Below are 72,089 nucleotides of genomic sequence, written 5' to 3'. Positions count from 1 at the left end.
TGCACCATGACAAGAGACATATCATAAAAATAGTGCTGGTAGAAATATTCTTCAAACACCACTTATGGGCCAAAAATACCCTCTAGAAGAATCAGACCGTGAAAGTACATATTGAGGTTGCTATCTGGTACGACAGGCAAACGCTCCTGCTGTGCAAAGCAAAAGGTGGATTTTTTTGCTTTGAAAACATTGGGTAAATATTCCTAGATAGACAGATCTTAAATGCATGGCAGGGACTACAGCATGCATTCACTGATCAGTGGTTGAAGACTGCCCAGAAAAGTCCAGGGGATGTGGGAAGAGAGCAAGGCTGCAGCTGTGGTCATACCTGAGGATGAGGATACATTCCTTCAAAGGGTGGAAATCCCACAGCACCACACATCCTCCTAGATCATATGGGAGATGTTTAGCTGAGTCACCAGAGAAGAGCAAAATAGAAATTTCCAAAGCTGGAAGGTGCAAAGTTTTACAGACATCCTATTATGTTCAACTTACATAATTTGAGTACTTAGCTGCTTAGATAATATAGTGACAGAACTTTTTAGAATTGAAAAAAAAAAAAAATAAAAAAAGCTTCTCACAGATAATAATATAGCAAGAATGGAATTAAAGTACTCAAAAATCAGTAAAACAAGTCCCATTTTCCTTCTGGCTTTATTAGACATTTCCAAGAGGGACTTAATGCAACAAAGATGATGCCTCAACTCCTATAGCCATGACAACATTTACACTGAACTGTGACTTCTCAAAGTATTGTTTTTCTTTTGGAAACAGAAGCTTCTGGTGACTTAGACACAAAAGGCAAAGATCAGGGTTCAAACAGTAGTCTGAAGAGGACTGGTTTTTCTCCTGTTGAACTGCAAACTTGCACTAACTTCAGTGTGGATTCCTACTCTCATCTGTATGCAACACCTAATGTCTTGCAAAAGATGAGCTCTTATCTCCATGTACATAAAGATAAACACAAAAGTCTTGCACAAGTGGCTGCAGCAAAGGACTGTAACTAATGTGGAAGAGTAACCATGCAGGCATGTTATACCTAGAATTATTTCTTCTTTGATCACAAATTTTGGGGTTTATCTATGTTATCTACATAAAATACCGAGGACTTAGAGCCTCCACTGGCTTGAGTAGTGGCTCTATATCACAGCACAAGGAATAATATTGATTTTTGTAAGATGATCACGTATTCATAAAACATATTTTGGCCTAGATGCTGATAGACTAGAGCAAGGGAGTAGAAAGAAATAAGCTCTTTTAGAAGATAGTAATCACATACTTCATTAAGGTGAGAAAGAAAGGCGTCCTACCCAGTTATTTCATATGCACAAGCCATGTTATCTCTAATGAAATAACAACACCTTGTGCTGCAGAAACAGGATGGACGCACATATGAACAACACAAGTGGGGCTTACTTCAGAAGTGTTTCCTCTGCACTGCTTCTGGTACCTTCCTCTGCTTGCTTTTCCAAAGCAGCATCTCTCTGGTGGTTCAGCTTCTGGGCAGGTTATTCAAGGACTCTTTTTCAAGTACCAATACACTTGCAGGGATAAGGTTTATCTGAAAGGCAGGCTATGCAAACGAACATACAATAAACTTATGTGGTTCCACATTTTTTTTCCTCTCCAAAGATTGTTCTTCCGTCACCTGACCCTTTGGTGCAAAATGCATCGACAGGCTAGAAGCTGCTATGTAAACTTCACATGCCAAACACAGGGAATGCTAAGGACATCCATAGCTGAAGGGTTTCCATGACGGGGGAAGCCCATATTCATGTGAGGGTGGAAAACTTGGTTTACCAACAGTCAGGCCATTTGCTTTGGAATAATTTGATCACTGTTGGCGTTAGACCAATTAATAGTTTACATGGTACAACTGTGTGCTCGGGGAAGCGTCGGCTTCCAGCTTCCATGACTAAACACAGGACTGAAAAGGGCAAGGAATGATAACAAAGGAATTCAAGTTATCTACTACCGGAAGGCAAACCTGATTTCCAACCCAACACCTGCCATTAAGAAACAGTTTCCCACAAATTCCTCATTTCCTTTGTGGAGTCTCATATCTCAGGTTAGCCAGGGATTAGAGGTAAGATGCCAAACAATTTTGCTTATCGACAGAAAATCTACCAGTTCTTTGTGGCAATAGCTAAAAAAAGGAAAGGTGCACATGTGGTGCTGCTCTTCCATCATTTTGAAGCTGTTCTTCAGGATATTGTATTACTTTTTGTCTCTATTTATTTCTAAGCGCTATTGCTTGGCAGGCAAAACTTTTGGACTGTGTTATGTACCAATCCTTCCAGCATCTAGGTTTTCACAGCGTTATTAATACTCAAGAACACAGGAACAGATCTAAAATAAATATCCCACTGTACTCTTCACTGGGTCCTATGCATCAGCTACTGCACTAGGACAAAGCAACGCTCGGTATTCCACAACTGGATGGAGAACAGAGAAGGGAGAGCTCACAGCGAAATGCCGGGAGCTCGCGCGCTGTAAACAAACAGGATGGAAGATCAATCCAAGCTCTTCTTTGATCCCAGCAGCCCGGGCTGTGTCCTGTTTGACTCTGCACCGACAGCCAAGAGCCCCTCTCCTCCCACTTCCACCAGGCACAAGGCATTCCTGAGCCTCCCCGTCCCACAGAGGCTGGGTTGGGGCAGCGCTAATCGGGCTGGGATCGATGTGTGCTGGCCAAAGAGGGGCAGGGCCCTCGCTCTGTCCCCAGGAGCAGCACAGGAAGCCTCTCCCGAGGAGCAGCAGGCTCTGCTGCTCAGCGCTTCCCATGACCCAGGTGCCTCAACTCCAACACTAATCACGCTTTCCTCTCTGCTGCTCCCAGAGGACTTAAAGGTGTTCCCTCAGATGCTATAATTTAGCCCTTCCAGGCATCAGTCCTGTTCACCCATGCGAGGACAACAGAGTATTTAAAGCTGAAACAGCCAAAGAATATATTCAAGAATCTATGATAAAAGCTACAATTTTATGCACCGTGGAGCATCCATCAAGGAAATGCACAGAGCTAGTGCCACAAAATAATTACATGTGCCGAGTCCATTGTAAACACAGCTTTTATGTGCATCAGCACAGCTGGGGACAGTGTTTAAAAATATAATTATGTAATGCATTTTATGTAGTCCGTGAGCCATTCAAGTGATACCATCGGTTCAGCAAAATTGCATGCAGCAGGTCTGTATCTATTGGCCTGAGCAAAGAAACATTTTTCAGGAGCATTATTTTTTTTTCCTGCCACAAAATAGATTTGTCTCCGATGCCTACGGGGGATTTGTGTCTCTGTCATTGGCCACTTTCTCTCCTACTTTCACCAATGAAGGAGGAAGAAACGGGGAGTTATTTTTGGCCTTGCAGCAGACTCCAGCATCTAAATCAGTTAGTTCTGAAACCACTTGGGGTGGTGCCGGTTCTGTTTTAATGGCTTTGGAGGGAAGGAATTTGTGATGTCTGACTTAGTGAAAGGAAACAAAGCGGCTGTTGTGCGGTGGAAGGGCAAGGCAAGGTTAAGGCTCCGTGTAAGGAAGCCGGGTCCAGCCCTCAGCACTGGATGTGCAGCAAAGGGAGAGCTGTGGCTAGGGCAGCACAGAGGAGGCTATTACTGAGCCACACAGAGGCTTCAGTTAGAGGAGATCTCTATTAAAATGCACAGAGAAAGCAAGCTTACAGCTACACTAACTGCTGACACCCTCATACACCCTCCCCACTTCCACCCCCCCATTTATTTTATCCTTGCAAAGCTTATAGTGTATGAGCTGCAAACACGTAGAGGAAGCTTTGCCTTCCTTCTCGTTCAATCTGCAACTGCAGCTCAGTTGAGGTGATGCAACAGTAAAATTTCTGATACAGTGCTTCACCGTGCTGCTAAATAGGAGCTGCAGCATCCACACACGTTTATCTGAGACAAAAATTGAGGTTTGTAGATACTACTTAATGGTGATTTTAAGGCTCCAAGGCTTTCACTACTTTGCAGACAGTAGATTATGTGTCTCGGCTAAATCCTACATGGAAAATGATGTTTGAGCTGTCAAAGTCACTCTAGGAGACCCATAAAATTGTTTCTTTCATTTAAAGAGACCATTAAAGAAATCTGTACCTAGTTTCATAACAGAAGATCCACAGGTGGGAGTAGTGAGATAGCTTCTTCAGCTAGCCAGGAGCTGCCTGGCACAGAAACAGGACTTGATGATGATTTCTAAATATAGGATCTGATATCAGAAAAGAGATTTCCTTTTTTCTGTTAAATGCTGGGTCATGTGTAGCATACAGAAAAAGAGAGTGGGGACCAAAATCCTGGTGTCTGCATTCCTGATTGCATGCTGGCATCGTTGAGATAGAGAGGCACAGCTCCTTGCATTCTCCCTCCCTTCCTGTGAATGTTGTATTTCTCTTGGCTTAGTGGGGCAGCGTTGATGGGAAGAGGGAAGGTATCACAGCCAGGAGAGCCCATCACTGGCTGCAGCATGGCACAGCAGAGCCAGGCGGGAGCGCTGCTGGTGGATCACACCCGGGTGATCAGCAAGGCTCGAGAGAACGGCTGTTTGTCTGAAAGACAGGCAGACATCATCCAGCTACACTTTCAAAAGGAAGCAAATACAGCGCTGCTTGAAAAATCTCCGAATTGCCATGTTTGATTCCAGAGCTCCTAAGGTATTTAGATGTTTCCTTCCCCACGGAAATCTGTGTGAAATAAATTTTGTAGATGAAGCTCTTTGTGTTCTCTGTGGCAGATTGTGCAGATACAGACTGATACAGTGCATACCACCTCCTTTCAGAGAAAGGGCAGCTATCAATGCCTTGCCTCCACTGCACAGCCTACTGGCACGTGTTGGTGCTCATATTTCATGTCACATTACACAAGGAGGATAACGCTTCCCATGAACAATTTAAGTAAGCAAATGTTCACACACATATATATATTACGTAGATACTGAGCAGAATCTTTATACATTACTAAGGAAAGATTGATTTGGGGGAGATCTAAGCAGTTAGATGGTTTCTGGAATTAAACTTGAGGAAAAACAAACTTTTGCATTTCTAAAATCATACAACGTGTTTTTCAAAGTTGCACATAGTGGAGTTTTTTCCGGGGAACTTCATCAACACAATTACTGCTTTTCAACACAAGGATGTACAGTACAGTTGATCACAATGAAACAATTACCTCCTATCATGCACACAAACAGAAGGTATAAATAAGCAGTACTTTTAAAATTAATTTTCTGAGCAGAATTGATCAGTGGCCAACTAAAAAGTCCTTCAGTCTGTAGTATCAGTATCAAATGAAAGAATTCTATGGCAGAAATTTTTTTAAGATGTAACATTTTATATTCTCATGGGAATTTGTAATTGTCCACTTGAATGTGCTTGATAATTTAGAACAAGACATATTTAACACAATGCCTGCAGACAGTGAGCTGGACTTTCAAAACCACACTGTTGAGCAAACACAGTCAGAAGGTTATATGTCTATGGCTTGTTTATGCACAAGAAAATTCCCTTGTAAGTCTGGTTCAGAATGTATGATACCAGCAGGTGAAGACCAAACTCTTCTTTATATGTCTTGTCTAATCCAACTGGTGAGGTACAAGTATAAAATGAGTTCAAAAATTTACAGTTTTGGACCCTAAAATGCTATATTTACTGCCTCCCAAAGGAAACATGTTAAGCAGAGTACTGTCAGCAGATGAGACATAGGGAAGGGGCAGGAATGAACAGGCAATGCAACTTCCTCAGGATCACATAACAGCTTTGTAGAGGAATTCACAGCAGAGCCCCTGACTTGTGTTCCACAGATTGCTAACCACTCTCAGGTCCAAACTGCTTTCCATAGAATATCAAACACTGCACTACCACAGAAGCAGCAGAGACCACGTTCATTGAACGTTTGTTAAACACATCTGGTTTAAGGTTCTTAACAAAAAAGTTACTTGAAAGGGTATGCTCTATCCGAGTGCATTCAACAGAGCTTAATGGCTTAAAAGCTAAAAGCAAATTTGATTACAGAAACCACTTTCAAATGGAATGTGTTGTGTATGATCACAGGGAACCTTCAAAACATAAAATTAAATAATTTATATCAGTGCCTTCTGGGTGAAGCCTAGCTGTGAATTCAGAGGTAGAAATATGCAGGCAGAATGTTGTGTCCTAGAAAGAAGAACAAATGCTACTTCTACCTTTCTGAGAGAACAGAGAATCCCAGCAGTGACGTGAGCACAGAAAAAAAAAAGTAGTTTAAAGCAGGGAGAATCCTTCAGACTGTGTGTGCAGCAACTTCTGAATATCCATAAAGAAGTTAGTGCTAACTATATTTATTAGCTAGCAGAATTACCTAGGTGTAACTAAAACTCTGATTCCTTGAAGCCAGTCACTCATTCTTAAAATATGGTACATATGTGAAACTGTTACCACTTCCAAAAGAGACAACTGCCTTGGCACAGCAGACTAAGTAACACTGCAGGGTAAATGGTGGGATTCAGTCACAGGTCTGAGGGAGTGTTGTAAGAAGAACCCATCAACCCTTTGCCCTTAAATTCCTTTGGTGCTCTCCCTTTAATCCCTCATACTAATGTTATTTATGCAGTGTTTATTAGGAGTGGTTTCTAATTTCAGGTGCCTCACTAAAACCACCCAGCTGCTAGAGGTTTGCACACCTTCATCTGAGAGAATGGAAGCAATGGGCAATACCTGCTCTCACCTCCTTCCCTATGACTGCAGTAACACATTCCCACTTTTTCAAACACCACTACTCAGCACAAATGGCTACTCAAGCTGTATTTCCTTAAAGAGGTGGGAGTTGGGGAAGCATTGGCTATTTGGGGACTTGCAGGAAAAATATGTTTTGTTTAAGTAAGAAGATACCAGCAGATGGATTTCATGAAGGAAAAACACGGAACAAAATGCCACAGCCAGTCCAAATAGTTACAGCGAAGAAGAAATGTGAAACTGAAACCCAACTTGTTAACTGTGTCTTGGCAGTGTGCAGTTGCAGGTAATAATTGTCTTCACAGTCCAAACTCATGCACTTCCCAGCCCATGAAATGGAAAATTGAGAACATAATCACCCTGACTGGCAGGCAGAGCTGGTGGATGGCAGCTTTGAGCTTCTTGGAAACTACAAAAGAGACTCGGCCCTTAGAACAAGCAGATGCTGCTCAGCCTCTTCCATGGCACTCTCCAAAGCACCTCATAATGAGGTGTTTCCTTTTACTCACTGTGCACAACAACAGAAGTGGTGGTGTGGCCTCATCAACAAGCAGGACAACAAAAGGACAAGGAGAAGGTGATAACCAACATCCACCTGCAGCACCATGTAAGAGCACTGTGAGTATTTCTTTCCCCCTTGGAAAAAGTAGGTAGGTGTGGAGAAAGGTTCACAGAAGTTCTTACTCTCCATTCTACCCTGAATTTTCTAGAATTCATGGCTGCTGGCTGAAGCCAGTTTTGAGCATTCACTTACCTGGCACATGCAGGTGGGAAATTGGTCTGTTATAAAGTGAGAGAGTTAAAGGCAAGAAGGGACCACTACAATCACCCTTTCTAATCTCCAATGTATTTAACTTCAATTCAGTAACCCCATAAACAACCACATAACCATCTGTTTAAGTAAATATCTGGCTAAAACATCTTCTGAAAATACATTAATTCTTGTCTTAAGATGAATATATGAACAATCACTCCTTAGAAGGTTTTTTCAGTAATAAAAATTATTTCAAAATTAAGCCAAATTTCTAATTTGAGCTTACTTACCCTTGGGTTCCAGATGTCTGAGACATACTTCACCAGTCTCCCCACATCCTCTTGAGCCATTCAATCATTTTTTGGTAATACCATCTTTCTGTGAGGGTACTTTATACTGAGCAAGTCAGCTTTTAATCTTCCTCCTGAAAAAGCTAAACCAGCTCTCCATTGAGGCTCTCCTACTAAAGATTGCAGGCCTCAAATCTGTTTGTGGCTTTCCGTGAAATCTTTAATCAATACCTAGGCAACTAAAATATCTGTCACAAAATAAAGGATATTGAGAAAAGGGGCATATGAGGAGAAACAGCAAGTATGCAGCATTACAAAATACAACGTTCAGACCTAGACTTCATCTATTTTACTCTGCTTTAAGTTCCAACCTTACCTTTAAATCTCCTACATGTACAGGAAGAAAAAATTAGGGAAATCATTGTATTTTCACGTCTGAGGACAAATGTTAGACCCCCCCCTGCATTGTAGAGAGAGCTGCTTAGGCAGTGTGCAGGGCAGTGTCCAGCCAGAGGCTGGGATTAAGGAGGTGTGCAGAGTGTTCCCAGGACAGCCAGCACTGCCTGGAGCTGGCTGGAGGCTGCTCTGCCTCCCGCTGCCAAGGGCTGGCCAGGGCTGCTTCCACCCTGCCCTGCTGCAGGTCATCACCTGCCTGCACCCAAACTGGGCACTGCTATTTGGGACTGCTTCCACCCTGCCCTGCTGCAGGTCATCACCTGCCTGCACCCAAACTGGGCACTGCTATTTGGGACTGCTTCCACCCTGCCCTGCTGCAGGTCATCACCTGCCTGCACCCAAACTGGGCACTGCTATTTGGGCTGCAGGCTGTGGCTATTCAAGGACCGAGTTCATATTTGCTAAGCTGTTAATTACAGTGTAGGACTTAGTTTCTAATACCAGTGACACAGCAGGAAGCTCCCAAAGTCCCTACTTCACCCTTCCCCACCAGTACCAAGGGGACTCCATACTACTGTTACTTTCACATCATTATGCTTTTAAAAATGATCAGATCACAGTTTCAAGAAGGAACCATCCTTGGAATGGCATATATTTAAAAGAAAGGCAATTTCCAATTACTAGAGTCTGTAAAAGCCAGAGATCAGATTCAATTACACTGCACTTTGCAATTTACAATCTGTTGGTGTTCATTTCAGCAGAGGCTTGTTAAACGCTCTCTTGCTGCAGACCTTCAAAATGTTCTTGCCAACTGAAAGAGCAGTGGTTCTTAGTCCAGAGCCTTACCATAGCTTGAGCCATTAAAATCTGGGTCAGACCCCAGCCTCTGCTCAGAAACCCCACTTAGGCAAGGCTGGCACATGGCTGGGTTTCAGCCCAGTGAAGGAACCTGGCGGGCTACTGGGCAAAGCTGGTGGAGCCCACATTTAAAATGTGCAGTCACCAGAATACACAAATATGTCAGATTCTGACAGGCTCACTGACCCATCATGGCTCCAAATCCAGAATTTGAAGGTCCTTGTGAGTGAGGCTCTCTGGTTTCACGGTTTGGCTGCTATTGCTGCAGCACATAAGCCCTCAGAGACAACAGGCATGCTGTGGAGTTCTTGTCCTGATGTTTCCTGATGCACATTCAGCAGGTTCACAACCCAAGGCAGGTGGCAAAATCCAAGGGAAGGGCCACAAAGGCAGTAGATTCCCAGGCAGGTGATCTTTGCAGGCCTCTTCTTGGAAGTACAATGCCAAATATCCCTTAGGTGTGCTACTATAAAAATTAAGCAGCACGGTAAAGTCAATAGAATTGTGTCAGTTCATACCAGATCAAAATGTGGTGCTCTCTAGGACACTATGTATCAGTGGATATACTTGATTAATTGAAGACACAGGTTTCCAAAGAATCCCTGGCTCAGGAAAAATGAAAAAAGTGTCTTTTGATGTGTTACAACAAAGCAGTTTCAATATATGCCCTAAAGTTGATAGCAAAAATATTTGCAACAGTGGAAAATGATTACATTTCTAAACTCACCCCAGGACTAACTCAGGCATTCCTTCCCCCATTTCTGCACATCTACTGGTATGGACCTTGTCAAATACCTGAAAACATGAAACTAAAGCAGGTGAGGGGAACAACAACAGAAACAACAGCAAGCATCCCTCTTAGTAGTTAAAGAAGTATTTTCCAACAAGAAATGTGCCAGAAACACTAAAGTGATCCACTAACAAGGAAAATCAAAATGCTCAAAGATTTGTTTAGGAGACTAGATAGCAACAAAAGTCACTGCCATTAAATCTTGCCTGTTAGCAATGGCTTAGTGTAAAATTAGCTTATTCCTGAATGGGCCATTGCCCTGAGGCTGTGGTTATTTACCTGCAGAGGATAGCTGAGTGCACCATGAAAGTTCAAAGTGGGCAGCTGCCTTCGGGGATTTAATTTGCATTTATTTTAAATATTGTGACCTCTCTGCTTCCCTTTCTGCATTTCATTTTTTTAAGTTTGCCTTAGTAATTGTTAGCAATTTTAAATTTTTGTATCGGTTTTGGGTGTGGTGGGAGCCAAACATAATTATCTGCTATTGTTCCACTAGCACTGAGCTACATGACCCGCGACATGGGCTACGGGGGTTTTGTGTAATCAAGATAAATCAGAGTGATTTCAGAGAAATGCATGGAGTCAAGCTCAGGTTGCACAAATTGCTCCAAAGTCAGAGGAGGAACGAGGTCATATAGCAGACAGCAATCTAAAACCTAGATTTGAACAGGTGTCAGTTGACCCTCCTGCCATGAAGAACGATCAGAAAAAGCACCAGGGGAGGATGAACGGGAACGAATCCTGAAGGAGCTGCAGGCATGAGAGCCCTGGTTCCCTCAGAAGTCCAAGGACTGCAGCAGCACACAGCAGCCTGCAGGATTGCTGGCTCTTTCCGTGCCAGTCCTTGGGCTGCCCTGGGGTAGCATCCAACAAGAGGTTTTGTCCCTAAACCGTGGGGCTAAGGAGGTTCCATGGAGGACGTAAAGTTGACTTTGGCAGCCTTGAGGAAAATCTCAAGGCAGTTTTTGAGGTGAAATGAGGCGAAAGCTAGGAGACTGGCAAACTTGGAAAGGCAGCAGCTGCAATATTCATCAAAATTTAAGTCACATATGGATTAAAAATGAAGACATAACTTCTGAGCTATGAGTATCACTAGGAAAAGGAGACAGGCAAATCAGTACAAAGGGAGTTTTTAGCTAAAGAAACTAAACGTTAACAGGAGACACTGACATGAAGTTGGCTTTTATAAGGAAGAACTTTCCCTTCCTGCTCCCAGCACGGCAGCGAGCCAAGCTGAAAGCCGATGATCAAAGGTCAGTCAGCGCTCCTGAATCTCACTAGTTATCAGGATCTCCGCTGGAAACAAATGCTTTCACACTGCACTTGAGCACGTTTATAAGGGCTGCTGAAAGCTACATTTCAATTAATGCAGGGGTAATACACTTCGGGTTCTGGGCAACATCAGCATGCAGATATTTCGAGTGGCAGTGAGTCAATACTCTATTACTAGCAGCTCTGCAGGAAAAGTGCCCGCTGGGAACAGGGAGGCAGCCATAGCCTCCCCTCCCAGGAGAGGGCCGGGTGGGGAAGCATCCACTTCTGCTGTTTGCCCTGTGCTAGGGTTTTTGGATAAGCTGAATTCTTTGGTTTCTGTGATTATCAGCTCAGCACCCCTGTTAGAGGCCTACATTTGATGTAACAACTTTTCAAAACCTACCTCAGAACAAGACCAAGCTTCTGCAGATGGAAAAGCTGATGACATGAATTTTGAGAGCCTGCTTTTGTCCACACCACTCAAGTAGCTCTTAGAGGACTGCATTCCCCCAAATGTTCACATCTCATCACTTCTGTTGGAAAGTAATACATGTGTGTGTGTATCCATCTATCCATCCATCTACCCATCCATCTACCCATCTCCTACAAGGGATCTCACAACTGGAGTCACAGAGATAATTAGGGAAGGAACCACGCAGCATTTCACGTTTCCTGCACAAAAGACCCATAGGTTTCTCTCAGTTTGGGGCTTGGCTATCAACTGCATTCTACTTTCTGACCTTGAGCTGTTGGGAAGTATTTTCTGGACTGGACAATTAGGAAGAAAACGGAACAGTATGTGAAGATTGGTGTGGGTTTACATACTTTTGAGCAGGGTGGCTGATTGATGGCAGATGGGCCACACCTATCTGGAATTTTCTGGTCCTCAGAATGAATCCTGGTATGAACAAGTTACTGAAGAAGAAATTCAGAAAAAATACTTAGGGATCTGTCTGAAAAACATCATACTGGTAAACAAAAAGGCAAGGAATTGGATTTTTTCCCCATGAGACTGTGCCTGGCAACTCCATTCTGCTCTGTCATACTCATACACCACAGTGCCTGCTGGAAAATGAAGAACTTAAGAAGGAAAATGGCAGAATCATTCATATAATATGGGTGGGCTAAAATAGAGCTAAAGAGGAAATAAAAGATATTATATCCACAAACACCAATTAAGCTGTGGGTGTTAATGAAGAACAAAACTTTCCTTCATTGAGCTCAAACAGTAGTTAGGACTGAACATTACCCAATATGCATAAAACAGAGAAATAAAGCTGTATTTTTTTAAATGAATGAAATTCTCTTGGGAGATGGTTGGCACAAAGTCTAAGCACAAATGAAGAATCCACTTCAATCCATAGAATAGGATTTAAAGCCATAGACTTCTTTTTTCACCAGGGCTCATTTCATCCTCCAGCAGGCAGAGAAAGGAACGACAGAGGAAACCAATCCAGCAGCTTCAGAAAATTACAAAAAACCATCAACTAACCAAAAAGTTGGAAAATAGCACCTCGGCATGTGGGTTTTCCTCCCCCTGTTAAATTATTGCAGCATTTATTCCTCCACACTCTATTCAAGTTCCTTGTATATTCATCACTTCAGAAAGGAATTTGAGTGGAGTGGTAATGCATAGCCAAGTAAATGATTTGGATTTGCTTATGGCTTTCTCAAAAAATGCAGATTTATCTTTGTATCAGCAGAGTTTGGAGATGTGCCAGCTAAGAAGGTAAAACACAAGGAAAGCAGTAATTCCATTTTTTTCTGCTTAGCAATTAGCTCTTCAATTAAAGTTGGGAGAAATTTTTTTCAAGTCTTTGTCATATTGTTGAAACACAAAACTGCTTGTTGTTCAGCAAATAATCTTTATGTCATGCAGTGTTTAAAACCCTATAGTGACAGACATCTGCATGGGATACCTCCAGATTAGTGTAGAGCTTCCTGACTTCACTGTGGCTTAGCAAAGATGCGGAGCTCACTGCACATGGAGTCTACATCAACAAAAAACCATCAGTAAAATTTTTCATGTGACAAAAAAACCCAAAACACCAGATTTCTCTGTACCTGTATCTTCCTTGCCAAAGCAGTGCAACTGTGGAAAAACTGAGATGAAGAGGGCAAAGTTTCCTTTCTTACTCTGTACCAGGGCAAAGGGAAACTGGCTTTCACTTGCTTCTTTTCTCCTAGGTCGGCTGTTCCAGCTGACCTTTGAGCAGGGCACAGACCATGGTGCAGAAAACACCATTGTAGTTCAGCTCCTGTGAATCACCCATTTTCCATATGGAGTTTAACCTCATTATCATCTCTGTCATACTCAAAAATGGACCCTTGACATCCACAGACTATGATTTAATCTGTGCTCCACCTCCCACAGAGCACTTAGTACTGAAACAAGGATGACTGCATTTCTTTAAAAGTTTGTCACATTTCATTTTGCAGATCAAAAAATTAAGACATCATGTGTATCAAATTCACCCACTTCAGTTACTTTGCATGTAAGCTTGATTTCATTAATTGTTCTGCACGCTGTATTCATTTTGAGCACAAAGATGAAAACCCCAGCCAGAGTCAGGTCCTGCTGAAAGCTCTGACTCATTCTCATATTTCTCTTTGCTCCAGGGCCTCTTTCTTCCTAACCTTTATATTCTTTCACTGTAAAAAAAAAAAGACTCAAAAAAAAACCCAAAAAACCTCTTCCCCCATTTACTGATGCTAGCAAGAGTAAATGGTTTTTGTTCACAGCCTTAATATAGCATCATCACCATTCTCCTCCAGGTTTTCAATGAAGCTGCCTACTTCATCTCATCAGTAGTCACCAAAATCAGTTGAAACATTTCTATGGATTCCAGTGGGCACTGAAATAGGCCATTATAGAACCTAACTTGTGCAGTTTTACTAAAATCTACTTAGTTCTAGGTGATTTTTTTTTTCAGAAAGGATTTTAATACTTGAGTCCATTGCATAAGTTACAGAACAACCCATAGGCCCATGGCTGCCAAAGTGAAAATAAAAGGAAACACCCATTGCAATCATGGTTGCAACACACATAAGAGCTCTGCTTCTTCCAATCTTCTATGGGATGGGAAGGGACTTCTTGGGTTCAACAAGTTGGTGAACATCACCAGAAACCTTCAAGCATTTCAGTTAATCTGGTGGGCAGTCAGAGGGCAAAGGAGAAGTCAGCCCTCTTACCAGTCTTCTCTCTGTGCATTCCCTGCAGAATTCAACCCTTGCTAACCTCTGCCAGATGCAGCAATGCTCTTCCCCCGAGGAATGAGGGGGCTCCCCTTTGTTCTTCACACCTTCATCTGTGCTAAGGACAGCTGCAGCACTTCAGCTACAGCAGGTGAGAGCTGCTAGGCTCACATGATGAAGTTTGTGGCAGGCAAAGGTTCATCAAAAAGGGGGCTTAATTATCTCTTTTTCCTTTATTAACACCTATTGAATCTCCTCCTGTAATCTCAGGCAGCACTTCTCACTCATGGTGTGCCCGTGAATGAGAGCACATTCAGTGTCTGGCACAGCCCCTCTTGCAAGTGCTCTGCTGGTGCTGCTCTTTCTTCTCCTGGTTTTGAAAATCTAATTGGGATTTGCAATATGCAAAACACCTCAGCAGAGGATCAGCATTTCAAGGTGGCTTGCATTTTTTAATGCTGTTTCCTCCCCACATCATACAAACACTGTCGTTCCCACTTTTCCTATCGTGACTTTGGATATGTGAGGTGGTAGGATTGCTTCACACAGCAGGGAGTGCAGAGCAGGATGAGTACATCTACTCATGTACTCATGACCACACTGAACAGAGAGAAGTTTTCCTCAAGGAAGGGATTATTCAGCTTAGTCATAGGCTCTTTTATATCAGATTCTCTCATCACAGGGTCATGACCCAGCTGAGATGACTTAATGTTCTATAGATTTCAGAACCAAAATCCAAGAAAAAGAAAAAAATACCCCATCAGTCTTCAGCCAGGTTGAAGATTCTTCCTCCTTCCTGGCAGGAAAGCCAGCATCAGCAGCATGATGTAATTCCCACACATTGTGGGCCCCAGGAGCCACTGTTTCTAAAGCATCATGCTCTGCACCTTGCATTTTCACACTACTCCCTAATGTCTCTTCCCAAAACTGGTACCTTACAAGCCCAGCCCAAGGCTTTCAGGCCCTTTCACAAAGGTCTTGCTCCCTTAAAGGCCTCACTATCAGATCCTCAGCCTTGATTCCTGCAGATGTCCTGTGCCTCCTTGCCAGACTCTTTCCCTTCTCATGCGAGTTTATGTCTGCTCCCCTCACCTGGGGGGAAGAAAGCAGAATTGAGGTTGAACTCCTGCTCCTCTAAGGGGTCCAGCTCACCACCTGGCAGGATGATCTCCATAAGGGGCAGCTTGGCCCGTTGGCATCCAAGTGCTCATTGCAGCTGAGCTTCTGGGACACTGGCTGCAGCTCAGCAGGACAGACAGACATGGCCAACTTTAAACATGAGAGCAGCCCCCAGGAACCAGAGTAGTGGCATTGCCTACTCACCTACCTTAACTGTACCAGAGCTGATGTGACCTGGCTTTGGCTCTGGATTTAAATGCTGGAAGCTGAGTTTTTGCTTGCTGCTCTAAAGGAACAGAGCAAGCCTCCTTTTTCAGACACTGAGCTCCAGCTGGTTTAGCTAATGTCAGGGGAAATCATGAGTCCTTTGGAAATCTCTGAAATTTGGGCACATAATGTGTAAAGGAAGATTGTACAAACAATGCAGCCAAATAAGTAAATCTTGGTGATAGAACAGAGGAAACAGCATACAGAGAAGAGGAATTAGCTGGGAAATACTGTTTTGTAAAATTATTTGTCCAATTTCCACACAAGCTATCAGCAAATCTTGGAAATTACCTTAGAGATTTCCAGCCACTGGAACACTGCTGCCAGCTCTCTATTTCCATGCCACAGAGATAAAAAGATCTACTGAACAGGGCTCCCATGCTTCCATGCTGCTCTTACACAACTTTTCCACTATTTTCTACATGGTGACATTTTTAAACAATAAAAACTTCCACCTGTCATAGGACACTCTTGCCTTCCTTCCATTTCTGAAGCACAATAGGACCAGTGATTCACCATAGCTAACAAAGAATGACGGGGCTGCAGAATGGCTCTAGGAAAAAAAAAATAAATCAGATGTACAAGTCCCCTGTTGTGAGAAATGAAGCCAACTCTGCCAGCCCTGCACTGCCACTGCAGCAGAGCTCTTGGTGCAGACGGTCATGAAGGCTTGGAAAGAGACCCTAGGAAGCTGCATTTCTGCCAGTCCTCCTGAGATATACTGGAGCAGGATCATAAAGTTAGCTTGCTATTTGTTTCCACATTAACTCCACTGAATTAGTGGGCCAGGTACAAACACTAAAACAAAAACAAACCCGGCATTTAATCCAAACCCTGAGACTTGACACAAGCATAAAAATGTAATATATTTTTTAAAAGGTTCAATTTCCTTCAAATGCACTTATGTCTAGGGTTGCAGCTGCCAGCCAAAATCTCTCTATCTCCAGAGATAAATAGTGAGATTATGAGATCATATCTTCTGAAATTAATTCCCTGGTATTCAGTTTCTCCAGCTTCGATCCGTGAATTCTGCACAAAATGTTTCAGGGAACACAGTGCATCTCAGCTAAAGATTACTTGTTAATAAACAAGATTATTTTATGAACACAGAAATTAGAGAAGGTCAATAAACAAACCCTATTTTAATAACATCTTCTTCATTGGTTCCCCAGGAGAACCAGAGCAGAAAGTGAATTGATGTTTCTATGAAAACTCCAGCTCCACATACTCTGCTGCTGTTAATCAGACTTCTTAATTGCTCTGGAGCACGACTGTGCAGGAGCTGAGGGTGAGGATGCTCCTGGACTGGGGGTCAAAGACAACTCTGTTAAAATGAGCAATAGTATGCTAAAATGGCAATAATATGATAAAAACCAGAAATAAGGTGCAGAACACGGGCCCCTCCAAGAAGTGCAGAATGCACCTTAGGCAGACGGGTTATGAGCTTTTAGAAGCAGATTGCAATTAAATCATCCACCAGTAAGTGGGTGAATGGTCATTTTTTTGGCTGAGCAAGAAGCAGGAGAGTTTAACAGTCTGCTAAAACATTTTATCCTCGCTATGGCCATTTTCAACCGATCTGTGGCCAGCCTTTTGAGGTATCACTGTATTAAAAATGTTCTTCCCTGAAGGTACTTCCACACCGCAGCAGATGTCACTGACTTGGCACTCCTTGAAGGGTCTATTAAAAGTAATGTAATTAATTACTTGGGCTGTCATCACAGCACTGCTTTTGAGATATTTAAAATGGTTTATTATTGATAGCCTTATGCTGCGGTGTACCGAGCACCTTCACCCTCACCCCTGGACACTGAGACAAGGGCCAGTGCAGGCTCCCCAGGCTCTGAGCATCCTGTCTCCTCCTGAGGCTGCTGCTCCGTGTGGCACTCAGCACAGGGCCCAGTGCCACCGCTCCTGGGAGACCTGACCCAGCAGCAGGCACCGTGGCCAGCCCCGGCTGTTTGGAATGCTGAATCCTGTGTCAGTGGATGATTTGGGAAAGTGATATTCCCTGCAGCTGGGGAGGAGCATGACAAGAAGGGAGCAGCAAGGCTGAACTGCTCCACACTGACCACAAGCTCAGTCCCCCTTGCCTTGCTCAAGGGACATAACCTGGGGTGATAACAAAGATGAAGGAGAATAAATGAGCCTTGGAAAGGGGGAAGGAAAGATGCTTTCTCTGAGTGCTTTAGTGTTAGCCTTTTTGTCTTCCAATACCCAAATAGTTAAATAAATACATAAATAATTGGCAATATATTAATTCAATTTTCCTCAAGTCTAGCCTGTTTTGCCCATGGTGGTAACTGAAAGTGATCTCCCTGTCCTCATTTCAACACATAGGCTTTCTCATTCCTATCTTCCTGTTCTCTCTCCCCTTCCTCTTAAGGAGGAGAGCGAGTGAGCAACTGGTGGGAGTTTGGCTGCCAGCCATGGCCATCCCACCACACCTGGATACCAAACATCTCACATGGACCAATACTGAACCATGTGCAGGGAACTGGGAACTACAGCACCTATGGAAACCTCATGACAGGGACGGCTCCTGGTGCCCACTGATCACCAGCTCAGAGGTATGCCACCACCTTTGCTAAACTGTCTGGCTGCACCTAATCCCTTCACGAGGAAGTGTAGTGTCTCTTGGGTTCTGCAAAATTGCTGCCAACACATTTGACTTCCATCTTGGGACAGAAAATGCAGTACAGCAAAGCATCCTTGAAAAATTGTTGAGCTCTGCTCTGTGGCAGTTATGACAACATCTATTGCCAATAAAACGAAAAGGAACAAATTCTGAGAGGTGAAAAAAAAAATCTATAGGCATACAGAGGATAAAAGAAGTAAGAGTAATCTGCTGCCTAGGTCTCTAAAGCACAAATCTTTGGTTAATTTCAGTGGCTGATATTGCTGCTGCTTGTTTCATTTTACACATACCACCAGGAACAGAAAAAGAAGCATCACATTTAGGGTTAGGTTATAGAAGATTATTTACACAGTTTCTTTTCAAAATCGATTCAAAATGTCTCGGCTATGAGCCAGGTCATGCAAGCTAAGTTATCCCTAAACACTGTAAACAGAGTACAAATAAATATGATTTGAAATAAGAAAAGAGGGGGATGTCTCCAGGCATCTTTCTCAGCACCCTCCCTTGGTGATATGGAAGAGTCATCAGCACACTAATGAACACAGTCTTGTTCAATATTAACAGGAACTTTTCTCAAGTGCTACCAAGGGCCAAGAAATATTACATAGGAAGTAATGTAAGAGTGGTTAAAGTAGAACACAAGCAGATTTAGGACCTCACCTGAAATCTATTGAATAGAATGGGTAGAAACCCCTGGACTCAGTGATGCCTTATATCTTTCTTGAGAGAGAAGCATTCAAACCAGCATTTTCTCTGTAGGAAACAAAGCTACAGATACTTCTCCAAGCCCAGAGACAAATCTGAAAAGCAACATTAATGAAAATGAACTAGAAGTGAAAGCAGGGAGCTAGCTAGGTATGACTGTGCCATGCAGTTTGGCAGCTATGCAAGTTAATATATTTTGGGCTGCAAACATATATACATGATGTGCTGCTGTGCCAAGTGATTCAGGCTGGCTCTAAAAGAGACAGTTGTGTAAGCAAAACCTCTATGGCCATCTTTGCTTGGCACCCAATTCGATCTCAGAGGAGTAGAATGTTCTACCTCAGTAGCAGGTGGCAACACTCGAGCTGGCCAAACCCAGACTGACTAATTTCCAGCTACAATGCATGTCCTCCATCCAGGAAAGTTTTCCCATGAAAGAAAGAAGGAAAGGCTGTGGGGAAAAAGAGCCCCAGCACCCAGGAATCATCTATACAGACCATTATGGCTGGTTGCACTTAGTTGACAAGGCGCAGTGCTGCTTGTGGCTGCTACAAGATCTGCTAGATGCTGCCTGTTGGCCACAGTGATGCTCCCAATGAGGAGAACTCTCTCCTTTGGAATAGGAAAAGGCTGTAATTGATCCCAAAGTAGAGACTGTGGATGAACAGGCTATATTTTCCTCTGTTTGAACTCTGAATTTACATGAGAAGTGTACCATTTGAGTATCATCCTATTCTGCACTGATTTATCTTTTTCTCCCCCACCTTCTGCAAATTGAAATAAATGGATTAACTAGAATTCAGTTGACCTTCTGTTGTTTAAAACTGAGTCTTACTTGTTATGCTCATACGAGGTGGCACAGAACTAAGCAGACATCCAACCTAGACAGGCAGGCTTTTATGTTATGTAAAGCATAAGCAGATTTCAAAGCAAAGCTACTATTAACCTCTGCCTAATTTTTGCTAAAAGGATTTTTTAAAAGAATTTGAAAGCAGGGCAAAGCGAAAACTGCATATCAGAATAAGGCTTGTTAAGCAAATGCCAGTGAGATAATACATGACTCAAGCATACTGCAGTGCTTCCCTTCATCTGTCCTCCCATTTACAGAAACAAAATCACAGAATGGGTATGTTTGGAAGGGACCACAGTGGTTCAAGCTTCCTGCTCAAGCACAGTCATCCTAGAGCACATTGGAAGAACTCTTGAATATCTCCAAAGAGTGAGACTCCAAAACTTCTCTGGGCAATCTGTTCCTGTGCTCAGTCACCTACACAGTGAAGTTCTTCCTCATATGAAGAACACAGCATTCAGGTGAAATGTTGTGTTCCAGTTTCTTCCTGTTGCCTCCTGTCCTATTGCTCACATGGAGCAGAGCCCAGCTCCATCCTCTTGGCACCCTGCCTTCAGATACTGACAGACATTTATGAGGTTCCCTCTCAGCTGTGTCTTCTCCAGGCTGACCAGGCCCAGCTCCCTCAGCCTTTCCTGGTAAGAGAGATGTTCCAGTCCCTTAATCATCTTTGTAGCCTCCACTGACCCACTCAGGAGCTCCACGTCTCTCTTGCACTGAGGAGCCCAGAACTGGACACAGCACTGCAGATGTGCCTCCCCAGGGCTGAGCAGAGGGGCAGGATCACCTCCTGGACCTGCTGGCAGTGTTTTTCCTAATGCACCCGGGGATACCATTGGACACACTGCTGGCTCATGGATGGCTTGTTGTCCACCAGGACCCCCAGGTCCTTCTCCACAGAGCTGCTTTCCAGCAGCTGAGCCTGTGCTGGTCCGTGGGGTTGTTCTTCCCCAGGTGCAGGACCCTGCACTTACCTTTGAATCTCAGATGGTTCCTCTGTGCCCATCTCTCCACCCTATCGAGGAGCCTCTGAAGGGCTGCACAGCCCTCTGGGGAATCAGCCTCTCCATTTCAGATTGACCCTCTCACTGCACACCTTGATCTCAGTGTTCATGTGATAGAAATAATCATAACTGCTCAGAGATAGCAGAGAGTGCTACTCCAGGGAAGACTAGCTCATGGTGTAGGTCTTATGAATTTACTGCTTCATTTGGGAAACATCAGTTGAATATAAAGAAGCAATTGCATTGCCACTTTCTTCTCTCTTAATCATGTGCTAGAAGCTTCTTATTAGGGATATTCCAGTGACCTGTGTGACAAATTACTGCCTCAATAATTTTCCCTATGGGCACTGCCACAACTGTGCCATCACAAATCCAACCAGTAACATTTCACCACTGTGCCAGGAGCAGACCAGAAAATGAAGTAGGGCACACAGTTTATTTCTTAGCAGTTTAGTCCCCAAAGAGTGACGGTGCCCAAATGCCTCAATTCATGCCCACTAGGAGGAATCAGCTAACATTCCTGCTTTTCTTTTTTCATCACTTAGCACTTCGAAGAGGGCTGACTAAGGATCTCAGACACTGAAATCCAGACCTACCAGGTAATGCAGCACTTCTCTCTTTTTACAGCAACAGGATTATTCCTCTTGCCTGCTGTATTCTAAGCATATAGAATGAAGCAATTATCTTGGTCCTCAATAGCTGGGTGCTCTAATCTGCTTTTCCCTGTGTTTGGATCAATCCTTTTTTGAAACCTCTTTGAATCTTTCCTCAAATGTGTGTATCAGTAATAGCTGATCAAAACTCAAAACTTCTACCATGTGGGGAAGTCCAATGATGATGAAGTCCTAAGACCCTGTGCTACAAATTTTAACATTTCTAACACTCCTCTGGTTCAGATGCAGCTATAGGTAGGCACACTCCAGCAGCCATCCATTAAAGCCTAACCAAGGCTGAAATAGGCAGCTTTGATGTGAATATTTATTTCTCTGTTTTGTCTTAACTGCTGCAATCTAACTCCTCCACCCAGCTGTGTATGGTGCTGATCTCACATGATACTGACCAACCTCAGGTCACGCAAGCTTCAAAACAGACTTTCCATCCTCTCTGGAAGATGTCAAAACAGTCAAGTTTGCTTTGTAATTAAAACCACAAAAAATGGCAAAATAAAATACTGAAATTGCTTTTCAAAGTGCTTTGTACCAACTTAGACTGTATGCAACATCTAAAATTATAATTGGAACAAGATGCTTTTGGCTTGTCAAATTTAAAAAAGGTTCAAAAACTTCCCTTACAATTTTAAACAGAATGTGCATGTGTATGTGAAATACAATTTCCAACACCAAACCAATTTGCTTGAAAATTTTCAACTGTTTTGCTTCAGTAATTTTGCTCCTGTTCCCTGAACAGCTGATTGTTTTCACTGCTTTCTGTTAATAAACAGCACATAATTAAAGATAAACAAGGTACCACTGCAGGATGACTTGATGGAAAAGGAGTTACCTCAGTGGTACCACGCAACATATGCAGGGCTCTGAATTAGATAAGAATAACATGGTTTAGCTTTCCCCTGCAGAGTTTCAGTGATTCTGGTCTCCCCTAAAAAGAAATGAGCAGAACTAGAGCAAGTATTCCCACTAAAACTCACACTGACAAAGCAGAAAGGGCTTAGTAAAACTGCACAAGTCTGTTCTACACCCTTCGCTGTTACTTCAGGTGTAAGTATTGAAATTTGGACTTAAATATGTTTTCAATACATGTTTATCTGTCCACCTGATTATATTTATGGGAACAATCATTAACTAAGTATCCATGTTACAATCATCCCAATCATTGTGTGGTCAACTTTGAGTGCCTTTTCTTTTAACATAGTTTTTAAAAAGCAATCTTTATAGCTATGTATAATGAAAACAGTTTCTGAAAGGAATTTTGCAGGAATATTTAGCTTTGAAAGCATGGATAGCCCAGAGAGATTGTGCTCTCCACTCAGTACCTAGTGGATATTTCCTGTATCAGAGCATCCTGGGCACAGCCCTCAGAGAAGCAGGCAAGCATTCATGAATTCCATGATCCCCTGCAGCACGACAGCATGGCACAGAGGGGTCCTCTGAACATGGAGCTGCGGTGGTGCAGTGTTAATGTCACAAGCTGCAGACATCACCAAAGCAATGCACTTTACTAACTCATTACCCTGTCTCCCCCTCCTGCTGCTTATCCTACAAGACAATTCTTTGCCCAAAATGGGACTTCACCAGGCATGGGCTTAATCTGAGTAATAGGGAAAGAAAAACACCAGAACAAGATAGAAGGGATCTTCAGAAGTTGCAGCTCACCTCTGTGATTCCTTGCGTTTTCCATCCTGGAATAGCTCTGAACAACCATGCAGTGAGCAGCCTTTGTCCTTTACAGATGGGACTGCTCTGGCCTCAGAAGCAACCCACTTGGTGCATGCCTCTGCTACGTGAGTCCTGATTTCAACCTGTCCTTCACGAGCATATAGGCAAACAAATGAAGAAAAAAAAAAGACAAAAAAGAAACCAGACTATCTAGAATTGTCTCAATTTAAAAAACATGAGTGACTGCAAGAGCTAGGTACTTCTACAGCCAGCCACATTCCTAGTATCCCTGTGCACAGTCTGTGTAATTTGTAGTATGTTTTATCTATCCTTCAGTAAGTCCATCTGTACGTATGCTATAGTTACCACAGGAGAGTTAAAAATACATCCTAGGTGTAGCAATACATAAGGCAGATCCTCACCAGTAAACTAGGAAATGAGTAATTCCCCACTCTCCTGAACAATTCTTCACAATGACAACTCCCTCCTTCCCACACACCTACACTCTCACACGCCTGGAGAAGCCGGGGGCGGGGGAAAGCTGAGCTCTGCAATGTTGTCTGGAGGCTCATCAGATCCGGGCCACTTCCAATTAAAGGAGGGAGCAAGTTCAAAGCCTCTGCTGATCTCTGCTCTGAACTGGCATTATGCTCAGAGACATCTGTGCCTGCTGCTGAGACACAAGTCTGCTGAGCCAGAGAAGAATGTGTACGAGCATGTCCCCCATCAGGAAATAAAAACAGGATAGCAGGGAAACCCCAAACCTACTCAGGTGGCTGACAGTACTGGAACACTGACTTAACAGGAGAAAATGACAACCAAATCCAAGTGAACTACAGTGGCTTCTGAGCACTGGCAGAAGATGCTGAGGGGGAGCGAAGACCAAAGCGAGGAGATGCGCAGAGGGAAGGTAATCCTGGCACTGTTGACATCATCATGCTGTGTGGATCTGAAAGGTTCCAAGCTGCAGGCTACTCTGCAGCATCGGCTTTTTTCCCCTCCCTAAATGCATGCACTTTAAAAGTCTCTGGTTTTCAAATCCTAGAGACTGTACTGGGAAATTAAGAAACAGCCTTCCAGAACAGTAAGGTATTTCAGCAACTATCAGAAAGACATGCTTGATGATAAGCTGCATAATTTGTCACACCATTTGCCTTCTACCAACTGTTAGAGGATTCTGAATTGAGATAAAAACTGCTGCCATTAGCTTGGGCCTGGATTTTTTGCAGCATCCATGAAATCTTCAGAGTCAGTTCACTGACTAGAAATGGAGCTACAAACACACACCTTGTATTTGCCATGACAAATACAGTGACAACAGCTGTGGCAGGTCCCCTCTCTAAGCTTTATCTGGTCCTTGAATATCATTAAAGAAGGGAGGACAAGTGGGGTGAAAACAGATACTTGCACGCTTGTGATCCAAACCAGCTTTCAGCAGAGGTAGGTTCCTACTGCCCTCTGCTGTAACATCCTTTTAGAACTCCTAAGAAGGAAGCACGAAGCACGACCGCCTGACGCGCAACACTGGGCGTTACACCCAGATTGCATTCAAACTGCGGAGAGTGGAACAAGTTTAAAACAATGGGCTTTGGTTTCTTGCTGCTGCTTTTAATTCTTGAAGTGGATGTATATTTCTCAGATGTTGACCCAGGCTCTACCAAATTACTGGTAAGTCTCACTAGCAAAATATTCCATTGAAGCTGCCTGAAGCTTCTTTGGCACTCCACAATCACTGCAGCACCAGAAACACACCGAATTTTCCTAGCAGCAAAATGGGATACTTTGACTGGACAACCCAAGTGGTTTATATATATTTGAAAAAGGAAAAAAAAAGTCTAATACATCATCTTAATGTAAGATAGCAATATAACTTAGGTAATGAAAAATGGAGAAAAGTGGTCACTATGCAATACTGATGTGTATTTGCAAGTTGATCCATATTTACAGAATTCCTTTCAGCTGTTTTTCCAGTAGCTTTTGATGTTCCTTAAAAGCTTTGTAACTTATGGAGATTTCTACAGAGCTGCTGGCTTATAAAACAAAACTCGAACAAGTCATTTGTCTGTGTTCTTTCCCTTTACTACTCAAACACCAACAACAGTAAATTTACTGAAGCTGGCTGAGATATATCATGTTTCTTCTCTTGCCTCTACTGTTCATGCAAACAAAATTACTTCCTATTGAAAACACTATATATTTAAGGGCAGTACACAAGATGCATCTATTTATTTGACACCACAGCCCTTGCCCCTCCCAAAATAAAACAGACATCACAATGCCTGTAACATGACAACTGTAGCTTGGCAACATGCACACGTGAAAGATTGCATGTGTAACAACACATCTTGTCACACACAGAGAGGCTACACCTAAACACAAGCAGAGGCTGAGATTCTCAGCGCCATCTGGGTATCCGCATACTTCCTGCCAGAAGGAATAGGAACTGGGCATTCCAATCACTCTAGTGGACTTGAAATTCTCTTCTGTGAACAGCTTGTGACACCAACATTTACTCCTCTTGTAATTTCATTCCTAAAGTCTTTGCAGTAACTCTGCAAGCAGCTGTAGTTAAGGGAGAACAGAATCCTAAGCCAAGGCTGCACCACATGGACACTGCATGGGCAAGGTACTGATCCACAGATAAATCCACACCTGCACCTATCTACACCCTCATACAAGGCTAACAAGATTCATTGCCTTTCTAATACCCTCTCTGAACTTTGGATCAAGTTTCCTGTATGAGCTGCTATCCCTTCAAAGAAAGGAGGACATAATTACAGTTCTCAAATGGCCCGAGGCATTCAATTTCTTTTTTTTTTTTTTAAGGTCTGCATTCAACTTACATGAAAAGGACAAACAGTAACCCAATGAGGCATTTGAGTTATGGGAAATTGGGAAATCCTGGGAAAAAAACCTGAGAATGGAGCCTGCAGGCAACTGCACAAATGCTAGTGAGATTTGGAATTCTGTGAGGTTTTCAGAGTAATATCAAAGGACTGGAGTAAATTTGCTCAAGGAATGGGCTGGATCTTTTAAAAGATCTGATTCTGATCTTAAACTGTGTTTGTCCATAGTGTAGAGATACACAGGTGGATGCCTGTTACATACCCTACAGTTAACCCTTTGGATTTCAGCAGAGCCTTCTTCAGGGCTCTTTTTCACCTTCTTAGCAAACAGTCCCACTTCAAGGATTTTTCTAAGTGAGATGGAAAATGCATTTTTCCCACATTAAAAAAAAAAAATCCTGCAAATAAGAACAGGCTCTGGAAATTGAACTAGAGATTTGGAAGAGAGTTTTTCTGGAATCTAGGGCGTGGCTTTGGGGAAAGCCACATGAATTTCAATACACAAATAGTCTTAATGATGAAAGGGAACTCCTGTGTTTTATTAAGTACACACATAGGTTCTCCACTAAATCAGTGGACTAAATCAAGGACTAAGGACTGCTAATCCATATAAAAGCTTCATTCTATGCTATATAGACTTGAAGAATGTGATTGAAAAAATTGATCTGAAAGGCTAGAGTACAACCACTGTTCTGCACTACAATAGTGCAAAACTACCAAAATATAAAGCAAAAACCAGTGGAACTCTAACATAAGTAAGCCCTATTGGCCTTAAAAGCACCACTGAAATCATAGTATGACAAGACATGCCAGAATGCTTCTGGTTTCACTTTCATCTCCAATTAATTCTCACGTTTGCACAAAGCCTTTTCTTTTTGAAACATTTATTTTACCCACTAGGAAAGAATACAGACTCAGCAAATCTTAAATTATATACTATTTCAAATATTATATAATGTACTACTCATCTTGGCATACAAATTATTTCCCAGAGGTTGATTACCCAAGTGGAAGGCAAGGCCTGTCCTCTTGCTCCCACAAGTTAATCTGATTAAACAAATCCATTTGAACAACTGATAGGCACTACTGCCTGCAGACTCTGCAAAATCAAAGTCCATATGGCTACAATACTTCTTTACCAACAAAGTCCCAAAACCTTTGATGAGCAAAAGGCAGAGGAAGCAGACCTGCCCTCTGCTGAAAACATCAGGAGAGAGGAAGCAGTATCACCTTATTTCATCATTACAATAATAAAGCCTCTCCCTGGGACAGGTCAGCAATATAAATGCAGTCAAGGTTATAATGAATTTTCTTTCCCTCTCCTTAGTCTCACAAGGGAATAGCCTTGTGACTGAGTGAGAATTCAATTTCTTCAGGCTGTATTGGGGTGAGGTTCCCATGGTATCATCTTCCTCATATACCCTCACAAGGATTCCAGTATCTTACACAGTCCCTGGAGATCTGGAGATGTGAGCAGTTAATCTCAAACACTTTCCAGAGGGGTAAAGAGGCAGAGACTGCTCTTCCCCTGTCAGTAGAGGGTTACAGAAGATGATAAATGCAATCTCCAAGTGCAATTCTTACTTCCACTAGATCAGTTCTATTGCATATCACCTGTCCAAAACCATTTTCCCTTCAAAGGACACCCTTTCCTTTCAGGAGACAGCTGGCAGCTCTCCCTTCCTTAGTAACAGTCTTGAGATAAACATAAATAAAACTTCAGGTTGCTGAGGCTCCCAGGTCACCTTTTTTTCCCATAAATATAGGATTAGGCTTTGTAGCAACTTTCCTGGAATTCAAATTGTACAATAATTAAATACTGAACAGGATGACTACAATGAGAGGAGCTATTGGAAAGGGCTTCACTGAGGTTTCAACAGTCACATTATGCAGCTTCCTTCAGGATGCATTTTTTTAGTCTTGCAGGACTCAGACGTCCATAGGAGTAAACTAGAGAGGGCTGAGTCTGGGACCAAGCATTATCACACAGCTGCTGTTATTTAATTTTTAGCATAAACCTTGACACACTTTCACCCATGCCAAAATGCCACTTACAAACAACATCCACATGCACCATTTCCACACTGCAGAAGAAAGATCTGGCAATACATGAACTTATTAACTTACAACAAGAACTCATTGTAAGAGTGAGAGGCAGAAGATTTCTGTTATCTGGACTTGCTACAGCTCACTACAGACATTCTTTGGTGAATACTTCATAAACACCCAAGACAACAGGAATGGACTGAGGTGAGTGCTTGATCTGAAGATTCATTATGTACAGGGATGTATTAGAGGAACCAGCTAGTAAGGTCAGTTTATTATTTCATGGTTATAGAGAATCACAGAATCATTTACATTGGCAAAGACTTCCAAGGTCATCAAACCCAACCCTTGAGCAGCGGTAGTTCTTCTCTGGGTGTGCCTTATCACCAAAATCAGTGGGAAGTGAATATGTGCAAGAGGACACTGACCTTTTCACCAGGAAGGTTAGGCCTACCTGCTCTGCATCACTGGAAACAGAGAAAGGAGATCACAGCAAGAAGTAGCTGCAGCCCAGGGGTGCCTGGGACATAGAAGCAGCTCAGAAAGGAAGATGATGTTGCCAAGGCAACAAAAGAGTGCAGAGGTTCTGGGCATCCTCTCCTGGACTCCCACAGAGAGTTAGGATTTGCTCTGGCAGAGCCAGGAGGACAGGAGGCACTACCACCATGTGCCCTCCCACAGGGCAGAACTTCTCCTCTGGGACACAGGGCTCAGCTGGCACAGGCAGTGCGACATCTCATCAGCTGAAGCCAGACAGAGTCTGTTTCTGTTTAGCAGAAGTTCCAGCTGCTTTCAGAAATCCCAATGATAAAGTACAAGCCAAAAGAAAGAAATCCAGATCCTATCTTTCGGTTTAGTTCCAAATTAGCCCTTGAAATTGTTGCTTTTTTGCCATCATCCAGAGAAAATCAGTTGCTTGTCATGCCTCAATTAATACATGACCTGACAGGTTTTTTGTTGGGATCCAACAAAAGACATTCAGCAGATATTAATCAAATGAGACTTTCATGTTCAATAAAAGGCTGATCCCATGCAGTAGTAGCTAAACCTTGATCCCAAATAGATGGCTTTTGTACAGCGTGAGATGAAACCTTTGCCTTCCAGGTTTTTTTACTGGATACTACTTGCTAATGATCCATGTGGGATTCTGGCCAGAAAAGCTGACTCACTAGGGATGGCCCGCCTCAGCACAGCCATCACAGCACTGAAAGCTTCATGCTGGGAATGGCTGACATTGAAAAAGAGCATTTTTCAATGCCTAGGGCACTTAGTGCAGGCAGCATTCATTTCTATTTAGCTACTTTTCCAAGGCTTTCCATGTCCTTTCAACAATACACTTGCTGTGCAGTAAGAATCAAGAAGAGTTAACAAATTATCTTTCCTGCCATTCCTTTTCATGGAAATGAGACTAAATCCTCATAACTGCAAAACTGCTGTGCCTAGGGCTTCTGAAATGAGCTGGACATGTATGTTCCATCTGTTTAAAGAGTAATTACAGGGATCAACATAAGCTTCTTGCTTTTTATGGAACAACATTTGCTCTTGCTAGTGAAATAGCATTTCAAGGAAGTCAATAACTACAGAAATACATTGGTTGTGGATACAGCTACATTCTGTAGCTCTGTGAGTTTTATGAATTCGAAATCAATGAACATTTAATGTGCCTGGCCAATTACAAGTTTGTTCTCCAAAATACCTGCTGTAACAACGGTTTGAATTAAAGCAGCATGTGATACAGGGCAATCACCTTCTGATGCAAGACAACCACTTGCTTTAAAAAGATATTAACACACTGGTGCTACATCAACAAATAGTTAAACCTCTCTACCTATCACACATGGGATATTGACACAGGGGACACTCAGGAACATGCCCGTATGGCCAAGAGACAACAACAGATGGTACATAGCTGCAGTTAGTGCTCCAATCTGTGGCAGTTTGGAGTTCTTAAAAAAAAAAAAAAAGACAGTCTCACATTACCTCACATCATAAATAGAGTGTGAACTGTTACAATAAAAGCATGAGGGGGCAGCATCTTCAAAAGCTCAACTCTTTGGAAGAGCAAGCCAAGGAGATTTAGAAATATGCTAGGCCCAGGGTCCATGGACTGAACTCCAGGTGTTCAGGCTTGTGGTTCAATCTTCCAATCTCCCAGCAGCATCTCCACAATCCTTATGAACATCATGCAAGGAGTAAGAAAAGTATTTGATATACAGATGACCTGACACTGAAAAGAGTTAGGGGTTTTTTTTCTGTTTCTAGGCATTCTTATACAAGTGACTATTGCTGAAGGACACTGAATTCTTGGGACAAACTAATTGTAAGTATAAGAGGTCATCATGTTGTCAGATAAAGTCTTGCTTAGTGGAAAATACTGAAAGAAACATGATATAAATTTTATCACTATCTTTGTTACAGATTACACAACTCAACTGATTTTTTTTTTTAGCTACTAAAAGAAACATCTAGATGCTATTTTCCTAAATAACTGCAGCTCACATTTAAGTGAGTACAAGCCTATCTCTAACTTTGAATGAAAGGCCACTTTGTCTACTCTTTTGGCCAGCAGCACCACACATTTCAAAGATGTATTTGTTTCTTGGGGTTATTCACACTGAGTTGCACTGTTTATAAAACAGTATTACTAACTATCACCACCTCCAGCTGAATAGCCATATGATAGGTAGCCTGGATACCAGGAAAACACTTGCTAAAGCAGCACAGAACACATTAACATACTCATCAGAGTATGTTAACCTTTACTGCAATTCAACTGCTTTTAGCTTTGCTTTTAATGAGCTTGGGTGTCTAGGGGGGTTCAGGTTGGCCACCTAAGCAAAGAAGTTGAGGGATACTTGAAAACATATACACACACACACAAACAACTACCTGTAAGGACAGAAGCAGAAGCCACAAAACAATAAACATGAAGCAGAAGCAACTAAAATAAGTCAGATTTTCAGACTGAAAAAAGTGGATTCATAAAGACCATCATAAGTGGGTATGAAACTATACAACTAGCTTATTTCCCACCAGGCCCATAATGCCTAGTACTCCCAGAATGGAAATACTCAAGCTAGATGAAGTCATATGTGGACCATTTTCTTGGAAAAGAAAAAAGGCAGTCATACTGAAACAAGATAAACATCAACTGCAACACACCACTTCTACTTTTCCTATAGGAAAATGGATAAAACCAGTTGATTTTCAAATATTATTTCAGAGAGGATTTTTGAGTGGTTTCCAGTAAAAGTTAGCAGTAGGCTCAGATGCCTGTTTCAAAGCAGTATGTGTGTTATTTTAGTGCTCTCTCCTTGTTTCACTTGCTCTTCTTTCTCTTTCAAGTTATAGACAGCAGTGTGTACTATCTCCTACATGGACAGATGTACAGTAACTTCTAATATCACAGGCTAATGCTATATAAATTTAAGAATATATGCTGGGTTTTTAAGAAATGGGACATGTGCAAAACAAATGCATAACTGAGTTTTAAAGAATTACAGACACTTGAAATTTGTGGACAGGGATGGCAAGAAGCAATTGTAAAGTTGCAGAAGTTCAGCTCCTACCTCATGGACAATATGGTGACATGGGATCTTCCACAGGTACTAACAAATGGTTCCAATGGGAAAAATGCAGACAGATGCCTTCATCCCCATTTTTCATGGAAATTAACTCTCACATGCAAGACCACTGCAGCATTCCCAACCATCAGCCCAGCATTGCCTAGGTAATCCTCTAGGATGTACTAGTAAATAAAGCTGAGCAAGGATCATGATTTTTTTTTTCTTGTCTCACAATGCTTCTTCCTCTGTTGAACCAATTCTAACAATTGCAGGCATCAGTTCCTAAGGTACAAAAAGACAAGACTGGTATCTAGCAGCAATCAGCATAGGCAGATGAGCAGCCAACAATACAAGGCAATTTAAACTTTGCACATTAACACCATGGCAGGTCAGTGCTACTGCCAATATGACAACACTGTTGTGAAGGAGGAATTGCAGTGTTTGCTTCAGCTGCTGCTTAGAAGCGTTATTTGTGGGACAACAAAAACACAACAAAGCAGTGTTTGATATGGATGAAGCTTATTTTTCTTCCTTTGAATAAGTTAAAATGAAGAAATAAAAAAGAAATTGGATAAAACAAAGACTAAGGCAGAACCAAAGTTTTGGGGTTGTTTCAAGCAAAAAGCCAGAACCCTTTATCAGGAAATAGTGGCCAGCATTGGCAGTACTGTGCACTATTACTGTCTTTAAGTAGTAATCTAACCCTGGCTGCAGGCCTGAGTCAAGAACTCATCTTCACTCTAATCCTCAATATCACTATTGTCAAAAACACCTTTGATATTTTTCTGCCATCATACTTATCAACCTTGAAAGGTTGTGAGGCAGATTTATTGCTCAGGTACTGGTGGATTATTATGCAAACATAAAAGCGGGATAGGAAAGAATGAGGTTTGCAGCATAGAGAAACATTTCTTCCCTTAGAGCATTAACATGATGAACTTCAGGCCCCCAGAAAAAGTCTTCTGCAGTTTGAAGACTAGAACACCAAAACCAGCGACTCAAGATATTACCATAACAAACCCACATGCACAAACTGGCACACAAATACAGTTGGAGTAATTTGGTACAAAAATTACGACATCCAAACCCCTTAAAAACAGCTAACCATAAATGCCTGCAAATAATTAGTCAGTGATCATTAAAAAGCTGCACTTCACCTATCTAGGCCCACTTGTACAGACCTGGGTGACTAAACAAGCCCTGGTCTTCCTTAGGGGAGGTTCAAATGCTTATTTGCTGTGCACTGATGCCACCGCCTGGCTGCTTTCATAACTCAAATTCCTGCATCTACTAAGGTTTTTCTTTGTTAAGGCAGCAGAAGCAGTTCAACCAAGCAAAAAATACTCAGCCCATTAAGATTTCTCTGTTGTCACCTACAAAAAGAATACACAACATTGTATAGGAATAAATTGATGCCTGACAAGTATGTGATAGTCAAGCTCTTGCATGATTACCAAAGGTGCCCAGCAAGGTATGTTCAATGACACCTTCACATGCTGGCCACAAGCTTCAGAGCTTCATTTCCTCAGTTCAACACTACAGAGCCCAGAGGGCAAAAGCTATATCTTGTTCTGAACTACTACCTACTGCTCGAAGAACTGAATATATTTTATGGCAAAACAAGTAAATGCTATACCCTCAAGCAGATGCTTGAACCAATAGTTCAGCAAAAGCTGAAGGCATCCAATTATTCTGAGCCCAGCCTTTATTGAAGCCTCCTTTTTGGAGTTATCACACCCTTCTAGTTTCACACATGGCTCAGTTTCTTCCCTAGAAAACCACAAGTCAGCAAAATCTAAATTGTATTCCATGAGAATAACCCTCATGTGGGTAAACACAAGGCTCTCAGGGAAACACTGGTGCCTAGAACTTCATGGACAGAGAAACAGATAGGTATGAGTGGTTTAATACAAACTTCTCTTAGGGATTGAACAGAGTCCTCTGAGAACTAACAGCCAAAACTTAAGAGTGTAGCTTAACATAAATATCCACTCCAGTGTTGAAGGCTGAAGGGCCAGTAAGTCTGTACATGCTGTGTTTCCACACCACACGAGCTCATGCTCACCCACCTGAGTGCAGAGAGTATCTGATGGCCAGAAGCATGTGAAAGCTCCTCAAAGGATCAGGCTGACCCTGGTTTTTTTCCTGCAGCTGGCTCACGACTCGCTATCAAGAAACGGCATGTGCGAACTCTGGAGGCAAATCAAATGGCTCCTGAAGATCAGTGCTCCCACCACCTTCCCAGAGTCTCCTGCTTCTGAGCCTTAGAGAGTCTGGCACACAGGCTGTCCAAGAACTGCTGCCAGGCCTGCTCCAAGTTGTAGATAGCTGTGACCAGGGCTATCCCTCCCTATTCCCTTCTCACTTGTGCCTTAGACCTCAACTATGAACAGCACACCTTCCAGCATCGCCTCCCCTCAGCAACCAGTGCTTGAAATCTCGTAATACTAGCTTGCCTACCTCTCACTGGACTGCTGCATGTTTGGAAAATCATGCCAGCAAGCAGGACAACACATCCTTTGTCTCTCCTGCCACCCCAGGGGCACCTAGCCCACAACCAACCCATGACTGCAGCTGCCTACTGCAATAGCAGCTCTGTACCTGACATCCAAATCTCTAATCCTGCAGCGACCACACAGTGGTACAAAGCATTTCCTCTAGAACAAACTTCATGCTGTTGCTCCCAGGACCTGATTAAGGAACAGCTGCCACAAAACCTTTCAAGCTTGCTGGAATGTGGAAAGGAAAAAACATTACTATGGTGTCAGCAGGTAACTGCCTTTCATTTCAAGTAAACTGACGCCTCAACCATTACTTGCCCCTGCTACTGTTCACAGGATTGTGTGCAGTTGTCATCAGCTCATCCCCTACAGCACTCAGAGACGGGAAGACACTGTATTGTCCCTGGAAGTTGAGGAACGTTACACAGGCCCTTTATCCCTGCATGCAATCCACATAATTCATTGGACAGACCTCATATGGCAGAAAATAGGCACTTTGAGGCATAATTGCTTCATGGCAGATTTCTCCTACACCTCACAGCTCTAAGGAATTGCTTTTAAAGCAGCCCTCCCATTCACACTAGCAACCCACTGTCTCCCCACACACTCAGGTCCCAGGTAGTAGCCTGTCCCCCTCCTCCACCCTAACGAGCTGGATAGGAAAAGAGTAAATTCACCTGGAGTGAATCTCAGCTGCACAGGAAGCTAAATGCTTCTGAAGAGATCTCTTCAGTATCACTGTAGTAAAGAGAAATGCTCAAAATGTTTGTTGCCCTGGTCTTCAAGAAGGTCTCTTCATCCTTTTTGAACTGTACTCCATACCCCAAGCGCTGATCTTCTGGTAGTCAGGGACCGCTGAAGTGCACAACCTCTTCCTACTGCCGCTGGGTTATCCAGCCAGCAGACTTCACCCCTTTCATGACAGACAGAAAAATGAGTGTTTCACAGTATGGTGGGACCTTAGGCTGAAGTAACACCTGGGAAGCCAAAGAGACTTAGCCACCATTGTCCATTTCTTCTTTTCTTCCCAATCAGAGCAACAGAAAGTATGACAAAAAGAACAGAAAGGATATTGTGTAGATTGTGGGACAGCAGAGCAACAGATTTCAGTGGGACTCACTAGTTTGGACCATTGACACCATGGGCATACACTAGGAACAAACTTCTGTTGCATACAACTAACCCAAAAGACCAAATCTGCATACAACAGCAGAAGCTCTGCAATCCAAAGCAGTACATGAGGACAATCAGGAGGATTCACTTCAATGCCACAAAATTGCCTAAAACTAGTGTAGATAGAGCTTTTCAAGAGCAACTCATTGTAGACAACCTGTGGAATCTGGCTAAACATCCAGTGATTCTCTCAAATCAGGTCTAAACTGTGCAAATCTCTTTTCAGCAGTACATATAATAACCAGCCCATAAGTAGAATGAAGAAGAACCATGTAACTAAAAGAAACACAAATAGTAGAATATTTGGTTAAGTAAGGTGTCAAAATGTAATACCGGCCCTCCCAATTAAAATTCCACATAAAAGCCAAAACTAATATATTTTCTTTTCAGTAGTTTTGATATTATACCAGATCTAAACATACTTCATGCTTTTTCTTATGTATTTTCCACCAGTCCTTCTCCAATTACTGGCAAACAATGCAGATAATCTATAATCTCCCTGTACTCGCTTAGACTTGAAAACAGAAGATTCCAGAGGTGGGGGAAGAAATCCAAAAATCTTCACCAAGACAAAGACTAATTTTTCTACACTTTTCATGGGAGCTCTGATTCTCTCCACCCCTCACTACCCCCTTCAGAATCCTCAGACACTTTAAGTGATTTCACAAAATCTGAAAAACTTCTGGGAAATAAATTTGTATATCTAACTGAGGTAAGCCTAGTTTTCATGCATCAAGGAGTTGTTATGCACCATGCACATATTTCAGTTCTGATCTAGGAATAAGGTTTTCATATGAGACAAGAGCAGGATAAATACGGAATAAATGTCAGTTCTGCAATTGCAGTAACAGCTTTCCATGCACTATCCTGTGACCACTAGATGGCATCTGCGTGCCAGACCAATTTGAGCAAAAAAAAAAAAATTACATCAACTGGATTTGTTTTTTTTGTTTTTAAGTAACCATGCTAAATCATTGTAATAGTATCAGTATAAACAAGTCAGACCAAGTCAAAAAGTATGTCTTCTTACTCTAGGTGGTAAAGGCAAGGCAAGAGCCTCTAAGCCTACCATGTCAGTCATGTATTATACCTTTAGATAAGAGCCTTGAGTAGGAATGAATTAAATATGGTATTTGTTCTCCAGTACAGCTTCAAGAAAACAGCCTTTAGCCTTTTAGCTCCTTCTCTTCACTCAGCCTCCTGGAAACCAGATGCAATTAAGATGCAGCTAAGATGCCTATTAAAATGTAATTCTCCTAAAATGTTCCCTCTCACAGCATTCCACTAAAGCGTTACATATTCTGTCTCTGTGGAAGTTGCAAATGGCCACCCAGGAACAGGAACCTAATATAAAAATGAAATATTCTGGGGTGGCTAATGGAAAACTACTGATTTATACATGCCCAGAAATTTGACAAGACAGTGGGTGAGCTACAAGGGCAACTGTAGAAACCCTGCTTAGATGTCAGTAGGAACACTGCAAAGCACTTGTAACTATTTTCACATTACATTTGTTAGGACTTCAAACAAGGGAGAAAAACTTACAATGGAATATATTCACTCTCCACAGTTGTCTTCTGCATTCATCAATGCTCTGCGCTCCTCTGCTTCATGTCATGAGCTGCACCAGTTTTATCCTCAAGATAACATTTTTCTCTGGTTAAGCCTTTTCAATAATTAATTGGATCCATCCACAGCATTCTCTTTTGCACCCCAAAGAGTCAAACCTTTAAAGCAATAGGAGGAGGGAAAACTCTCTACCAGGAAAAAAAAAAAATCAGTAGCTTACTTATGTTGCTTTCTGCAAATATAATTTACTATTTTTGAATATGAACCATCTGTAAGAATAGACAAATTATAATCCTTCATAATTGTTTTAACTCCTCCCTTTAACAGTAACTTGGGTGAAGTTAAAACACTTAAGTAATGTCTAACCTATATAAGGAGGACTTCCTCAAGTGGTGCTCATTTCTCCAAGTTCAGCCTATGAGCTTTTTATCTTTCACATAAAGCTTACATCTTTACTTGAAGATACAAAATAGTTTTTGCTGTTCTTTATCGGCAGCTAGATCTAGTTTCTGATCTAGTTCTAGACCCGCTTTCTGATATGGCTGCTTCTAAAACTAAAAGGAAGCTTGGGCTGCAGATTCTGTCAGGAAAGGCAGTGGAACCCAGGAAAGGGGCTGTGCTAGACCACGGGCAGTGCATATACTCTGCTTAAAGCTCCACCTGTTCTGTTTCAGGCAGCAATGAGTTTTTCTTGGAAATTATTATTGTACTCATGTACTGGCAAGGGCTTGTAGCAGACACTTATTTTGAATTGTTCTTGAAGTCTCATTTCTTGGGACATGGAGATGCAGAGATTAATGAGTTGAAGTAGGATACTGGGAAAAAGAACAAGGTGTCCTTATTACCCATTAACATTATTATCTATTTTAACAAGGCACAATGAGACACAAAACAAGTAACCCGACAGCTTAACTGTTTTCCCAACACCTCGAGTGCTGTGCAGGGAAGATGCGCAGGCACTACCAGTTCCATTAACCCACAGAAGATGAGAATTTGGCAAACACAAAACAAGTACCTAAACCTGTGTTTTATCTGCAAAACTGCTTTACTGACCCAACACCAAGTTACAGCCACACGGTTTTCAGTGTTCAGGCAACACGGCCTGAGGTTCCTTCAGCTTTGATCATCCAGTACATGCAGAGAGAATGCTTGGTTATAAGCCCACAACTTGCATGCAGCCACCTGGTTAGATGCTGTCCCCAAAACCTTGATAAACCTTTGGAACAAAGCAAGCAAAATCCACGTGATCCAGGTGAAAAAAAGTATACAGCTGCACTGAGAGTGAACTTGAAAGCTTCTATTGCTAGTTAGCAGAAGCAAGAAAAGTGACAGAACAAAACATCCAGGGCTTTGTTTAAATATCCCAACCTTGGTATTGATTCATTGAGTTCCTTTTTATTGACAATGGCTATGTGCATGAACTTTATGGCAAACTCTGACATATAGCAAAAAACCCTCCCTGTCCTTTAACCCATGGGGACTCAGACATTTGATTGTGCTGTTGACATCTCTGCCCCAGCATAAGGAGAATTCTCTTGTCCGTGCTTTTCCCAAAGTTCATTGGAAGTCAAATATTCACATTAATCCACATGTACATTCCAAAGCAGATGGATACTAATCATGAACTAAGCTGCAATTCGAATGAGCTCAAAAGCAATACAACATTGAAGTACCACTGTCCCGGCTAAGCTGCAGTATTACCTGCAAGTTTGTATAAGGCATCTTCATCTCTAACCAAGATGGCAGCAAGGACAGTCCCAGAAACACCAGCCACGGACACAAAAATTGTCTGCCAGCACGAAGTTCAATACCTAGTTAAAGACTAGGCTTTTACAATTGTTATCAACATAAGCCTCTACAAAGCAGAATCCCTCTTCTGTTAACCTCTGAGCTTTACATTAAAGGACAAGGACAGAACATTCGTATCTGTCATCTACAAATTCTGAAGATTCCAGCTATTCAGTTACTCTCAGGTCACCTTCAGTTCAACCATATTCAACAGCAATACTGTCTTTTATACTTCTATCACTAGAGAGCAAAAAAAAGGTGTCTCCTAGCCCCAAACTAATCATACAGAGCTCCAGCAATTCAATCTGACAGGTTCCACTTCGACTTATCAAAAGATAAGCCACAGACAGGAACACTTCTTCATTTAAAGATACCTTTTGTTCATCGATTCTGACTTCGGCAGAAACACAGCAAGGTGGATTTCTATGACCAAACAAGCTCACAACACGATGTAAGGTTACTAACCATAAAAACAACTTCCTTCTACAGATCAGATGAATTTCCATCAGTTCCCCAGGCAAGTAAAGTGCATGCACAGCAGTGCACAGCACTGGGATGCTACAAGCTGTCACAAGCTGATGTCACACCTACCTACTGGCCTCCCTCTCAATAGAGAGTACAGTAAAAGAGAGATTGTCTTCATAACAGGATCCTGAAACTTGGTGATGCCAAGGTGATGCCTGGCAGTAGGACACTTGTAATTAATCACACTAAACTTGGAACCAACTCAGACTTCAGTGGCCACAAGTATTCCTGTATGTCCATAGGCAGCAAACCAAATGCAATCCACTACAGCAGTTTTTGGAAATACATCAGATCACTACAAACAATGTGCTAAACATGGTTCAAGGTACTAGAGCAGCACAACCACAACTATATGAAACTTTTTTTCCTCCCTTAAAGCAGCGAACAATTATCTATGCATAGAAAACACTGAGCACTATAAAGCATACAAAAAAAGTGATGCAAAATAAGAATCTCGTTATCAATCAACACAAAAGAGACCAAAGCTGCATCCCTTGCAGCATACTTTAAATTAGTATTTGGGAAATTCAAAATGCCCATCAACCAGAAAGGAACAAGACAAGAGGTTGTGGGCCATGTGTACTCTACTATAAACATGGAATGAATATTACTGTCAGATAAAGATGGGGGGGTAAACATGCCAAAGCACATCTCAAATGATGTAATGTTTTATATGCCTCTCAACAGCCCATATGAGAATGCTCCTGTTTATTTCCAGCACACTGCCCGTGCTATTTAACAGTATTCAAGGCTTCTACAGACAAGATGTTTATGTGAAAAAAAAATTATTAGCCATTAGACCACTAGCAATTTCCATGGAAGAAAGTTAATTTTATCTGTGTAGAATTAGACTGAGGCTATTTTTTCTAATTCTCCCAGAACAGACAATATTAAAAATAGAGATCCATACTAACCCTGCAAATGTAAGCTGAAGTGGTGAGTTCTGTTATGTATCAGACTTGCTTTTAGTATGGAATATCAGTCATATCTGTAGGGGAAAGATTACTACATCATGTGTGTTTTCCACCATATAGATGACGAGGGATGTTAGCAGACATTCCAACTCTCCAGAAATCAAAACAACATTCAAATAATTTCCCAATGACTGCTGCTATGTAAAAATAGCAATTCTTCAGAATACCAGCACCTGATGTGGCTTACTAGTGCCATTAAACAAACTAAAAATTTCCTGTATCTTTAGGACACAGAAGAAGGCCCGAAGACTTTATTTTTCTTTCGACATAGCATCTGTAACACAAGCGAGCATGTTAGGTACTCACATAACATACAGCTTTACACCTGGACATTTTATGATACAGAAGACATTGTTCCAGAAACAAAAGAAAAAATGGAAAAGGGTTAATCCAGATGTTTGGTAACACATAGAGGCTGGCACTCAGTAAAACCCAGCATTTTCAAAACTTGCAAAAATAAATCTCAAGAAAGCAATGACTTTGCGCAGGAAGTTACCATGTCAATGCTTACAGATTAGATTTCATTAATTACCTTGTCCCAAACTGCAGTTACTCTCACACAGCTCTTATAACTGACTTTCAAGAACAAGTGTCTTTGAACAACATCAAAAAAATCTCCTTCATTTTATTTTAAGCATTGAAACTGGTGTTTGCTTCAAAGTGGGGTAGAATAAACCATTGTTCAAAACCACAGACCAACCCAGTATAAATCAGTAACAGATAGATATATTGTAAGATTTCCTTTTCTTTTAAAACAACCAACTCCACATGTTTTTGAGTAAGTCAGGTATGTTAAAATAACCAGTCAGACTTCATTCAAATGAATTAGACAACTTTTACTAAATGAAAAAACCTACATTTAAAATATGCATTTAAAACAAAATGGAATTAGAAAAGAGACTTAAATCCATTTTAAAGAACTTGCTCACTGTGTCAGAAATCAATATATCTCTTGCATTATATAATGTGCCAGTTCATAAAACATAAGTTACTAGAATCCTCAATTTAACATTTTCAAAGACAATACTGAAGTCAAGAGTTTTACATCTACTGATGCACATTTAGAATGGTATAAATCTGCAGCCTTCCCCCAAAGAATCTAATAAATTTGACAGTATTCAGTAAAAGCTTTTGTAGTTGTGTCCAATAAGTATTGCATCCTAAAGCATCACAAATCTGTGCCTTTCATTTATCCTACTATATATTTTGTATCTTCTCTATATCTTGTCGTTTGCCAATGTTAACTCTTTTAATAAAGGAGAGAACTGAAAATACTGCTTAACTCTTGATCACATACAGAAATTATTGCTACTATAGTACACTACAAAGCAGAAGTCTATACAATAGTGTATGAAATTTGATCATGAAAATCCAAATGATAGATTCTTTAGTAATGTAAGCCTTACTATAAAGTTGGACATTCCTGTAGCATTTTCAGCTCACCACCCATCATCTAACTTATTCTATGTTGAAGAACATCCATTTAAACACACCTTCTTCTGAAAAAGAATGTCAGCTTTCAAAGGCTTAGCAAATAAGGATCTTCATGTTCTGTGGAACTATGTAAGATGAATTTTGATGCAGGTAGGAAGTTACCTGGAAGCTAAGCATGCCAAAGGTGTTTCATGCTAATAAAACTAAAGCCAAGGTACCACTAAATCAAGTTACCAACTAATAGGCAATACCATTTTTGTCCTATCTAAATTAAATGAAGTGCCATCGCACAGTGTAACGTCAATAATTTAAAATAGTGTAGTGCACAAATTCATTGTGTGGCAGTTTAAGTTAAAAGGTCAGGACAGGTCTTTCTGTCTTAATGTATGTTGGCTGCCAAGCTGTCCAGTCTGGGCATTTGGGACTCAGTTTGCCTTTTAATCACTACTGTACTATAAACTTTGCATTATAATGGGGCACACAGCATTATGATGAAAAAACAGGGAATAACGGGGAGGATAAGAGATCAATGGCTGTTCTAGAAAGCCCCTTCCTCATATCAATTTCAAAGAGCCAGGAAATAAGACTAGATACCATATTCCGCATCATTCTAGCTACAAAATAACCAAAGTAAAAGCAAGTAAGCAACAATAAGACCACATTACACAAATGGAACATCATGCTCTCATCTGATTTAACTATTACACCAAGTTTTAACTGGGATGTTGGTCAACTTTAAAAACCGTGGTAAATGTGAATATGTAGTTGAAATCGTTTTTCCTAATTTTTTTTCCTCTCTATGCTGGATATTAGAACTTGGAGCTATACTTGTTACAATACAGTGTTGCACATCTTTCTACTAGAAAAATTAATAAAGATCCTTTACCCGTCTCTTTAAGTTAAACGTGTGACATCATAAAGGGTGTCAAATGGCTGGATGGTTTTACAGTGCACACTTATTATATACTGTAATATGGAGTTTTGTCCTTGACAGATCTGATGGTGCTTTCTACATTATTTCCTTTCTTCACCTCTTCTTCGGTGGATTAGCTGTGCGAGGTGGAGTGACTGGACGCCCAGAATTCAGTCCACCATACTGGTACTTGGCTTTCTTTTCAGATGGTTTCAATATCTTAGAGAAAATAAAGAAGTTCCTTTGAGTCAGCAATAACTAAGAACATTGCAAATACCATTAAGCCCACATGAAACCTTGTTCAGCAGGAACAAAAGGGATGAGGATGGTAGGGGGGGGCAGAAATCACATCACAACCCTACAAATTTCTTAGTTCTACATGCAACAGTAACAGCAACTTCAAATCCTTCCAGTTCTACCACTGTGTTGAGGTGGAAAGGGGAAAGAAAAGAAAACACATCCAGGAAGGAATAGGGACTAAAATCTGATTAAAGCAGCCATATTAAAAGGGTCCCTATAACTATTAGTTTGCATAATTGTGTACTCCAATCACTAGGTATGACAAAAAAACATCACTCAATTAAACTTTAAATTTTGAAATGAGCATTTGAATAGAATGAACAACTTAATATTCAATAGTTTGGAAAATGTCAAATTCCAGTTTTCTGCAGAACAATTGGTTTGCAGTTCCAGTTGTTCACAAATGCCAGCCTCCTGTGCAGTTCTCCCTGTAGCCCAAGAATATTGCTTTACACTAACCACCAGCACATCAACAAGCACACTAATGTGGTCCACACAGCCCAACACTTACAGTCGTTTTAATGCACAAGTATACCATACCTGGAAGGAACACATCAGAGTTTCATCCACACTCATCATGCCTCCTGCATTGTCAAACTCTCCACAGTAATTTGGAGCTGAGAATAGGGTGACCAACTGCCGTTTAGCAAAGAACTCATATCCATCTTCAACCACCTGTCAACACCAGAGAAATCAATACGGCTTATATACGAAGTTTTGAAGAAAAAAAAAGGTATCTTGAGGCAAACTGGACTTATATTAGAGAGATAAAGGAACTCATCAAAAAGCTATTTTATGTCTTGACTTTCAGACAGGACAAGTTCACTCATTTTATCTTACCTGACACTGAATGCCAGGCCAGACAGTATACCCCCATGTCTGACACTTCAAATGTTAAGCACACATCAGCTTGACTGTTTAATATTTTCATAGTTGAAGTCCAATCATACACTGCCAGTGTAAAGATTCCCAGCATTTAATGCTTTATACACAGAATGTGGATGTTTGACCTAATTCAATGGAGCACACAAGGTCTGGGTACCACCTTCACTGCAACCTGAAACAATTAAGTTTTGCTTAAATTGGTGTTGACAGTACACACCTCAAGTGTAGGTGATTTTAGAGCATCAAAATTATAAAAAAGGAGTGATTCTGCCAGATCTTGCCTAAGAGCATAATACACCTTTACAATTGTGCAAGTAGTACAATGCATCAGCTAAGGATGTTCCCTCTTTTCCGAAATAAAAGCTTCATGTTACAATGTATTACAACAAATACACCCGACTGCTTACTTTGGTGCAATCATCATGATCTTCTATAAGATATCCTCCTCCTTTTATAAAGAACTGAATCAACTAAATGACTGTACAAAATTGTCAGTAATCTTGATCAGCAGTTAAGAAATCCAGTCAGCATGTGGAATCAATACTAAATCTTCTCTAATGTTTTAGCAATAAAATTACAAAGAAAAAAGTTTAAGTGTTCTAATAGTCTGCCCAAGCCTAACAATGACACAGAATAAAGAGCCTATTTTTGTTTCACAGCAAGAGAGAGCTTCTAAAATAGACTAAATAATGAAACTGAAATGTTATACAGGAAACTGAAACCTGATGTCCACCTAACTAGCACTCTTGCTTGAAGTAACCTAATAAAATAGTATGAAAAGGATTGACAATGCAAAAACTGCCTGACTGAAATATGAGGAAATAAAAACAATCTATGCCAAAATATTCTGGATAGCTGAACCAAAATACTGGCAACAGTGAAAATTTTTATGTACAGATTTGTTTGTAGAGATAGTCAAAATGCATTTAATATTTCCATGAAGCAAAGCAGAGGTAGTTCAAGCCAGAACTACCAGGGAATTGTCTACTGCTGAAACTCAAGAACTCAAACTTCAGTGTAAATGTCAAATTCAAGTCACTCTGCCCCTTTAAATCTGGAGATTTTTAGCTGCGATGTTCACATACATACATCAGTCTAAGATTTAACACACAGTACCAAAGGAAGACATGAATGGAGAAATCCACTGTTAGTATTCTACTCAACTGACATTAGACACATAGTTCAACATGAACCAACAGAAGGACACAACCTTTATAGGCCCTTTATTAGAAAGATTTTTTTTCTCTAGAAATAACACAGTGCAAATGAAGTTCCAAATATACACTATTGATAAGGAGCAGGAGAGGTTTTAAGAAGCAACAGTAGCAAAATTCATACCTGATGAGCTCGACAGATCAAATCCAGATCGTGACGATTCAGAAATTTACTGACCACATCAGCACCAAAAGTGAAAGAGACCCCACGATCATTTTCACCCCAACCTTGCACATCTTTGTCTGGGTCAGACCACAGCAGGTCACAGAGCAAACCTTCAAAAGATAATAAAAATGAAAATGCCAGTGTTAGGAGGTATTTTATAATGCAAACCAGTTCTACTGTAATTACCAGAGCAACTCTCTGAGCAAAGAAAATAAGCCTTAAAAATAAATGCAACAATACTTAACTGCAACTCAGACAGAAAATACAGTCTGAATCTTGAGACTGTTTACCCCATCACCACTGAAAATGCCTCGAGATGAAAAAAGTCAGATTCAAATAGTTCTCTGAAATAATCTTTTATTGTAATAGTCAGTGTGTTTACAGTGAGCATTAAAGGAGTTTAAAAATATTAAAGTGCATGTGTTATTAAAAGGCAACCATCAATTTCACAGTTCACTGAGAAAGCTTCATTTGAAAGGTGCACTAAATTTAAGTCCTATGCAAGGCCTGTCATAAAGGCAGCAAGTAATTTTGTACCCTAAGTTTCTGAACACAAAAAACTTTGATTCTTACTTTTCCTACCATTCATGAAGAACTGTAGATGACTAAATCAAAATGTCACACAGCAAAACACTGATACATCATCTCACATAGTACTGTCAATTTGCTAGGACCCCAGTTGACTGTTTCAAAAAGCCTCGTGATGGCCAGCCTGGAAGCTAAGCTAGAACAATAACCCTCTCTGGCATTTCAGCACTGGTCAAGATTTTTTTTTTTTCTGCCAACAAAAGGTCAGCCAACTCTGGAGTTAACACCGGGTATTAAAAAAATTTCTCTACATCAACTGCAATGCCTTTACACATACAGAACTATCCATAAATATTAGCATGAGAAAGAACCAGGCCAATCCAACTGCAATACAAACAAAGGCATTTCACAGCTTCCTGTGAAATTGCACTTTCTTTACCTGTGATGACCCATAGACATATAAGTACTTAACAGCATTGTCTCACAATTTGAAAGATAAGCCAGAAGGCTCCTTTATCTGTCATTCAAAAGCTTGATTGACATTTACATTTTGTTATTTTGTTACTTGCTAAACAAAATGTTGAAGATGTTATTTCTTAAACAACAGATCCTTCAAGCTGTAATCAAGCAAACCAATGTTTGAAACCTATTGTGCAACTACACCATTTTATATTTACATATATTTATCAAATGGTCTTCAGTGCCAGACACAGCTCTTCTTCAACAACAGGCTAAAATTTCATTTGTTTTTAGAAGAGAAAGAACAGAACAAGTACAACTGGATTTTAGATAATATTTCCAGCTAGAGAGAAAATACTGAATACAGTCAGTGCATGACAAAAACTTTACTGAAATTTAGTTCTATATTGAGTAACTTTGTTTTTCAAAACAATAATTGCCCTGCAATCCCTAATGGCTTCTTACCATGAGTTTCCAGCAAGTGATAGAAGCTGCTTGTCCCAGCTGTTTAGCAAGTACTTCCTCTTCTATTTTTTCCCCCAAATCAAATAATCTTTAGGGTCATACAGAACAATAGGCAAATCTGTCCTAAGAGGTCTTTAAATTGCAGTTGAAATTCCAAAGCTTTTTTTCATCAGGCTAGAAGAAGCCATCATAATGATCTAATCCTAGCACAGCCACATGATCATCTACCCAAACTTCTGTATCAACACAAATATTCCCCAAGTGGCACCCGTCCACAAAGGGATAGCTTTGAACGGCTTAAAACTTTAATGGAAGTGAGACTACTTCAGTTTATTTTTAATTTTCTGCAAGATTTACTTCCATTATGTAAAACCAGTTTCCTTAAATATGAAGACCTTTGTCACTGTACCACAGCACACATGCCTCTGATGGGACATTTCATTTTAGCTCTGACAGTACACATACAGCTATTGCTTCTGAAAGCAAAATTAACACTATACAAAATAAAAGCCTTTAACAAGAAATCTCCATACTTATTTTTAGGAGGTACTAAGAAGAGCGATGATTTCAGTGGAGTGTCCATGGAAACAAGAACTACGTTCTGTAAGGGCATTCCTGAAGTGGGGGTGCCTCAAGCACTATTATTCGCTGGCTGAATAAAACCATCTTTTCTGGGAACATTGATATATGCAAAGATTGACTTGTTTGTGCTGACATTTATTTGGTTATGCATTGAGTGAATAAGTAGCATAAAAGGACAAACAGTGTAGTAATTTATACTACAGAAACAATCACTCATCAGTCTATAATGCATCTTAGTGTCAGGAGTGTATCTACTGGCTTGCACAGAAGTGGTGCTGTTTAAGGGACAGTAGATATATTAACATTAGTCCCTGAATTACTCCGTGCCAAGGAACATTACAGGAAATAGAATTCTTCTAACTTATTTGTAACTTAAGTTCAAATAAAGGTTCAGATCTTGTATCTCCTCTGAAAGTTAATTTCAGACCACCGTTGAAATCAACACTTTAAAAACTATCCCACTATACTGCTCAACAGTCTTTTCAATCCACTAGTAAAAATATCTGCAATAAAAGAGACACTGAGCAAGACTGATTAAACCATTCAAAAGAACACTGTACAGAAAGCACTAGCAATTTGCATCTAACATTTATAAACAGAATAACCTAGTACAAGAAAATTTCACAACTAGTACACAGATAGATGCAATTGAAATCCCAGCTGCAGTGAAGTAAGAGCTGCATTTTTCAAATTTAATGAGGAAGGAGACAAATAGAGAGAAGCCCAAACATCCAGGAAATTTAACTTTGTTGTACTGTTTAACTTTGAACAGTTATGTTTTTTGATAGACTAAAAGGTTTGTGCGTGCCTAACCAGGGCAAGGGGAACTACCTATTTAGTTTCCTTTATCTTTCATTACATTTCTAAGATGTTTTAAGGGAAACTTGTGAATAATGTAACCAAAAACATGTATCAAAAAACATACCCTACTCTGCAGTAACAACCAACAACAACAACAGCACATACAACAACTTTTAACACATCAGATGACATAGCCATCATGAGGAACAGGGCTCACATCCTATACAGGCACCAAGGAATATTGTACTGTGAATAGAGGTTGCGTTCACTACACTGCTTGCACAGAAATTGATTAAACCTGTTTCATCATTAAGACTTATTTACAGTAAATTCCATTTCTCTCACCTGTGTCAGGAACATCTGTAGGTCTCATAATTCTCCGGATCTGCTCCATTGACTGGAGATCTGGAGACAATCCTGTAAAAGTACAAGAAAACAAGTGACTCATATACGCATTTTACCTGTGGAAAGGGTTCCAGAGAACACAAGATTTGTGGTTCAAAGGCACACAGCATCCATTGTTTCCACTGCAACATAAACAAAAGGCAGTTTGCTATAAGACAATTAAGTTGCTGAGTAGAGGACAGAGAACAACGCAAGTGAAAATAGCAAGGGGTTCTCATCACCATCCTTTTAGCCATGGAGGTTGTCATCTACTGTAGCTCAGCTGCTTAAGTCAATCATAAAATCACAGTACTTTGATTACTCAAAACCCCAAAACACTTGGTACAGACACAGCTATCTTTCAATAGTTTACCATTAACACACAACTACAATTAAAGCATGGAATTCCAAAGCCACCCTTTGAGGAGTTTACACACCCTAAAGCTCCTCTGCTTGGGGCGCACAGGCATGAAAGAGAGCCTGCTAGATGCTACAGCATCCGAACGTGTCCTTCAATAAGGGTCCTAAGTGTTTTAAATTACTTAGGCCAAGGTATCTAATTAAGAAAGCTGCAAATTTGAAAATAGAACATGAAGACCTAATTTGTGATGAAACACATTTCACGTTAACAAACCATATCAATTTGACTCAGTCCAGAACTCTGAACAGGACAGAAGAAAGCTGACATTGGAAAGGTCATTTCACCATGTAAAATAATTTCAGCTAACATCAGAGTTTGCACAGTGGCAATGTATATATTACAAGAACAATGATATTTGACAGGAACCAAAGCATTTGATACAGACTTGAGCAACTTTTCTTCAAGTATGAAGATTTTAGATTATCTTTCTTGAAGCAGTCTTATGGTAAAAGCCTTCTATCATCATCAGCTTGCTAAAGCTGTTTTCATGCTCTTGCCTTGAGGTTGTAAAGGATGGCAGAAATCCAACAGTAAACTACTTAAAGGGAGTATTAATCAAGTCTATAAACACAACAATACAGGAATAATAATATAAATTCTAGCAGAAAATCACCTTTTAAACTTTGACAAATCTACCACTTCCCCTTCCCCAGGCCTGATCTATTTGCACACACATTACATTAGCACACGGCACCACACCCAGAGGTTGCAATGGGCAGTCTCAGTGAAATAAACACGATCAGTCTGTGACTTTCTATGAAGTTACAGTTTTCAGCATTTCAGGCTGCACCCAAAATAAATCTTTAGTCCCTGGAAGTGTTCAAGGCCAGACTGGATGGGACTGGGGATCCTGGTCTAGTGGAAGGTTCCTTGCCCACAGCAGGGTCATTGGGAACTAGGTGACTTTTAATGTTCCTTCCAACTCAAAGCACTCTATGATTCTTTAAAAGGAAATGTTACTACAAACCATGTCAAAGCCATGTGGCTGTCCATTTTTGTGCTATTTTGCACTACCGGAAAACAGCAAAACCCTATGGAATTGCCAGCAGGTTTGCAGACTTCTTTGCAATCATTTCTTTCCCTAAGTATTTTCCTAACTCCTCTTGCATGCAAAGAAACGGCTAATGTCTCAAATTCATACCTACAGAGAAAAGTCCTACATGATCAGTGTTAAATGGAGGATATAAGAATGCCAAAACTCACTGTAAAGCTGCTGCCAGTAAAGTGATTGCTGAAACCTAAAGCATACTAAAAATAAACAATTAAGTTGTCTCGTCACAACAGCTAAATACAGAAAAAATACCTTTAAGTATACTCAGTATACTGTATTTTTGAAGCTTAAGACCACCTCTTCCCTAAGGGAAAACAAATAATTCTCATCACTCCTGGCAGACTCATCAAATTTTATTTGAACCACTCTTTGACTGTGTGGAATTGGTAAAGTAAGTGTGATAGGTACTAATTTCTATAGTGTGATCCTTGAATACTATGTAAATTAAGTAGAGATAAACATAACATCCAGTTCATTGTCATTAATGTCACAAGAAAAACAGAATTCCAGAGCCTAAAAATACTACATAAATGCAGTGTTTTACTGTACAAACACAAATCCCATCTCAGAGCTTCAATCCAGTGTGGTAAGCCCAACCTAGTCCATCAATATGACACTACAATATGGACTTCATTTATAGAAACTTGAAACTAATCATGTAAGTTCTCTAAAGATTAGAGCTAGAGAGGGCTGTCATAGATAAGAGGACTAGTGCTGTACAGAATGCAATGCAGAGAGAAAGGGAGAAGTCGGGAATGGTTATGGAATAAGCTTTAATGAAGTGAGATAAAGAGCAAAGTTAGATGTTAGTTGAGAGGGCAGTCTTAAAAAAAGAACAAATTATTACATGTGTGAGGAATGTGGGAAGAGAGGGAGCTGATGGAAAAGATACAATGAAAGATGCTCTCACTAGCCTGACCATTTAAAGACAGGGGTAGCAAGAGAGGTGTGAGTTATATTGCAAGATGGAGAACTCAAAACAGATATCTAGAAAAGTGTAGGTAAAAGAGATGACTCAATATATTAAGTTATTGTAGGTGGCCTACTGGGGTTGAAGTTAGGTGCCTTTTGTTTTACTATGTTATGCGGTTTTGCAAAGTTTTATTATATCCCAGAGGACAATATTTTTAAAATAAACTATGCAAAAATGCGCAATATAGTAAAAAAGGCACCTACCTTATATCTATATGCTAGCTTCAACCTCCAGCAGAGTTGAATGGTTTGTGTTGCTGCCTCAGTGTCTATTAGAGTAGTAACATCATGAAAAGGCGTTGACAGTCCATTACTTCATTGGATCTGGAATGCAGTTTGGATAGGACTGGAGAAAAGTGGAAAAAGGGCAAAACTTATTTCTGTGCTGAACGTCCACTTCTATTTATTAGGAGCACACAGCACTTTAGTAGTCTTTTCACTTTGTTTCACAGCTACAGATAGTTCAGAGTGGCAATAGTTTCAGTTATAGACTAAGCCTGTACAATTTACGGGGCAATTAGAAATTAATAACAAAGTACTGCTTTTCATAAAAAGATCCTTAAAAGCATACTAGGCAAAAAATAACCTCTTGTTTAGTCAAGTAGGAAAACTTTTAATTCGCACATGGCCCCCCCCCACCATTTACCCATGAAACTTTAAATCTTTTTTCTTGGAAAAATAGCTCTCGAGGCTTCTTTCTCATGGTTCAGGTCTCAAGTGCACACACAAAGCTACTGGTTTTGTCATAGCATTCTGCTCTACCTGCTAAGCTGCTTTGATTAACTTCCACCTAAATTTAATTGTTTGCCTGAAACACTCCAGTATTTTGTTACTATTCATGCTCTGTTTTCCAAAAAATCAAAATTCTAAAATATACGTTGACAGCAGAACAGTAATCCTTCATAAGCTGTTTTGGAGACTAATTTATTACATGGGTTTTTAGCCACTGGTATTTGGCTACCTTGGTGCACAAGTGACTCTATCTCACATTCTTAAAACTATGAGATCTAGCCTGTAAGATAGATACCAGTTCTTAAAAAAGAAGAAAACACCCCCACATGGCATGAGAATAAGATTAAAAGATGAGCTGCAAACAAACAGATATTCTGACATGTCAGTGTTACCCAGAGACTGGCAGACCCAAGTGTATTACTGCATTAACTATGTTTTTACAGGGACTTAATATCTCAGAGCATGTTATGTATAAGACCCATCTTGCTTATTCTAGCAGGCACTGAAGGCAAAAGCTTTCAATAGAAGACACAAGAATACTCCAGACCATTTTTAAAGCACATTCCATACAGGCATAGCTCTTCAATTGATACCTGTAATTAATAAAGGCAGGATGGCAGCCATCAATAGAACCTCATGAAGTCTGGAAACGGAAGTGTTCAAACTAGATGTTTCTGCATTGCTTTCATTTCCACTAATTTCCATCTCATTGGCAACACAGGTGTGACATCTACCAAACCATTTCTAGATCACTCAGAGAAAGGCATTAAGTTGCTTATTAATGGAGGCAGTTGCAAACACAGCTGCAAAAGACAGGATGGCTTTTTCTACAATAATTCTTGAAATTCTTGTCAACTCTTTGACACTGCAAGCTTCTGAAAGCCTATTAAGCATCACTGCCTATAAAATCATGGCAAGGCCTGTTCTACAAAGAAGAGAACCTGGGTACATTCTAATATTCAGACACATCACAGCCCTCAGTCAGATCAACACCCAACACTTTTTTCAGTACACCAGGACAGCACTGGGATAGGTACCCACAGAATGTAGACTGTCTAGCAGCAAAGGCTTTGTGAAGTCCATGCAAGCCATGTCTAATCTGTTCCAGCGTTAACAAACATCTCGCTTCAAGCTGCAGGCTTGTCTGTGTGACCTCAGCGGTCCCTCCCACCAAAGTGTTGTTAAAGAGGCTGAGAGTACAGAGCCAAGGTTACTTGTGAAAGCCACTCTTCACGGCTAGGGATGCCAATGTTAGCGAAGGCTGCACCGATATACAGTAACAGCAACAAGTAATGTGGCAAAGTAGACAATAACTCTAGCATTAAGTAACCTTCAGAGAGGGATACACTGATGGGAATACTTACAGATGCACTCCCCCCTCAGGCACAAGCAGGCAGTGTGCATCAGGTAAGAATGATAGTCTACTGACAAGTGCACAGAAAAGCACGACCTTTACAGACAACACAAGGTTAAATATCTCCAGCTAAATATCAGGTACACACAGCCACACTCCATTCGGTAGAGCATTAACCCAAAATCAAGTTTAGATACAGCTTTTAAAAGCAGCCATCAGCTTACCTCCATGACAACAGAAGATCTTCTCATCCACAATGGCTGCAATAGGCAGACAGTTAAAACAGTCTGTGAAGGTCTTCCACAGCTTAATGTTAAATCTCCGCTTGCCTACAAAAACAGTGTGTGACATTAGGAAGAGGAAGCTGGTTTTTAAAGACAACCTGTAATACATATCAAAGCCTAAGCAAAAATCTTAGCAAACTGTCTGTCTTCATAGGGTTCTATTTCTGTGAGCACACTAACGTCTCAATCTCTTACAACAGCATTTCAAGGACAGCAGAAGAAAAAAACAGTAATGCTCCAGAGTGACTTTAACCTCGGCTTGGAACTTAGAAAGTTTCAAAGCAGGTTCACAGAATATTGAAACCCTTGCATTACAAGAGTCACTACAAGTGTTAACAAAACAAAATATTAGTCTGGTGTAGTCTTCCAAAAGTAATAGCTTTTGCTTACATTCATCATAAAATCCATAGATTCGATTGATGCTAGCACACTCATGATTTCCTCTTAGGAGAAAGAAGTTTTCCGGGTACTTGATTTTATATGCCAGTAATAGGCAAATTGTTTCCAGAGACTGTTTGCCTCTGTCTACATAATCTCCAAGGAAAAGATAATTAGCTTCTGGTGGGAATCCTCCATATTCAAATAATCGAAGCAAGTCTGTATACTGACCATGGATATCACCTGAAAAAAAAAAGGTTTACCAAGGATTAGTGCAACAACAGAAAGACTTAAACAAGTCAAGAACTTAAGCCAGCTAATTAGTTTTTATTCAGTGACATTAAAAAAGTCATTAATATTACCTTTAAAAACTGGCAATATGCATTACAAAGGTAAGAACCATGCTAATATTAAAGCTGAAGCACTCACAGGATATAAATAACTCACCATATCTGCACAACTGCTATGTCAGGTATGAAGCCAGTCTGAAAGGCAAAAGCTACAAAAATCTTCACTATAAAGCATAAGCTTTCTAACCAAGCTTTAATTTACTTAAATTAAAACAAGGTCAGAAAGAAAACCTCTAATTGAACAGGTATATGACCAGGAAGCAAATGTACCTCAAAAATGTCACATAATCTACTGCAAAAACAGATCAGTGAAGAATTCAGACTGGAGAGAAACTGAACACTGTGCTGGCAAAGTACACTTACTTCAAAGGTCAATTTCCATAACACTGCTGTAACTAAGAATCCCATCCCCCAGCATTTAGACTAACTCCTCCTTTGATGCATGTAAGCAAGACAGACTCAAAAGACTCCATCTCTTACAAGATACTCAACCCCGCAGCTTGTTGTTAGGAAAAATACTGTCATGTTACTCTTCACACTGCCAGTTTCAAAACCAGTTTCTACGGAACAGCTCTGTGTGGCATTTACACCACCACAGCGCATCACATCAGAGCAGCCAAGGCTAAACTATCTCTGAGCTGTCCACATGGGTGAAGAGGCCAAAGCTGCTCTACAGTAACTTCCAGTATACATGCAAGGTATTCCACCTGAGTGGAAAACTTATTATCAGAGTGACTAGATGCAAAACAGATATGCCAAAAGCCTTCAGTACAAGCTGTATGTTATGTAGATTCAGTACCTCCTGGTCCTGTACATTAAGCATTACATAGATGTATCTTCACTAATGCTGCTTCTTCAGTGACAAAATCCTGACTTTGCTGAGCAGAGTTATTCTCCAGTAGAGCACAAGCTACTACAGCCCCAAAAGAGAAAAAAAAAACAACTCACACAACTTTCTTCATCTTAAAAAAGATAAAAGGTTTCCAAACCTGTATGCTCTTTGGTTCAACTCTTAAAGCATACAGTGGTAAGAAGAGTGCATGCTATATTATATTCCTTTAAATTTTCCATGAAAAATGCAATACTTCCTCCTTCAGGCAGCATTCTCCCATAACTACTTCTCACTCGGGGAGAAGAATCACTTTTCCAATTTTCTTCTAATAGAGGTGATCAGTATCTACTACCCAATTTCAGTCAAAATCTGAAGATCCACTGGCTAAAATCTCTTTCACACATGTTGCAACAAGAATTATTTGTATTCTAATTGATATTTAGAAGTCTCCAGGTCACAACCTGAAGAAGCAGAAGACTCCTCAACAAATTGTTTCTATGCTGAGTCTAGTTATCCAGGATCATGTAATCAAATCCCCAGCCTTCATCACTAACAGAAAGAACTACCAAGAAAACGCACTCCAGAAAATATTATGTTGTCTATAACTACTTTCAGTTACACACATGCACCAGAGGGACAAATGCACTTAATGGGTAAAAACATTTTGCAGAAACAATTTCAGAAAGGTACCGAGGCATTTACCATTCCATTCAGGGCACTTAGCACTTTAAAATACAGCTTCATGTGAGCACAAGTTGAAGTCTACCAGATAAAAGACTTGCATTAAAAACCATATCTATTTTAAAATGGACATTTACATAAGAGCATCTTTCATCTTACATTAAAACACAGCCATTTGAGATGTAGAGCTTATTTTGAACTGACTTGATTGTAATACAAGACAATCCTATTATGGCTCCTCAGGCATAGCCTGAACACACAAAAGTAATAGTTCAAAGCATTACCAGATGCATATTTTGCTTTTGGTGAAAGCAATCATCTTTCTTTCACTTTTATCTAAATGCAGCTTTGACAATTGCTCCAATATTAAATTTAAATGCACCTGACACTTCCTGGTACTTTCACTGTGTTTGGAATCTGATTTAAGATAACAAATGCCTTATTTAGCTGTCCATTAGCTACACCTATTACTGCACACCTAACAGTCCATTCAACTGCCTCAATCTAAACAGATGAAGAGGACCTTACTTTGAAGTAGGCCAATTATTCTTTGCAGACCCTGACTTATGTATAATCTACCTGAGTTTCCATGTTTTCTTCATCTAGAAATACAATACGACTACACTACAGTGAAAAGTCTACAGAAACCACAATGTGATAAAATTGCATTTTACCTTCATCTTTATGTCATTAGGCAAGCTGGGCTGGTTTTTCCTCCCCACCCTACCAAGCAATTAGTCATTTAAAAATGACTTTGCCATTAGTAGTTGGTTTGCGGGTTTGGCTATTTTATTTTGGGGTTTGGGTTTTTTAAATTGGTAATATCCTCTCAATGTAAGAAACACTGCAGACATTGCATCTGCCAGGAAGAAGCTAATCTATGAGGATGTAAGTAGTAATGAATACAAAGATTGTTTCCCCTTTAATTTTATGACACTTCAACTAATCTAATTCAAGGAATTTTATGCTTTCAAAGGCATTGTCTATTGTTAATAAGCAAGGTGAAGGATGATTACAATCTGGTATTTACAAAACTTTTTACACAATTTTTACAAGCTTGTAGTTACAGTGTACTTTGGAAGAAGTCTAGCATCTTATAAATGCTTAGTGAGGTAAAAATGCACATGTTGTATTTGTGTTTCACAGTAATACTGACGTTTTTCAAAACATGCTGTAAAGCTCAAGGAATTTGTTACATGGTAACTACGCCTAATTTAAGTCTGCATTCAGTTTCACTTTCTCAGTTGAAAGACTAACAATGCCTTCAATTTTTCAAGAGCTTCTTTTCAAGAGGTCTTTGTCTTGTTATGCTTTGAAGTGAGCAACCTCAACATGCAACATGTGGGTCTTTTAAAAGCAGCTAACTGCTTTTTGAAATAGTGATCAGAAGAGCACCAGCTCTGCACAGGCAAGGAACAGGTTGCAAAAGTTGCACTAGATGAGAGCACAAGCAGCCTTTACTGCTGAGGAAACTTGCTCCAAAATAGCCTGAGGAGCATTAGCAATGTACCAAGTGCTAGCTGCCTGAAAACTACATTCAAGATTTTGAAGACCTCCCTCTAATCCCAACTCAACCTCATTTGCCTGACTCAGTATTCTTCCAATCCCCCTAGCATAGAACTAGATTAAAAGACCTACATATAACAGGTATATATCAAGCTTACATACCACAAATTTTCAGAGGTGCCTCTAGTTCCAGAAGAATAGGCTGGCTAAGAAATATTTCCCGTGATTTTATGCACAAGCCCCGAACTTCTGCTTCGGTCATCTGAACAATCTTCCCAGGACGACATCCTCGTACTGAAATGAGATATTTAACAGTTGAAGGTAACTGCCACACAGATATATAGCAATAGCTAAATGCAGATGATCTGTATTTAAAACCCATCTTTGACAAAAGCCAGCGTCATATTGTATGTATGTACCAAATACCTTGGAATTATGCTGGCCAATGAATTGTAAAATTAATCTCAGATTACTGTGGTAATCTGTGCTTAAAGATCTGTATGCATTCCTGTTGAATCAGGTCTCAGAAGAGAACAATTTAAGCTGTGCTTTTGTCCATATCTGAATAAAGAGCAATTTTAAGAAGTGTTTAATTTAGCAATTCCTTTATTCTACAGTATTCATAAAAGACGAGAAAAATCTTGAGAACAGAAAATCTGAAAACACTTCCACATTAGCACAACGTAAACTTCTTTAGGACTGTTAAGTTTAACAGCACTAGTTAAATACAAAGAAAAAAATCATAGACATTATTATGTTTAAATAAACTGAAACTGCCGTATTAGAAACATCATACTAAAAACTATGGAAGTTTGATGGAACTTTCATATATAATGGCTCTTAAATTACTGAAACCTTTACAGCCAAGAACATTCTAATTAGAAATGAAACTGAATTCACAAAACCTGTAAGTCAGGCACTCAGACCTATATTTAGCATAAAATCAAAAGCATTTGCATGTTATTGCACTCCAAGCAATACCCTCTGGCAAGTTTATCTGCAGCTGCTTCTTTCTACAAGTACCTGTATGATTCCTGTCAGAGGCTTTAGTGTCTAATGAGGCAGCAAAACAGAACAATTCTGTTGTCACTTTGGCCGATCCAGTTCAGTCTTGCATCTAAGCACAAACCGAACTTCAGAGTTCAAACAAATAAGCCAGAATCTATCAGTGTCTACAACAAGTGAACATCCTGTCCTGCCATCTGTTTTAGATGAAAAAACATTCAGCATTAAACCATGGTAGTACCTACAAGGAAAGGTAATACACAACTTTTGCAGCTCTAATTCAAATGTTTTCAAATTCATGTACAGTAAGACTTTACTTCATAACAAATTTAGCTGCAACTTCAGTTAGTCTAATAAATTTGTGAACAGAAGAGCAGAAACTATTTCTTCACACATAGCAAATTCCTAGGTCACTTGCTTTCCCTCTTCAAAACAGAAGAGTAAGCTTGTAAATGTTTTTTTTTAATTAACATAACCTCCCTTTACCTTTTATTTCTGCTTAGTTCCTAGAAAACCTACTATATAGAGGAGATCAGTATAATTACGTCTAGCATTATCTACATTGTGCAATAGGGAAGAAAGAGTATGAGGGAAAACAGTTTGTCCTAGGTCACCTAGTACTACAGTCCAAAGTGTCAAACTCAAAATGCTCTGCTCTGGTTATCACTGCTTTCTTGTCCCAGTGTAACTGCACATCTGACCACGCCAACACTGTGCTATAAATATTTATTTTTAATAAACATCAAACACTTGGTAAACCGAGGTTAGGAAGCAGGCACAGGAACACATGAAAAAGCAGAACTGAAGAGCGGTTTTCAAAAGCAGGGAAGAGATGCAAAATTAGATCCTGGGACAGCAAGTTTGAGTGCCAAAAGAGCAGGAGGAATAGTATATCTGAAGCTGAGGATATATTGTAAATACTTAGCTCATTAGAACCTCACAAGAAAAAGGCTGTGTCATACAGGACCTCTTTCAGTGACGCTCAGTGAATCACTACCAGGTGATATTTATGACATGGTAAGTCACACTCTTGCTAATTAAGATTTCAACTACACTCGAGGAAGCAAACAGCATTTTAGCAACACTTTTGTGTTATTATTCCTCATGCATTAAGATGTTCACTTACATATTAGAAGAATACAAAGGCAGACATCAGAAACAATCAGTTTGTGACTCGCAAACAATATATGCCTACAGGCTTCCATTTCATCACATTTCAAACAAATGAGAGATGTTCTTACAGATACATCTTCAGCCCCATTATTAGCAAAAAAACCACAACCAACCAACCAACCTCAGGTTTGACAACTTTGCACAGGACCTGACTATCCACTTTGTGAGGTACCAAAATGTTCCAATAATCTCAATTTCAAATGCTTGTGTTCCAATAGTTTATAATGATCCCCTACAGAGACCTGGTACTCCTTCTGATAGGCACAGTAAACTGCCATTATATGCAAGCAGAGTTTTCAGATTACAATGGCTATAATTTTATTTAGACAATTGCTCTATTTTAGACCCATAGCTTGCAACAGTCACACCAAAGCACCATGCAGCACAATCAGCTTTCCAGTCATGTCTTCCCACTACGGACAGTGCATTCTTTTAACCATAAGCAATAACATTCTCTTCTGTATTTAACTCTCATGATGTCTTGCAGTACCAGAATGATGCCATTTCATACAGATCAAAACCAAGCAGTAGAATCACACACTTATATCCACTCTAGTTTTGGAATTCAAACTGAGGAAAGCCCACTATATACAACATTAACATTACCAGAAGCAGCACCAGACCAAGCACTGAGACCAAAACTGAGATAACAGTTCAAGTAGGGTGCCCCATAATACTTAAAATAACTTTGACCCAATCGGTTTTTCTTACAACACCAGCCTTTAGCTCCCTTTGAAAGTCACACATAGATTTAAACTTGGAACATTTGCTTTATAGAATTGATGCTTTGAGTGGTGCTGGATTTTTTTCATGAGAAGCAAGACACAGAACACGCAGTCCCTGACTTCATAACTAACTGCCAGTCAGTGCCTTGATGGTACTTCTTTACTTCTAACAGTAGAGCCCTAAATGCTGCAAGTCCTTAACAGACAAATCCACTAAGCAACTTATTACCTCCCTTCAGATTTTCCAGGTTAGAAGACACTTTTACAATTCTGACAGGTCTATCACTCTCAGAAGAGGAGACAGCATGCATGTGATTATCAGTCACTTCCATCCTTTGGGAAAGGCGCAGATCTGAACCACTGTACCTTTGCAAAGGCCCCTCCCACCCAAACAGTCTGCAGCTCCAGAGTAAACACGTAGGTTCAGTTACATTTGAAGTAATACAAAACCCGGAGTTTCATGAGGAATAATCATCAATGCTAGTTAAGATAAAAGCAGTTTTCTCCCACAGTTCCGGGATCAGCAATAAGGGTACTACATATTGAGAAATGAGAGGCTCCTGTGAACCCTGAAAGGCTCAGCACTTCACTGGATTCACAAAGACACTGTAAGGTTTGCCAAGTAGTCATCCGGAACAGATGTGCCACAGCTGTGGTACAAGTACACAAGTAAGACTAAGCAGTTATTTCAGCAGCTTACATTACAACTAGAATTTTGTTCAAGTTCCCTTGACTCAGCTGAGCTTTGTATGGATTGTAAACAACACCGCATTTAGTTTTTCAAAAGCCGAATCCCCAGGAACAGATTGAAGGGGAGGTTCTAAGAATCAGATCGAGAGCATTAGAGATGCTTTTCAGACACATTTACGAGTTACTATAGCTAACCACTCCAGTCATAGCTTCACACATCGAAAAATCTGTAGCTCAAACAGCCTTTAACAGCATTGGGAAAACCATCATTTTAAACAGCTGTCAGTTACCCAGCACAGAAATATATAAACATTAAAGGTAAATTAATTCTCTTTAATCTAAAGTGCTGTAAACAAGCTTTGATTTACATAAATTAGCCTTTCAATAGGGACAGTAGGGACAGCACTTCTGTTGTAATACACAAACTCACGTGCATAGTGCTCTGAGAGAACAAGCTGGTCCTCCAGTGAGCTTCAAGCAGAGTGACATGGCACAGGATAAAAAGGAATAAAAGCAAATATATCATTGAACACTGAGACTTATTTTAGCAAAACAGATCCTAGTTACCTAAAAGCTACTCTAATTGATATTAGAATAATCTCTGCATCTACACAATCATTGGTAAGCAACTTTAAGTTCAGTAACAGTAAATAGCAATTCAAGACATAAGCTGCACAGAGGCAGGTAAGAAAACCTTCAGCAAAAATTTTGGGATTTTTAATCCCTCTAAATTTATGCCAGAGTGTAGTAGATTATGTAAAACAATACTGGCAAGCAAAAGGAAAATGGGTCAAGAATTGGCTGTTCCAAATTCCACTTGCATCGCTTTTTTCCATAGCCTCTATGAAATGGAAAAAATGTATTTAACCTGTTCTGTTACACAGCTTCTGGTGTGCTTCTCTCTAAGCAACTAAACTGCTCATTTTGTGCCATCATTAATAGTTTCTGACTAGTCAGCTGTGCATACCATACCTGACTAAGTCAGGTATGGTATGCACAGCTACCCTAAGCTTCTACCTGGGGTTGCTTTCCAAGATCACAGTGTCCAGTTTACTGAATGTAACACTCCCAGTTTTATCATAACATCAAAACCCAGAGACTTCTCCCTAGTATCATAAAAAATTGAGTCAGCATTATTGCTAATAAGCACTCTCCTTTCCATTCACTCTGCTTTTTTTGCAGACATGCACTCATGTGGCCACACAGTAGCCACACATTAAACTGCAGTGAACTGGTATTTTCTTCCTAGAACAAAGATACAACAAATCAAAAATGTAATCTAAATAGTTCTCCAACGTGAAGAATATATCCTCTGTGAACTTAAGACAGGGCTAGTGAAAGAGTAAGAAGCTGGTTCTGCTTCTTTGCACACTAGCTCCAGCCAACCCTATGTCTGAAATTATGGCTTTAGAAGTCAATTTTGCCAGAGCAGATCTAAAAAAAACCCCCAAACTACAACCCAAGATTGCAAGCATGCAATCTTACAAATTGCACACAAGCAATTCCCTTGAGCATACACTCCCCCCACATTCTGTGGGATGTTTCATCATTGGTGATTAACAACTCCGACATTTAACTATTTTTTTTTTTTTTAACTTAAAAGTACTTTGGAGTATTTGCCAAATGTTGAACAGCCTGTCAATAGTAGGAGCAGAACAGATTTTAAAGCTTAAGGAGGCATTACCTATGACTTGGGGAAAAAAAAGCAAGCAGTCCTCACACTGATTTTTGGAAATATGTTCTGAAGTTATCTGCTCTCAGCATTTTTCAAATCCAAATTACATACTTTCATGAGTTTAAGTCAAGAATCCTATACTGGATTTTAAAAGCAACTCTCAATTTTGAAAGTAAAACTTCTATTCCCTCAGAATATCTTGTTATTTAACTTGTTCAGCTGCCATCCAGGAGCAGCCACTCCCTACCTTGCAGCAAAACAGAGAGTTAAGCCAACAACACAAGTTTTAAATTTTCAGAAGTGCTGTGACAGAACTAAGCTTAGAATAGCTCTATTCACGAGTTACATTGGTGGACAATAATATAAAGGAACCCATTAGAACTTTGCTCAATTCAGCAAGAACAGATCACTGAACATACAGCTCTTCTGCAGCATACCCAGCAACCCTGCACCTTGCCTAGGGTACATCACCCAAATTTCTCACTAAAAATAGAATAATCAGTCTTCCTGGGAGCTTTTTTCCTGAAAAACTGTGCTTTTACATCCAAGTAACCTTAAAGTCTTTGTAAAATTGCCTTCACTAGATGACCTTGATTTTAAGTATTTTGCTGAAGAACAGTGATTGCTTGTGAACTCATTTTAGCAGGCTTATTTAATATCAAGTACAAGTTCACTGAAGAGTAAGAGACTGTCTAAGCCTTTAATGGGAAAAAAGCCCTAACAATGAAGTGGTGTTGTTCTACCCAAACTTGAATTTACATTCTTTAAATACACGTTATCCAGCAAAATTAATACTCATGGAGAAGAGGCCTTCAAACAACTTAGAAATGACAATGTAAAATTGCTTCAGGGGATGCTCCAGTAAGCCCATGAAAACATGCAACCTTCACCCATTCCTTTAGCTTTCCATGGACCACCTGCTTCCTTACGCAGAAGTTCCATAAACCTACTGATGTCTCAGTCATCCTGTATCATACATGGTTCCAAGAATTACAGAATTCAATACTGAAGGCCAAGATCACATGTTCTGAATTTACTGTTTGCTTAAGTACTCTTGAACCTAAAACTCAAGCAACCCGCAAAAACAAAGGTAGAAGCCTCTCACAATGCTGTATTACACAAATTCCTGTCCTGGTCTACTTGGAAAGCTAACCTAGCATAAGAATTTCATGAAATGAAGAATTTCAGCTTATTTCACAAAGGATGACTTTCTTTTCCCCTAAAGCAGTGCTAATAAAATTCCTAAAACTCAAGAAAGGTGGAGGTAAATTACAAAAGTTATGAAGCAACTTCTGAGAAGTACCAAGGAAAGAAGTTATTGAAGTTATGATACAAAAAGATGGGTGTAATTTCTGCACATCAATGTCACTGGTACTTAACCAATACAATTACATGGGATATATACACAAAAAGGTTTATATTAAGCTTGGTATAAAAATATCAAAAAGCAAACACAGAATACCTCAAAACCCCAAAAATATGGTACTGCAAAACTAAAATGTCCTAGTCAATGTACTAAGACAAATCACACAACAGAAAGTTCTTTTCAATGTTTCAAATTACAAAGCAGATACCCTACACAGCCCCTTCACTGAGTACTGCATCTGACCTTAGTGAGCAACAGCCAAATATAGCATGCTGCCTTCACCACAGACTAGGGCTTAGCAGTGCAGCTTCTTCCTTTCTGAAAAAGTTACATTCCTACCTTTGGTGGTAATAAGGAGTATTTAAGAGAAATTTAAGCAGTTTATAGTCGCAGTTATCTTAAATAAGAACAGTGTTTCTCTTTTTTTATAGTATGATTTAGCTGAGCAGGGAGAAACATGGAATGACTCAAGTAAAACCTGTGCTGCAGAGTATCTAAATGAAACAGTTACTGAATCATGGAGCCTTCAAGTGGCCAAACAGGCAGCCAGAATAAAGAACCCCAGCACACTGCCTGATGCTAGGTCTTGGCCTTCAGCGCAGTGTTTCAAGCCAACCATTCCATTCGTCATGCACTTATAAAGCTAAAGATGAAGTGGCTGATATCTGCACTGCTGTACAGACCCAGAAACAAATTTCATTCTTCTACCCCTCCTCTCTGGTTAATACAATACCTACCCTCCTAGAAACATACCAAAACTGCCTATTTTCTTCCTCTTTTTAAAGACTATTTTTTAAAAAGTCCTTTGCAAGCAAGTCCTTTTACAGTTATTCTTTTCTAGTAGCAAATTATCCAGTGATTTCACACCAAGCCAGGTAATAACTCCTGTTTATTCAGGATTCATCTCCATGGTTTGTTTGTATTGTTTTGCAACAGATCATTAAGGTCTATTATATTTCTCTACAACTGCCTCCCTTTTTCAGCATCAGTTACAGAGCCTATTACTGCAAGCACTACTACCATATCATAATACCACACCATCAGGCTGGCTGGCTGGCTATATTAATTAGTTAAGACAGCAACAAAATAAGAAATGTTATTGACCATAGCACATTTGACCAGTATAGTCTATACCATTTAAAACTAATAAGGAAAACTATCAATTATTTCATAAGAATTTAAAATCCAACTTTCATTTAAAAAGTCAAGTAACATTGAAATTCTTATGTTTATCACAACCTGTAAGACCTCCAAAATCACAAGAAAATGAAGTTTGGAGCTTTCTTAGAAGAGTCCACGTGACATGGTAAGAACACCATGCAATCAGCTTTATTAAGGCAACCATAAAAATCACCTTTTTAGCTGAACATTGAAGCAATAACCATTCCCTACACCTACTGGTAGTCCAACATGTGTCTTCTTGGGTAAATATTTCACAGCTTCTTTGGTGCATTGGTACTACCAGAACCAGTAGCCCTCAGCCTCACCAAAATTAAATTTGTTTAGAAAAGATCCACATTAAGTTCAGTCAGATCAATTCAAATTGTTAATTAGGAAAGCTAGATGTCTTGCCTAGACAAGGCAAATTTGTTTGTACAGCAATAGAAACTAAGCCCCTTTACAGAAAGCCATCTTGTACCTAAGGTTACCGTGTCTGGGTTTCCCTAAGTAGATCCTCTCTTCCATATGGTAAACTCCCTAGTGTTTACTAAGACACCTATAAATTTAAAAGAGCAGAGATTCATTCCAGCTGGGATGCCTTATATCCAGAAATTAAGGACACAGCACAGAAACAGGAAGCCCAACACCCTGACAGAAACATGGAAATCTTAACACCTTTCACAGCGCTCTTTTCCAGTATCTTTGCTTTGATATAGGGGCAACCTTTTCCACACATCACACATCTAAGCTAAATTAAAATTAGCTTAGAATGTAGTGTAAATGTAGACCTGGTGCACCCAATTTAGCTCAGCATTGTTGCAAATTTCAGGGCTTTTCCCAGACAGGGATACATGGTATTCCTAGATGAGGCAAAACAAGCAGCAATTTCAGCTGCAAAGCCCAAGAGAAAAAAATCTACATTGAGAAAAAAACTTCTCTGTTCACACTGGAGAGTAGGATTCAAGAAGACCACTGAATCACAGCCTTCCAATACTTAAAGAGGGCTTATAAGAAAGATGGGGACAGGCTTTTTAATAGGGCTTGTTGCAATCGGACAAGGAAAACTGATTTAAGCTAAATAAATTTAAAAAAAAAGAAAAGTAGGTCAAGTCTAGATATATGGATGAAATTCTTTTACAGTGACAGCAGTGAAACACAGAACAGGTTGCCCAGAGAGGTGGTGGACGCTTCATTCCTGGTAACAGTCAAGATCACACTGGACAGGGCTCTGAGCATCCTGATGTAGGTGAAGCTGTCCCTCCACCAGAGAGGGGCTGTACCAAGTGACCTTTACAAGCTCCTTCCAACTGAAATCATGGTATTATTCTGTATTCCACATCTGATGTGCTCATGGCAGTATCATGTGTGCATATTCCTGTGCTGTCCACAGCTAGAAGGGACTGGGGAAAAAATCCATCCACCAGATGGCATAGCTGGGATAGTAGGAAAGAAAAAAATAATAACACGTAGTAAGTACACACGCTGAAGTAAAAATAAGACCACCATCTTCATGTACTGTAACACAGCTAAACCTGATCTGTGATTCTGCATAGCAGCACGAGAAGGAAACACTCTTTCAATGAATTTGGCTTATTCACTTTCATGGTCACATATCACTCAAAGAGTCTTTTAGCAAAGATACAGAATTCTGTATTTGAATGACCTACAAGTTTTTGCAGATTCACTCATGACAGACAGTAAAACTCGAAGTGTCTCCAAGATAGTGAGGCACACATGTCAGAGCACCAGCATCTCCCTCATTCTTCTAGTAAAGCAACAGGAATGATAATTTAAATCTGGCAGATGGTACTTGGTAGATGAAGATAAAAGAAAAGAGATAAAAGAAAAAAGATGGAGATAAAAGAAAACACTGCTATGTTCAGACTTCACGCACAAACCTGAGTTTTTACTTTCCTACCATTTCCAAACAGTAGTTATTTATAAGGTATCACTAACTAATGGCCAAGAACTAGACACATTGCAAGAGAAAGTAAATTCAAAATGAGATCTTACCATTCCTAAAGTCACCACTTAACCAATGAATAGAGAAGAACTTGGTATATGCAAAAGGACATGGAAATTAAAAGCTGATGTCATAGAAGACTACTACCATTCATTACACCCTGGTTCAGGTGAGTCTATGAAAACTCTCACTAAATTCAACTCAAGAGTTAATTGATTTGGCTTTCAGCCCTCAAAAGATCTACAAAGTAACTAAGTACATATTCAAGATAAGCATGTGGGCATACTCCTTGAGGACTGGGAAGATGTTCTTGAATTCTCCCAAGCAGCCCAGCTATAGGCCAATTCATATTGATATCTGTCCTGGCTTAGGGCAAATTTGGGAGAGAACCTCCAAAGGGGCTCCTCTACGAAAGCAGATTCAATCGGCCCTTCACCCCCAACCGGTCCAGGAGAAAATACCTCCTTGGAGAAAAGTGGAAAAAACCTGTTTATTAAACAATAAAACCTAAACAATATTAAACAATAAAACCCCTTGCTACTCCAAAAGAGATGACAAACCCAGAAAGTCCCCTCCCCGGGTTGGAGGTGGCTCAGCTCACTCAGTCTCTTATCAGTCCCTCCGGTGCTGGAAATGCCTCGGCCCAGGCCCGGCCCGGGGGGCTACAGATGCGAGCTGCCGGTGCTCCTCTGGGTGTTCAGTCCAGAACAGGTTTGAACAGGTCCAAAGAAAAGGGAAAAAGGAAAAAAAACCCACAGCCCAGGGAACTTCCTTACCTCAGCTAGCTAAAGCTAACTAAAAGCAAAGGAGAGCTCTGTCCCACTGTCTGTCTATCCGCAGACAACACAGTCCAGGAGCAGGAATGTGGAGGAGTAAGTGCAGTGTCTGAAAACAAACTGGGCACTTCTTCTCTCTTCCCTTCACTCTGGGACAAGTCTTAAAGGTGCAAAACTTATTATTCAGCATAAACAGAACAGACGATTGGGGATAAAAGCATCATACAGTCAACCTAGGACAATATCTCAAAAAGAAACCAAAACCACAAACACAAAGAAAGTAAGACAATCTAAGTAGGCAATTCCAATCAATAGGCAAGTTAATGTGTCATGTAACCCAGAAGGACAAAAACAGAGCAACCTAATTAAAGTAGGAGCAAGAACTCCTGACAGTTAATATCACAGCCTAGAAACAGGTGTCACCACCCAGCAACACAGTGACAACAGCGAAGTTTCCTACTGCTGTGCCTTTTGATATGTATTTGCTACCCTTGAAAAATTATGTGTAGCAGCCCCTGAGAGACAATTGTAGACTGCTACTCAAACTTAAAGCCATACATTTCACTTAAAGCAACCAAAAGGACTAAATATATACTGCATGACAGCATTTAACTAAAATATCTTTTTATTATTTCACTGCGCTTACACTTACATCACAAAAGCCATGTTAAATTATCCTTTTAAGTCAAAGTTGAAGTGTGAGTAATGGAGCCAAACAACTTGCTTTGAACAATTTAACTGGAGATAAGAGTCAACAGAAATTTTTCTGCGCAACCAGCGTGGGGAGGGATTCAAACTCACTTTACCAGAACAGGTCAGCTAAGCAACAGCATGAGCTCCAGAATGTGAGCTGCCAATTGAACAAAAAACCAACCAAACAAAACAAACCAACCTTCATTGTGGAACACTGCTGTTTGAACAACAGGTTAAAATGCTATATGCTAGCAGTGCAACAAATAAAAGATGTTAAAAAGAAAGCAAAAATAATTGACACACAATGCATTCCTTTAATTGCTGCCATTTTTTTCCAAACAAAACCTGTAAGAATTACCTATTATGTTTCAGATACGAGATGTTGTACCAGGCACTCCTCTAACATTAGCAGATGACAAGCAGAAAGAAAGCACCCCATGGTTCAGAAGTTGTACATACTCATATCCCTAAAGGTTAAAGTACTATGGAAGACAAGAAGCACAGGACAGGCTGCTGAAACACAAGGTAAGAACCATAACCCAAAAAGCAATGAAGTTGTAACACAAGTATTTATGGTGTACGTAAACTGTATGGAAGACATATTTAAAAAGTCTTCAGAAAATAAAAAATAAACAGAGTAATACCTAAGAGGGAACAGAACAATCCAACAAGTTGCACACCAAAACACTGCAGAATCCCCTCCTCCTAAAGCACTCTATATATAAATTACTACACTACTGTGGAACAAATGCCTTTCAAATATATTATTTAGAGTGTCTCAAAAACCCCAGAACCATAAATATACATGTATCTTAATGTCCCCCCAAAATATCAACATTTACTAGGGTATTATTCAGTTTGTCTTAAAACCCTCCCTATTAATCTGTGTTTCAACATCCAGAAAAAGGGAGTTTTATCTGCATTAACGATCTAAGAGAAACTTCAAGTGATACTTGTTTCTTCATACTATACTACACTGCATACCTTAAATCACAAACATAAGCACAGCTGTTCAAAGACTTTATGTATTTTAAATACTGCTTTTGCCGTTCTTCGTTTTCACATCGAAAAAAACGAGATAGCAGCTGCTAAGAAGTCCTTAAAGCCCTAACCCCCTGCTTTGTAGTAACTCGACTAAACAAAACTCAGCCTTACAAAACTTGATTCACTTCCCAAACTATACATGCTCCATAAATTCCTTTCTATAAGCCTTCTGAAATGTGATCCAACTATCTAAGGAGTACAGCAACCAAATAAATGAACGGCGCATACCCATGCAAGTACTCTCATCTCATCTCCGGCATACCAGGTATTTGTTGAATGTGGAATGAAAGATTAATAGAAGAAGAGGCCCAAGAAGACTAAACATTCACGACATGACTTAAATAAAAAGAAAATACTAGCAATAATTCCTCAGCTTCTCCAAAAGCAGGCAATAAATGAGCTCACTTTAAAGGGCACAATCACTGTTTAATACACAGAAAACCCTCCACAGCCTTTATCAGCCACCCATGAGAGCCTCTTCTGGAGACTGCCCCGTAGGCAGGCAGAGGAATGTCAGCGCATAAATCCCTCTGCTCCCACCGACACTCACGTACACACAGCCCCACACCTAACGCAGCCCGCAGACGTAATTTTACACACGGAGGGCTGCGACTACAACCCGACCGGAGGGACGGGGGAGAAAAGGCCGCTCAGCTAGCGAGTCAAAGAGCTCAGCTAGCGAGGCGCCCCCAGCTCGCCCCTCAGCCAGGCAGTTGCACCGGGGTGAAGAAGGGAAGATGGAAAACGAGGCGCTTTTAATTTTTTTTTTTTTTCTTCCTATTAAATAGGAAGGCAGCCAGACGGGGCGGGCACCCCCCCGCACACCAGCCCCTCCTCCCTCCGCGGGGCTGCAGGGCCGGGGCTCGGGGCACCGGCGGGACGCACCGAGCCCGCTCCCGGCCGCCACCCCGGGCCGGCGGCGCGGCGAAGGCGCTGCCCCCCGCTCGCCCCGCACCGCGCCGCGCCGGCAGCCCCGGCTCTTCCCGCGGGGAGCGGCGGCCGTGCCCTCCGGCTCCCCGCGGCGCCCCGCTCACCTTCCAGCAGCCGGGTGATGAGGCTGTCCACGTTCAGCTCCCCGTCCGCCATTTTGTGGCCACCAGACTCGGTCCCGGGCGGGGAGAGGGCGGGGTGGAGGGCGCTCCGCGGGGGAGGAGGAGCAGGGAGCGGCGGCCGCAGTGACAGTGGCTCCCCCCACCCCCCTCCGGCGGTCCCCGGCGGCCGCCCGGCTTCTCCCGCTCCCTCGCAGCTAAATGGGAGAACGCGGCCACCGCTCCTCCCCGCGCCTCCTCCCCTCCTCAGGAGCCGCCAGGGCGCATGTGCCGCCTCGCCCGCCGCGGCCGCTCCGCGCCCCGGCAGCGCGCAGGCGCGGCGGGCTCGGCGGCGCAGGCGCGGAGCGGGCCCGGCCGTGCCCCGCTGCCCGGCCCGGCCCGGCTCGGCCCGGCCCGGCCCGGCCCGGCCCGGAGGCCGCGGCGGCGGCAGAGCCGGGCCGGGGCACGGGCCAGAGGCAGGAAAAGGAGCCCCGGGAGCCGAGGGTCAGCCGAGGGTCAGCCCTCCGCCTGCTGGCACCGCACCTGTGCCATCTCGCAGTTTACTAAAGATAATTTAAAAAAAATGTGTCGTAACTGGAATGACGAGTTGTGCCCTTTACAGCGCTCTTCGAACGCAGTTGTCAGAGAAAACTCTCTGGTTCGTGTTTCTCTGCGGCTGGAGCTGCTAAGAGTACTTTTTTGGTGATTTCTGGAACTTTTTTTTTTTTTTTGAGATGAGCTCTCTAAAGACATGTTTACATACTTCTGTCAGCAGATGCTTGCCTTGGATGGACAGAGAAGTGCTTTAAAATGTAGGTGGTGAAAACCCTCTGTGAACTGGGAGAGCAGATAAATACGTGTATGTTGACAAAGTAACAAAGTGCAGATGTTCTACCAAAAACAGGCCTCTCCTTTAAATGCCTAAATATAGATGTTGATGTAGAAACTTGAACTTGAATTTTTCCATCAGTCCCTACAAGCCAGCAAACTGCTTCCACCTTATGTAATGTTGAAACCCAATTTTTATCTCTTCATTAGAAGAAGATGAGTATGAGCAAAACAAAAGCAATTAGGACAGGGTGGGGCCATGATCAGGTATCAGATGGTGCTAAGTGTCCAGACAGTCAGGTGAAAGAACATTCTTTTGAAATGCCTACACAGGTGGGCAGGATACACAGAAATAAAATTTCAGCTCATCTGCTCATGATAGGGTGTACAGCTATCCTTTCTTGCTTTTCAAATTCTGCTAGTATTGGAAATCTTAAGTTTAAAAAAATCCTAGAATGTTTTTCTTTCATTTTTCATTAAACTAGGAAAAATAATTATTCCACTTTTTGAAAGTTCATCCTTATCCCAACTACCTTATTGCTGCCAAGACTAATAGATCTGCAGTCCCTCTTGAGCTTTTAGGAATTGTCCCAGTTTCGTTTCACACAACTGAAGGGCCCTGGAGGCTATTTTAAGCCATCACAACATCAGGTTCAGACAGTTCAGACATAATAATATATTATCACAGAACATTCTGCATTGATAATTAAATGGGGATATGAAATTATCTTTCACCGTGGCATAAAAATATAATTAAGACATCTTCCCAAACTCCGTAGGATGATAAACTTTCAGGTACACTTAACAAAACAATCCCCTAACAACTGTTTTTACTAGGCATGTCAACATCTTCCAGAAGCAATTCAGCAGCATATCATAACAACAAAATAATTTAATATAAGCAGAGATGCTATGAAAAAGAACAAGCAGCACAACATATCTCGTTTCTTTCCTTGTAGATTCTGTGCCAGTGTCTTGTTTTGTTGGGAGTGTGGCTGGGTGACAGCTAGTGCCCAGCTGTCAGTTGGGTGGAAGGTCCCCTCACTGTGCTGCATAACCCTGTCAAGTTTGCATCCCCCTTTCTTTGTAGCTTGAGCAGGGACCCAAATGTGTGG

At 40.7% G+C, this 72,089-nt stretch overlaps 1 protein-coding gene across 1 annotated transcript; it reads right to left on the bottom strand.

The window, feature by feature from the left end:
- Positions 1 to 40,970: 40,970 nt before the first annotated feature.
- PPP1CB (protein phosphatase 1 catalytic subunit beta) lies at positions 40,971 to 70,392 on the bottom strand. The gene is made up of 8 exons (XM_084203201.1): positions 70,153 to 70,392; positions 57,010 to 57,141; positions 53,491 to 53,721; positions 53,041 to 53,145; positions 48,248 to 48,319; positions 45,026 to 45,177; positions 43,343 to 43,477; positions 40,971 to 42,721 (listed from the first exon to the last, which is right to left on the bottom strand). Exons 1-8 carry the CDS (start codon positions 70,202 to 70,204, stop codon positions 42,617 to 42,619), a joined length of 984 nt encoding a protein of 327 aa, XP_084059327.1. The 5' UTR covers positions 70,205 to 70,392; the 3' UTR covers positions 40,971 to 42,616.
- Between the last annotated feature and the right edge of the window lie 1,697 nt (positions 70,393 to 72,089).

The sequence above is a fragment of the Fringilla coelebs genome (genome assembly GCF_963513975.1).
Source record: "Fringilla coelebs genome assembly, chromosome: 3".
In the NCBI taxonomy this organism is placed as follows: Eukaryota; Metazoa; Chordata; class Aves; order Passeriformes; family Fringillidae; genus Fringilla; species Fringilla coelebs.
Note: the sequence above shows the minus strand (reverse complement) of the source record. Positions and strands in the feature narration are given on the sequence as shown.

Bases quoted from the DNA above. Each gene is read 5' to 3' on its own strand.
- PPP1CB (XM_084203201.1), bottom strand. From the start codon at position 70,204: ATGGCGGACGGGGAGCTGAACGTGGACAGCCTCATCACCCGGCTGCTG. The intron at 53,146-53,490 runs GTAAGCAAAAGC...CTGTTTTTGTAG, and splicing joins CTATGGATTTTATGATGAAT to GCAAGCGGAGATTTAACATT. The intron at 43,478-45,025 runs GTATGAATTTTG...TGGTGTTGACAG, and splicing joins TGATCTGTCGAGCTCATCAG to GTGGTTGAAGATGGATATGA.